Source organism: Trichomycterus rosablanca, chromosome 27 (genome assembly GCF_030014385.1).
Source record: "Trichomycterus rosablanca isolate fTriRos1 chromosome 27, fTriRos1.hap1, whole genome shotgun sequence".
Lineage (NCBI taxonomy): Eukaryota > Metazoa > Chordata > Actinopteri > Siluriformes > Trichomycteridae > Trichomycterus > Trichomycterus rosablanca.
The window spans coordinates 205,001-265,155 of record NC_086014.1 but is presented as its reverse complement, the minus strand read 5'-3'; the positions used below and the strand labels follow the sequence as shown (position 1 = coordinate 265,155).

Below are 60,155 nucleotides of genomic sequence, written 5' to 3'. Positions count from 1 at the left end.
AGCATGTCTCCAGACCTAAACCCAATAGAACATCTTTGGGGCATCCTCAAGCGGAAGGTGGAGGAGCGCAAAGTCTCGAATATCCGCCAGCTCCGTGATGTCGTCATGGAGGAGTGGAAAAGCATTCCAGTGGCAACCTGTGAAGCTCTGGTAAACTCCATGCCAAGGAGAGTTAAGGCAGTTCTGGGAAATAATGGTGGCCACACAAAATATTGACACTTCAGGAACTTTCACTAAGGGGTGTACTCACTTTTGTTGCCGGTGGTTTAGACATTAATGGCTGTATATTGAGTTATTTTGAGGGAAGAATAAATTTACACTGTTATATAAGCTGCACACAGACTACTTTTCATTGTGTCAAAGTGTCATTTTGTCAGTGTTGTCCCATGAAAAGATATACTTAAATATCTGCAGAAATGTGAGGGGTGTACTCACTTTTGTGATACACTGTATATATATATATACACGAGGGGTTTAACTCTATATATTAAGAATTTTAAAACAAACTCCATCTTTTTTCTACATTGTCACCTTCTGATGCATTTTTCCAGCATCGTACCAAATGTGTTTGGTTGAGCTCGTAGCCACTGATGCGCCGCTGCTTTCACATCATCATCACATGAAAATCTTCTTCCCCTTACAGCTTCTTTCAGCCTCCAAACAGGTGGAGATCAGATGGAGCTAAATCAGGACTATAAGCGTCTCTCAGTCACGAGCGATTCCTCCTCCTCCACCCTCACCGCTTATAACAACAATATACACGTGCAGAAACTTTTTCAAGATCCCTCGTATAAATATATATAAAAATAAGAGTACTAAGAACTAAGAAGCATCTAGAACTAGAAGTTTATCTTAAACAGTATCTAGAACTATACGTTCATCTAAAACGGTTTCTAGAACTAGAAGAGTAATTAAAACCATAAGAATGTCTAAAATAGTATCTAGAACTAGAACTGATACTGGACAACTGAGCTCGTTCAGATGACGTGAGTGGTTCTAATGTTCTGGCTATTCGTAGTGGAACTGTTTATACTGGATTAACTGGGCACAACGCAGAACAGGCACCCTGAACAGGATGCCAATCCACCCCACCCCACCCCACAGAAACAGCAATCACGTCTGTATGGAGACGTCCGACCGGCCGCCAGCACCGCCGGGGATTTATCAGCGCTCATGAGCATCTGTAGGAACATGAGCATGTTCCCTCACAGAGGGATGGGGGGGGGGGGGGGGGGGGGGGCGCAGGACAATCATCACCGGGGCAACAACCCCTCACCCAAAAGAGCAAAGATATCACACCGGGGTCAGAGGTCACAGTGCTGCCCATATGGTCGTGTGCTGCATAAGTCACTGATCTGTCAGGACGAACTAAAGGAATTCAGCCGCCGCTCAAAGACTTTTAGAAAAAGAATTACAACCGCTCCTGAATGCCCTGAATGCCTCCACATTATCCGCCTCGACACCGAACCCTCGGCGCTCAGCCGTCCGGAAAAACGAGCGGGAAAACCCACACAGAGCCGCACCGGGGGCTGAGCGATGGCTGATCCCAAAAATGCATCCTCACCTCAGCTGTCCATGATGTCCAAATCCCAGTTTTAGCTGATTTAGACCAGTTCCTGTTCTACATAAGAAATCTCTGCTACTGGTGGAATCTTCCGCTGTCCTACAGGCTCACTGATGGGAGTATACAGGGTGATTATTTTCTTTCCTTCTTATCACACTCTCAGAGGTTCTAGGTGAGACTCTGTCGGTGTGATCCTTCTCTACAGACGAGAATAAAACTCCGTCCCAATACTTTTGCCAATTTAGTGCATATATAGTACACATGATTGAATTTATTTGATGGTAAATGATGCGGATCGTTCTCACTCAGAGACTAACGCGCTATTAATAGTCAGATAAACACATAAAAGTGCAGCAAAGTCAGTAAAATCACTTCGATCTGTTTGGTTTCTGGGTCATTTAGCGACATGACTGAGTTCATCACGTTCCTAAAAGCAGATGTGGGTCTTGTTTTTTGGCTGCTCCGGTATTTAGGTGTCGCCACAGAGGATCTGGTCCTCAGATCTGTGACTTCCATATTTCTGTACACCGATACGTGCACGTATGAATGGCTGGACGGATATTAGCCATTAGAACGGTCAATAGCACGGCTGAGATTCAGGCCTTCGATCCTCAGATCTCAGCAGCAGTAGACTAGAGGACTTTACCGCTATTTAGGAACACGTTGGTTTTGTCTACAAATCCAAGAAAACTCCAGAGGTTCCAAAATGCGCCGTTCAAGTAAAAAAAAGTCCTATAAATAAAGATTTATTTACTTCAGCTTTTATTAAAACACGTTATTAATCTCATATGGCATTTAGAAAAAGTTTCCTGAACCATCAAACTCCAACAAACCGACGATCCAAAAAGTTCCAGTCAGCTCAGAGAAAGCAGTGAGTGTCTTTAAACAGATGAAATTAAAACATGTAGGTAATATTTTTCCATTCTGAACCTTTCCCGGCACTAAAAGTGTTAAAAATCAAAACAAAACAAGTGTGACTAAGTACGCTCCCCCGCGTCATCTACCTTAATTATTCTTAAATACGAGCGCTCCTCTCTCTTCTGGAACACAAACATCACCTCCGACAGGGCGCGCCGGGTCTCAGAGACTCTCCTCCAGGGCCGGCGGGCACGTCAGGGTGGAGACCTGGTGGTAGTTTGGTGGAGGGTGATCAGACGAGCGAGCGTGGTCGGTGTCTTCACACGATGCTGCCGCCGCCTCGCTCGGCCGGCGCTCCCTCATCAGCAGGAGGTTCAGAGATTCGGCGATGCGGTTCAGGGTTCTGTCCAAGTGTGTGATCTGAGGTGGGACAAGTGAAATTTAATATTTATCTACCATCCATTCATACATTTTTACTGAGTAGATGGAGAGTGCTTCCTCCAGCTTTTACACTTACCATCCATCCAAAGTGCCTACCTGACCTTCAACACTTTCAAGAAAAAACAGTAATAATGTATAAAAAGTTTAAGTATTTTTACTATATTCAGTCACTTTGAGAAGCATTTCCTTTAAACCAGCCATATAAGGGACCTTGGTGTTAGTTGGAAGACTATTATGGCACGTTAGGGGTCGCGTCCCTCTGCGCACCCTAGTTTGGCTAGTATCCCCACAGATAATTTACACGCTCCACCTTTCGTTGGGTATCAGCCACCATTGATGACGCATCCTCAGGCTTCCAAAAACTGGTGGAAATGCGGTCGGTTCTCTGAAAAGCACCAAGGTTCTAAAAAGCCTGAACGAAACTGGGTCAAGAACCAGGAACCGGTTTAAGGACCAGGAACCGGTTCAAGAACCAGAGTTCCTTTGGTGGAAAAGCGCTAATGGAGTGATGTTTGGAGCCGATTATAAATCACCAGACGAGCGTCTCTGACCAGCTACAGTTTATACCAGCCTAACACACACACACACACACACACACACACACGTTCACAAACACACGGTGTGGAAACATGGCATGTAAACACCGGCCAGCTCTCCCACGTAGACGCAGATACACAAATATACACACTCCCAACCACAGAGGGACGGCGGGGTGAAGCCAGAGCGGCGGACGCCAGCAGCTGAGAGCACTTAGCACGACTGACGAGCTTCAAACGCGCCGCTTCAAAGAGTCTCAACGGGTCGTTATAAAAAGCCCCGAACCACCCGGGCTAAAGCTAACGATAACATATATGTATAATGTACACGCTACATAAAGCACAGCAGCGGTTCCAGTACACCTAACACACACCATGAGGACAAAAGTATCGGGACGCCCGTCTAATTACTGAATTTATTCTTGTGGTGCAGCCACAACAGCTGCTCACAGGTGTAATAAATCCAACTAAGCAGCAACAGTTTAGGGAGGGTCCTTTCCTGTTCCAGCATAAAGAACAGCTCAGGTGACCCACTCAACACCGACTGACTGATCAGCACCCAGCCATACAAATGTCAGCACAAACCCCCACAGACATACTCCAAAGTCTGGTGAGAAGCTTCTCAGAGGAGCGGCTGTTGTTCTAGCTGGAGAGATCACACAGAGGACGTCCGACAAGCTCACGGTCAAGCGTCCAAATACTTTTGACCATAATAAATGAATGCAGGGTATTATAAGGTTTATTATGATGCACGTTAGTTCGTCTTATTCTAACTACAAGTGTTACACAGTGCATACTTTAGACAGACTGGGAGGTAGGTGTGTCGGCAGGTTTGCGTGTGGGTTGGTTAGTCAGTGGATGGGTGAGTTAGTTGGTTGATAAAGGTGAGGGGAGGCTGAGGAGAATCCAGAGACCCCCGGGGCGACGGTTCGGCAACAGTCTCCAGCTATTTGTTCCTGTTTATGTCACAGACTGTCTGCATCCTGTTTATCACCGCGTTACGTAAAGAGAAGCGGCGTCCTGTCAACACCCCCCACCCCCCCATCCATGTGGGTTTCCTTATAGATCCCCCGTTTCCTCTGACCAACCAAAAGCATGCAGAAGGTAGACTGAGTGATTAAGTGAATGGATGATGCCCTGTGATGGACTGGCACCATGTTCGGAATGTGTACAATAGGGCTCCAGAGCCACTGAGATGCTAATCAGGGTACACCAGGGTGCTAAGGTGGCGAGGTTCTCACAACACCCTAACATGCATGCCCACCACCACCGAGAGTCTGAGCTCTGAAAGAATGAATCTCAGGTGCTACTGACCTGGAAAACAAGGTCAAACAAGGGCAAAAGTGGCAGACGGAGAGACGTAGGCGAGGGTAAGGGTGGCAGAGAGAAGTGTGTGTGTGTGTGTGTGTTCCTGAAGTTCATGTCTGGGATGAGGAGTGTTTGTACTGGGATTTAGGGTCTGAGTGGTGTTTGTTAAGCTCCTGAGTCTTGGTCTGTCAGTCAGGCTAAGAGCCTTCACACACACACACACACACACACACACAGAGCCAGACTCTCTCAGACTAGACTGAACAGGGACACGTGAACACGTCACCTCACCACGTACCTTCTCCTCCATCCTGTTGAGTCTGGAGCCGATAGTGTTGGAGCCGCGGTCTCTGGCTCGCTCTGAAAAACACACAAAATAACAGAAACCATCACTGAATGATGCTCATTAGAAATGAAGTTCCACTGAACCTAAAGGGAGTCTATCCGGCATGACGGGGCGGGGTCTGTCTGAGGTTCGGATACACTGGCGACACCCTAAGAACAGCAAGACCACTGAAAAATCACCCTAGAAACCACCTGAGATACTGTAGTAACCACCTAGCAGTTATACAGCTACAAAGACCATAGCAACCACATAGCAACCCCAGGAATATCATAACAAACCAGAAGACTCCGAAGATTGCATAGCATCCACCCGGCAACCATGTACCAACCACCTGAAACACCATAGCACTTGCTTAGCACCACTCCAGCAACCCCCACAGGTACTAAAGCAAGCATCATCTACGTTAAAATACACTCGTGACTGAATACAATTCAAGCAATTGAGGCTTAAGGGCCTTGCTCAGGGGCCCAACAGTGGCAACCTTCTGTATGGCCTCGTTCTTCACCACACCACGTCTTAATACAGGACAAACAGCTGGATATCTCATGCAAACTCATTAATTAATAAACTGAAATTAAGTTTTAATCCCAGTCTTGTCCTAATTGGGTTAAAAACTGAGTCTGTATTGAGCTGAACCATGACTTTAATACATAATACACATAAACATCACACAAGATTCATCCTCATGAGAGTCTGACATGCCGACAGTACCTGAACTTGTCTGGAACAGTGACATCTTCCCCAGGGTCTGATCCAGTCTAAAGAAGCCAGATAAAGACGGTAAATGACAACACGTACATAATTAAAGTACAGCTATGTTAGTAGGATTGGCTCGAGAGAGCGTCTCACCTCCTCTGCAGCTCCTTGATGCGCACCATGAGGTTCAGATGACCCTGAGAGTACTGCTCGATCACGTCACGGACGTCGTACGGCTTACGAGATTGCTGCAAAGCAAACCAACAGGATCAGAGCATTTATGTGGGACCATCCTTATCCCAGTTTAGTCGTATCCATGTCCTCTGCTGGAGACCCCGATGGTGTACGAGGAGGGTACATTCTCCTGACACACCCTCCCTCTGATGCGTGCCCGCTCCACCGACCCCTTCTTATCCCCCCGTACTTCGATGGAGAGTCACGCGTGTTACAGGCACCTCGGGCTACTAACCAGGGTCTTAAAACAGTGTCGAAGACCACGCCCTCTTTTCCCACCCGGCAGACTAGCGGCTGATTTCGTCTGTTGCATTTTCCGACAGCTTGTTTATTGACCAAAGCAAAGCAACTGTAAAGGTCACCATGGATTCAGAAAGAAATCCTCCTCGTGTCTGTGTGGGTTTCCTCCGGGTGCTCCGGTTTCCTCCCACAGTACAAAGACGTGCAGTCAGGTAAATTAAAGCAATTACAAATGACTTTAAGTGTGTGTGTGTGTCCTGTGATGGACTGGCGATCTGGACTGGTGTTTCCTGCCTTTTTCCCAGTGAATTGGACCCACTGTGACCCTGACCAAGATAAACAAATGCTTGACTATTAGGGGAATCCCCTCACATTCATGTCTAGACTCTTTAGATCAAAGAACATGAAGATCCTCTGAGTCGAGTCTTTGAAGATGAACCACCCACGTCTGCAGACCCCAAACCTTCATGATGACGGAGCACTCGGGCGCTGCTTCCTCGCCCGCACCCGCATCTGAATCCACGGAGGAGCGCGTGCAGGACGCATCAGGTCACATGTTTGATGTTTGGCGTCGTCGCTGGGGCGAGGCGCTCTGAGGAAAAGTGCAAACGTTCACGACTCTCTGTTAAAACGAGAGCAAACGCGGCCGGGAGTTTAGACCCTGTGATCCGACACACCGCCACGGCTGTGCGTTTGGTGTCACATGAGGACGGAGGTGGTGCCGCGGAGGGGGGGGGGGGGGGTTGGGGGGGGGCAGGATTTCAGTGCCGGGGGCAAATGAGAGGGCAGGAAGAGGGACAACGGACAAAGAGAGAAAGCGCAACAGAAAACAAGGATCGAGTGTCGAGTGTCTAATGTGTGTGTGTGTGGGTTGGTTTGGGGGGTGGATGACACCCCGGACTTCGACACACACACACACACACACACACACACATGTGTTTTTACTTTATTCTTGTGAACCTCGGGTTGACAGAAAGAAAGACAGTAAGACAGACAGACAGAGACAGACAGACAGACACACTCCCTCCACCATGCTTCACAGTTGAGATAAAATGTAAAAAATAAAGCTTAGCCTGTAATTCTATACAAATAATCATTTATTCTCTAATTGTTTTCATCCTTTATTAGCCATGTATCCTGGTCAGGGTTGCGGTGGGTCCGGTTTTCCTGGAACACACACCAGACAGGATGTCACACACACAGCATATCGAATCTTGGATCCCAGTGGCAGTGTGCTGTTACCCAACGCTTTATTTATTCCTGTATTATTTACATTAATGTTAGAAATGCAGCACAACAGCCTGAATATCTGATCATGCCACCCTGCGCTGTGGTACAGTGATAAGGTGGCATGGTGATATGGTGGCGCTGCTGCAGCAGGTAACCTCCTCAGTGTTCTCATCGTGCTCCTGGGACTTTGGGACGGTGAGCAGGAGGGTCGGGTTGCTGATGAGTGTAATGTGAGTGCTGATGTACCGTAATGAGCCTCTCTAAAACGACCTCTGATCTAATTTGGGTGTAATTCCTCCCCCCGGTGCCCCCTGTGCCCACACTGAGCACATCTCACAGCTCTTAAAGGTTAATGTTGGTAAGTGATAGTTCACACAACGAGAACATGAAACCCTCAGGAATATTAAAGTCTCACCTGGAACCTTTTTTTAGCCACGAAGTAGCGCATCCTCTGGATCACACGGATGGCGGCACGGTGGGAGTCCCGCAGCCTGCCAAATCAGAAACCAATCACATAGAGGAGAATTAGAAGGAAGGAACAGACAGACAAACAGATAGATGGTCACGGTTTGTGGATTTGTGACATTTTTGGAGTGCTTGTGATGATGTGCTGGGTTTGTGGGGTTTGCAGGATTGAAGGTGTTTGTGGTGTTGGTAGGGTTCATGGTGTGTGTTTGTAGGGTTCGTTGTGTTAGTTAGGTTTGCGTAGTGTTTGTGAGGTTCATGGTGTTTGTTGTATATGTAGAGTTTGTGGTAATTGTGATGTTTGTGGTGTTGGTAAGGGTCATAATGTTTGCGTGGTGTTTGCGGTGTGTCTGAAATCCCTCTGGACTAACTCACACTACGGTGCATCACAGCTTCCAGAATAAGCTCAGTAAGACAATAAGGCTGTAAAGCGCCGGTGGCATCGCTGAGATAACACACACACACACACACACACACACACACAGCTCAGTCTCCTCACACAAACCCAGCCGCTGCATTAGCAACACAATCCTATCAGGCTCGGGAAGGTCCTCAGGTACACCTCAGAGCTGTAATGCTGATGAGAGCCGGGCGTGACCGGCACTTGATCTAAACACACGGCTTTCAACCAGAGGAGCTTTAAACACAGTGTGTGTGTGTGTGAGTGTGTGTGTGTGTGTGTGAGAGAGAGACTCTGATGGGTGATTTCCTCCATGTAGATAACACACAGAGGTTATCTCATGTTAAAGGCTCGTTAGTAAAATTGGAAATGAGAATTTTATCTTGATTTGGGGGAAACGATCCGTCTGTGTGGCTCTAACGACGCACCCAGACCCACATAATTACTTTAGTTAAATAGTTTTGTTAATTTTTAACTAATTACAATAATAAAGAATCTATTTATCTAGTTAATTGACTAATTAATTATTTTATTGTTTAGCTCTCGGGTGGTGCAGCGGTAAAGCACACTAACCCACTACTGCTGAGATCTGGAAATCTGGGTTCGAATCCCAGTGGTGCTATCGGCCGAGCAGGCGTCCGTACAGTGTACATGAGCCTCACCGCGGCGCTTCCAAACACCAGCCCATGTTTTCCTGCCACTCAGAGCGTCGCCGTGTTATTGAGTCTTCACTCAGATTCACACGCCGAACACCGGAACAATACCTGCCATGTCGTCACGGCGGGGTTCAGATTCAGCGCCGGCGACCCGCTGCTTCCAGGAGGCCTCGGCTAATCACAGCCACAATAACACAGCGCTCTGGAATCCCACGCCCGGCGACGCCCGGCATTCCTGTAGACGGGTACGGGGCGGAGCCAGCGGTGGTATGTCAGGGGGGCAGAGAGACACAGACGGGGGGAGATGGAACATGGGAACCGACCCATCTGTCCAGGAGAACACGGCGATTGCTCTACCCATCACGCCCCGCCTACCAGCACAGCGCCGATGCTCTGGTGACCTCAGCCGGGTCACCATCTGTCCCCGGTACTGGCACAGAGCCAGGCTAACGGATATACCGGCATGAACGGAGCCACCGAGGAGCACAGAGGGCATGAGATACCCTCATACAGTCGTCTGTATGATACACCATGTGCTCAAAAGTATTCAGACACCTGAGCATGAGCTATTCAGCTGGAACAACAGCTCTGTGTGTGGGAATTTGTGCCCGGTCAATCAAAAGATGACAGCATTTGTATTTATTTGGCTGGGCGCTGATCGATCAGTCGGTGTTCCGGTTCATCCCAGAGCTGTTGAGTGGGGCTGAGCTCAGGGCTCTGTGCAGGACTCTGGAGCTTCTTCATGTCTTTACAGGAAAGGACCTTCCCTAAACTGTTGCTGCAGTCGGAACCATGAAATTTCCTTTCTTTCACACACACACACACACACAGAGACACACACATTCATTCACAAACACACACACACAAACACGTAAACACACACACACACACAAACACACACACAGAGACACACTCACACACACACACATATATAAACACACACACACACACAAACACACACACAGAGACACACTCACACACACACACACACATATAAACACACACACACACACACATACATTCACAAACACACACACAGAGACACACTCACACAAACACACACACAGAGACACACTCACACACACACACACACACACATACATTCACAAACACTCACACACAAACACGTAAACACACACACACACACACACACACAGAGACACACTCACACACACACACATATATAAACACACACACACACACATACATTCACAAACACACACACAGAGACACACTCACACACACACAAACACATACACAAACACACACACACATTCACAAACACACACAGAGACACACTCACACACACACATATATAAACACACACACACACACACATACATTCACAAACACACACACACACTCACACACACACACACATACACACACATACACACACACACACATACATTCACAAACACACACACAGAGACACACTCACACACACACACATACACAAACACACACACACAGATCTTTAGAAACTCAGGAGCAGATCCCAGTTGATCCCGCCATACGTTTTGTTAGCGCTGAGAGCCGCGGCGGCGTGTCACGGCATGCGTGCTACACTGGCGGATGTTGTCGTGGCCACAGTGACAGTCGGAGTCACAGCAAAATAAAGATCAAAGGCACGCAGCATGGGACAGGAAACGGCCACGCCCCTGCTGCCATCAGTGCCGGGCTCTGGATGTCCCGCCCCCGGCACTGCACACACACATGAGCGCACACACACTGACTGCAGGTCTTTGTACTGTGGGAGGAAACCGGAGCACCTGGAGGAAACCCACACAGACAGAGAGAGAGAGAACATGCAAAACTCCACACAGACCTGGGAATTGAACCCAGGACCTTCTTGATTTATTGAAATTCAGGTCTTTATGTTGGTGCCGCAGAGCTGTGGGATCAGGACAGAGCTGTGGAGTGTTATCAGAGCAGATCAACAGGAAGCTGCTCCGTTTCCTCCAATCTAATCATCACTGAGGCTGTAACAGACACACAACAGATACACACACACACCAGCGCTAACACACACACACACACACACACCAGTGCTTACAAACACACACACACACACACACCAGTGCTTACAAACACACAGCCGCAAACACACAGTCATAAAACCATAACGAGGTGCGTACACACCATCAAACAACACAGAACAACAGAGACACACGGGCGTGGCTCTGCTTTCATCTCCTCTCTGTAGCGTTCACTCCACAAACAAACCCACACACACATATACACACACATACACCTACACACACACACACACACACACATATACACACACATACACCTACACACACACAAACACACACTGTGAGCTTCTTCACTGGAGTTTCTTGGTTTTTAAACCGAGCTATTCTTTATGTCTTTATAGGAAAAGACCTTCCCTAAACTGTTGCTGCGAAGTCAGAACCATGTCATGTCATATAAATGATTTATTACAGCTGTTAGTAACTGTAGTGTCTGAAACACGTGAATTAAGTCATTAGAAGGGGCGTCCTGATACTTTTGACCATATAGTGAGTGTTCAGTTCAGCTCTTTTTTCTCCCCCCTCACTGTCTGAATATTTAGCCCTTGGTAAAGCTTGGTGGGGTGCGAGTGTTCCTCTTAACACCACACCGCTTACATCATCGACCCGAAAACCCAAAATGAACCTCTGCGCTCAGTCCAAAAGAAATGCAGTGAGAATGCGACAGTGTCCCGAGAATGCTTTGTGTCCCAGAATAGACCCCACGTGATCGGGCTCTGTTACGACAATACCCCCCCCCCCCCAATACACCGCCCCTCCCCCCCTCGGGCAGGTCAGAGTGCACCCTTGTCCTCGGCGCTCGAGTCAAAAGTTGAAGTGCTTTTGTGTGTCTGTGTAGCGCCGCGGGCTCCGGGGGAGGGAGCGCAGGGCCGTGGTCCTAAAAGGCTGGAGGGGCTAAGAATAGCCCTCCTGCGGGGGGAGGGGAACAGAACAGGGGGGGGGGGGGGGGGGTAAGAGGCTTTCGCTCAATAAAGCACGCCAGCCCAAACATTGCCCCCCCACCCCTCCACTCGGTGACGTTTATTATGAGTGGGAGCTGCACGACACGCACATGCCAGACTGATCATGACTGAATACAGACTGGATCCTGTACGATCCTCTGGAGTAGATCTGGAAAATCTGGGGACGTCACACACACACGCACACACACACAGAGATCAGGCTTCTGAGCTATTAGATGTGGATCTGATGGTGCGTGTGAGGGTGAGGGATCTATTAGATGTGGATCTGATGGTGTGTGTGAGGGTGAGGGATCTATTAGATGCGGATCTGATGGTGTGTGTGAGGGTGAGGGATCTATTAGATGTGGATCTGATGGTGTGTGTGTGAGGGTGAGGGATCTATTAGATGCGGATCTGATGGTGTGTGTGTGAGGGTGAGGGATCTATTAGATGTGGATCTGATGGTGTGTGTGAGGGTGAGGGATCTATTAGATGCGGATCTGATGGTGTGTGTGTGAGGGTGAGGGATCTATTAGATGTGGATCTGATGGTGTGTGTGAGGGTGAGGGATCTATTAGATGTGGATCTGATGGTGTGTGTGAGAGTGAGGGATCTATTAGATCTGGATCTGATGGTGTGTGTTGACTCCGCCCCTCTCTCAGTCCCTCGTTAGTCCTGACTCACTGTAACCAAACGCAATTACTGTTAACGAGGAGAGAAAGGGCGCCGTGACGGACCACATAAAGAGAAGCACTGAGGCATTAGAGTGCCAACGGTCCTGTCCACACACACACACACCTCAATGTGTTAATAACAGGACACCCCATACCACACACTCCGGCTTTTGGACATGTTACTGATATCAGTCTGGATGGTCCTTTCATCTTTGGGTTGGTGGAGTACATGACGTCCATTTCTTCCCAAAAAAGATCCAAAGTTCTGATGAAAAACATGAAATATTTTGGGTTCTTACTGTAAAAATGTAAGTAAACTTCAGAAAGAAGTTTACACCCTCTGTCCCAACATTTTTGGGTTATAAGCACTATGTAAATAAAGATGAAAGGTGTTGAGCGGTCGCTCCTCCTCACTGTAGGAACTCAAACGTTATCGTAACTTTTATAAATAAAATCCTGAACTCTTTTACAAAACGACGACGTTTCTGAGCAGCACAAGTCCGCCCGGGCCCCGGGGCCATTTTCCCGATAACATAAGAGCGTCTGTAACAAAGCCGGCATTGCGGTTTAGGCTCAGGAGCCGAGCTGCTTGTCAATCAGGCCATTGTTGGAGCGTGCAGGGGCCCGGACAATGGCCCTTTGTCTCGGGGCTCGGAGAGGATGAGCGGGCGCGGCCTCGGCCACAAGAAGCCCGTCTCTGTTCGCCGGGGATAAATCAATCTATTGAGCTTTTGGTAAACCACACACCCCACTGTCACCAGGAGAGAGGGGCAGACGTCCACTCCCTCACCCACTCCCTCACCCACTCGCGATCGGATTCCACCGCCGCTCACCTGGGCCGAGCCGGACAGCAGGTGTCGGTGGCGTCATCTGATCCGCACGGCCGAGCAGCTCGCATTCTAGTACAAGTATCAGGAAAGGGGAGGCGGAGTCATCTCAAAACCACAGAGTGAACACAACTGTTGGCTGTTAGGTGCCACCCAAAAAACTCTAGGTGCCAGGCAGGATCACACCCTGAAAAAGGTGCCAATCTAGCCCACCAGTGCTGAGATCTGTCAGCTCTGCTATCAGCCAGCCAGGCGCCTACACAGACACACAATTGGCTGAAACAGGGTTCCTCGTCGCTGCGCAATAGCGACCTCCGCTGACCAGTCGAGGCGCTTGCACTGGGGCATCAGTACCCACAGCAAAAATTCACTCAGTCATAAGGATGAATAGGAAAGTGCCTTCCCCAAACTGTTGGCACAACTTAAAATGCATATTTATACACCTGTTAGTGGTGGGTGTGGCTGAAACGAGTGCCAACGGATCTCCCTGATGCCCACGTCGCTGCAGCACCCACACTAGCAGCTGCACCGTCACGAGCATCATCGATCATCTCAGGACAAAATCAGAAACCATCAGTCTGAATGAACCTCCCACATGCCTTCAGTGGCACATGACTCGAACCCGAGGCATTGTTCCGCCCCCACCCCCCGGACAGGCAATCTGCTTCAGCTGTGGACACGGGGACGAGACCCCAGGACCCCCCTCGCTCGCCCCTCTCCTAAATTAACGGGCCAGAGTCAAAGGTCGGTGCAGGAGAAGGACCAGAGCGGAGGAACCCTGCACAAAATAATAATCGTAAGGATTTAATCCGCTCGAGTCATGTGACGTCCTGATCACAACCCAAAATGTGCCCTCATGCGCCCTCATCCGTGAGAGGTGGGGGGGGGGGGTAAAGAGAGAGGGAGGGAGAGGGACGGAGGACGAGACTGAAGGAAGGCCTGCTGTTACCGTCACATCTCAGCGTGAGGCGAGTGAAAGCTCATTAAACTCCAAAGATCAAACAGATGCAGGCGGCGACAAGAGAGCCTTTGTGCAGGACATGTACCGTGTCCACCCGAAAGAGAGGCGCACCCGAATCTGTCCCTGTTTCAGATCAATATTTACATCAGGATCAATATGATCCACACATCAAGGGGATTTGTTCCTGATGTTTGGATCAACGTCAGGGCTTCTGTGCAGGAAATGGTCCTGAAACTGGACGGTCCTTCCCCAAACTGTTAGGTTGCTGTCCTACTAACACAGAGTCCCACCAGACACAACTGTGGTGTGACCGGATACCTCAGAAACAGCGCCTCCTGCTGTCAGGTTGGGGCAGCAACACGAGCTGAGTACACTACACGTAAGAAAAGTTGGTCCTCAGACTGCATGGACGTCCTGCCACCAGCAGAGGGCGCCAAGGTGCACAGCACACCAGGGCTGACATCTCAAGCTTGTGAGTTCAAATCTCAGCTCTGTTAACGGCAGGCCAGGTGTCTGTACGGACAACGGTTCGGTGGGTGCGCCGTATGAATTCCTGCTGCAGTTACGCCCTCTGCTGGCTGATCTATGGCGCTGCACAGAGATGGGGGATAACAGAGGTCAGTGACTGGTATGAACCTGGTGCAGGTGAAAAGAAGCGGTCTGTGCTGCATGCGTGTCGGAGGGGGGGTGTGTTAGTCACGACTCTCCTCAGTCAAGAGTGAAGCTCTGCAGCAGTAGAGGGGAACTGGATATGACTGGATTGGGAGGAAAATTTGGGGTAAATATTGGATCGAAGTTGCTGGTGAGAAAATATTGGCAGTGGTGACCACTGGGGGGGGTTCTCAACCCGAAAGAGCCGAGGGTGCTTTGATTCACCCCACCACATGTACTATAATACAAAAGGAAAGGGTTCCAACACACAGCTACGCCACCCTCTAGTGGCTGATAGTGGAATAACACCACTCATCAGTCACGCCTTCCTTCCTCTGCTCCATTTACACCGACTCCAGCATCACAGTAAAAGACAGAGCTCCTGACCTCACACGCCGGTCAGTGTTTACGCCCCGCTGAGAGGAATGTAAACATCAACAGGAGCGCGTACGCGTCCCGACTAATAGCGCACTCGCAGGCAACCCACCGCCACGGGAGTCCCACCTGTTCACACGCACGTAATGATCCGGTCATGATCAAGAGATCTGGATTCATCTCGACTGTCCGCTGCCTAGAGATCAAATAATGGATTTCATAGTATGTCTGTGGGAATTTGTGCCTATTAAGTTAGCCTCGCTGGTCAAACTGTGTCCTTTTCCACCTGGAACAGGTCTAAAATTGATTAAATCAGTAGGTTGTTGGATCGGAGACCTCAGTCAGCCCTGTCCATGCCAGCGGATCCGTGGTGATTTTTGGACGTGTGTTGTTACTCACTGTGAGACGTGAGTGACGGGCTGGAGGTCGGTGTCCTTCTCGTCCAGCTCCAGATCATCGGCGAAGCTGCTGCTCCTCTGCAGCGGGGGGTCGGGGTGCACCTCCAAAAGCACCGGGCTTTTCTTCACTACCAACACACATGGAATGATCACACGCCCGATTATCAAACACACGAAACACAACCTGCACATCATTACAGACCTGATCACCAGGGGACGCAGCAGAGATCTGAGATCTGGTTACCTGGAGGAGGAGAGAACTGGAAGGACGTTATCGAGGTCCAGGAGTGCTGGGTTTCTACGAGGGGAGAGAGACACATCAGCTTAATAAACCTAAACCTTTCAAACCACAACCAACCACTGAGTTCAGTCCACATGCACCAATCAGAGCGCTCCATCATGCTGCTAACAGAATAAAACATTCAGATCAATAGAGCAGTGATAACGTGCTACACTTCCACCCAACACACACACAGTGACGCGATTTTGTACATCATGCAGCGTCAGACACCGAAAGCCGCTCACCGAATCTCCTCTGAGCGTTTAGCTCTGCTACCGGCGACGATCAGAGAAAGAGAAACGAACCCCATCAGTTCAGATTCACCAGCGTTAATCACAGACTGATCAGGTCTGGACAAAAAACTAGAAACGGGTGCTAGAGGGGAGGGCTGCAGGTCTGTAGGGTTCTAGATGTTACCTGAGGTTACGGTGCTGTACATCGTGTCCTGACTCTGATCAAACACAGAGTCGTAGGTGATGCTCGGGACCGGGGGAGTGCTCGGACCCTCGTCCTTCTCGCTGTTCTTCTTCCTCCTCGGCTTCACCTTCAATTACAAACATCAAAGAGCGGATTTATTAAAAACACTAAAGATTATGTTACACTATATTAATCTATACGGTGCACGATGTATGTTTAGTGTGTATTTTGTGTATCCTGTGTGTATGTATATGGAACAGGAATGACGGACACTCCTCACAGTTTTCTTCATCTTGAAGTTAGACGGTGAGGGGGCGGGCGGGGCCGGTTTCTTCCGTACGAACATCTTGTAGGTGGGTGAGTCTGGGTTCTCTACGGCGAAACACCGCCAGGACGTCTAGATCAGAGCAAAATAAATCAATCATTCAAATCTGAGTCGAACCCGAAATCAGCTCGTATCAGATCGGATCTAATAACGTCTCCGAGTCTGATCTGACCTGGATGAGACAGGCGGCGGCCGGGATCTGGCGGTTGAAGTGTTTCTGTCTCTGCTTCTGCTGCACCTTCAGAGCGAAGCCGCTTCCCAGAATGCCCTGCAGGTAACGATCAGGTGAGAGGAGGGCGGCGGCTCAGAATTATGGCGTTAGATCGGACGCTGAGAGCGGGACTTACGGCGGGGAGGGCGAAAAACGACATGGCGAAGACGGCGAAGCAGGAGCCGATGGTCTTCCCGATCCAGGTCTGCGGCACCTTATCACCGTAGCCTATCGTAGTCACGGTAACCTGAAGCATGCCCATCGTATGAGGAAGGGTACAAACAACAAACACTACACAACACTGCACAATACTACACAATACTGCACAATACTACACAACACTACACAACACTGCACAATACTACACAACACTGCACAACACTACACAATACTACACAACACTGCACAACACTGCACAATACTACACAATACTGCACAATACTACACAACACTGCACAATACTACACAACACTGCACAACACTGCACAATACTACACAACACTGCACAATACTACACAATACTACACAATACTACACAAACACTGCACAATACTACACAATACTACACAACACTGCACAACACTGCACAAACACTGCACAATACTACATAAACCTTAGTCGATGGTAGTATAAAGTGTTCCTACCACGCCCCACCACAGAGCATCAGCGTAGCTGGAGAACTCGGTGATGCCGTCGCTATCCACCGCGTCTTTCTCCGCCAGGTACACGAAGTAGGAGCAGAAGATGAGCCCCAAAAACCCAATATACAGCGTCGTGATCAGCTCCTGAAATCCACAGACACACCCGGTTAGGGGTGGGGGGTATTTGATCTGATCTCCTGTAGATCAGGACGACTAAACGCTTGGTCTGAAATGTTCTCTTGCCTGTCTGTGGATGAAGACCACCGATCCCAGCAGCCTCCAGGTTCCTCCCTGACGGTCCACGTGCAGCATGCGCAGGATCTGCAGGAAGCGGATCCCTCTGATCCCCGGGACCAATAACAACAGGACAGGATCAGTACCAGGCATGAGAATGATCCGGAAACATCAAAACTAAACAAACATGGGTGCGGTTACCTGACGGCGGAGGTAGCGAAGACCTGACCGTTAGAACCCACCGAGAGAACGATGACCGACGCCACCACCACGATGAAGTCTGCGGCACAAACACACACAAGAGGGCGCTGACGAGTAAATAAATAAATAACGCACAAAGCACAAACACCCGGGCGAGTGAATCTGGTCTCACCGATGATGGAGATGGGCTTCCTGGCGAAGCGGAGTCTCCCGCACACGCCCACGTACTTACTGCGGCATCCTGCAGACCACAGCCTCACCACGTACTCCACCCCGAAGAACACCACCAGCACGATCTCCTGGTGAAGCACAGACGCGGTTAGATCTACGACACGACACCAAACTAACCAGGGTCTCGATTCAGTACCGCACTGAATAACCAGTAACCGGAGTCGCCCGCAGAAAACAAAGCTGCACCGTGAGGTTCCTTCTGTAGGGAGCGCCGATAAGATTCTGGTATCATCAGCAAACGATTTTCAGGGTGTGGACCAGCGAGAATCCATACTGCACTATATGGTCAAAAGTATTTAGACACCTGATTGTGAGCTCTGCTTTCTCAGTCGATGTTCCGGTTCATCCCAGAGCTGTTGAGTGGGGCTGAGGTCAGGGCTCTGTGCAGGACACTGGAGTTTCTTGCTGGAACAGGAAAGGACCTTCCCTAAACTGTTTCTGCACAGTCAGGAGCACATAGTTTTCTTTATATGAATGATTTATTACACTTGTTAGTGACTGTTGTGGCTGAAATACACAAATACTTCTGTCCATACAGTGCATCCTAGTGACATTGTAGGCCTGCAGGACCAGGTTTTGTACCACTCCTGCTAGCCTTTGTGACCCCTCTGAGAAAAAGGCTATAAACCATCATGCTAATTAGTAATTCTGTATAACCGCTGTATCCCATGACGTCGTGTTTCCTCCAGAACCCTGCAGCTTATTGGACTCTGTTCTTCTGATTATTTCCGTCTCGTCTTTGATGCCGGACACAAGCAGAACGAATCAGAGTCCAGCTCATTTCTTTTTTACGGTGCCCGCTCTGAACTCTCCTTTGATCTTCGCCTCCCCAAATAAGGAGCAGTGAAATATCCGAGCAAATATGAAAGGAGCCACCGAGCAGCGCCCGTACCCCGAGGTGAGACGCCTGAACTCGCCCGATCTGTCCCGGTGACTCGGCCTACTGAGCATCTAATTAAATCTGGGCGAGTGACCACACTGACCAGCTGTCACCCAAAAGAACCAGCGGGCACCGCGGGGGGCATGAGAGCAGCTCACAGTCTAAAGGAGAACATAAAGGACCAGATGTACGACCTCCCTGCGTCACCACGGCGAGTGGATTTCCCATCCGGAATGCAGCTGGAATGCGCTTCACCAACCGGTACGGCAGGAGGCTGGTGAGGGTCATGTGACCTAGCGAGGTAACGTCACGTTTTCATTACCGCCCAGCTTCCAGCGGCGACCGATTCAATCACATCGACCGAAAAGAATCCCAAAAAGTCATATCGTACCGGAATGAGTGAGTCCAGGGGTCACGGCTGCATGTTTACCCATAATGCACCCACAGAGCCAATAACGAACCAAAGTAAAGGTCATCAGCTGCAGTCTGGACGATGCCATGCCAACCACACTGGCATACAACCATGACCAGACACACCCAAGACCTCGGGTATTCAGGATTTTAAATACAAGAGCATCAGAAACCTGCTGAGAATCTCACAGAGGAAGATGATCATCACTGAGAGAGAGGACGAGACGGCCAGGAGAGAAAACAACTACAGTCCCGCAAGTTACGTTACTCTGGCTGTCTTTAAATTTAGTACTCTTAGAATACAATAATGAAAATGTTTTAATAAATAAAAAATAAAATAATAAAAATGTTTAAATAAATTAATAAAGAAAAGAATACTTAATTTTTTAAAAATAAATAATAATAAAAATGCTTTAATAAAATAATAAATATTAAAATAATGAAAATATTTTAATAAATTAATGAAGAATAAAATACGAATTTTTTAAAAATGAATAATAATAATAATAATAAAAATGCTTTAATAAAATATAAAAAAGCTTTAATAAAATAATAAAAATGCTTTAACAAAATAATAAAATAATAAAAAATGTAATTGTTTTAATAAAATTATAAATAATAGAAAAATTACATGTTTTAATAAAATAATAAAAAATGACATTGTTTAAAAAAAAAAACGAAAATAATAAAATAAATAATTAAAAATAATAATTAAGTGTTAATAAAATTGTAATAAAATAAAATAAATAATAATAAATTAAATAATAAATAAAAAGAATAATAAAAATGTCTTAATAAAATAATGAATAATAAAACTATTAAAATGTTGTAATAAACTGATGAATAGTACTGTGATTCAGGAGGCCGTAGCTACAGTAGAATCACAAGAGCACAAAAGAACGCTGTTTCCTAAAAGAGGGCGGTGTGGGGGTGTGGGTGAAGTGTACGGTACTGTCCCTCCTCACGCCCTTTACAGGCCCGAATATTAGCGCTCAATATGTAAACCAGCGGGTGAGAGGAAGTACTTTCACCTACTAATAGATTCTGACTGGGTAATAAAACTCTTTATTAAAGCTCACTGGATGATGTTTCGTTTCTCTCGGTCACATGAATGACAAACAAGGTCACGTGAAGGTCGGCGTGTCCCAGTGAAACATTAGCGGAGCTGGATGTAGAGATGGAGATGAGTGAAGCGCGGTGGCGGCGGCACTCGTTACAGATTCATCTTTGTGGGGTTTACAGGTTTATAGCTGCTCTTTAGGACGCTGAGATTTTAATCACAAAGAGGGCGCTGGGCGAGCTCCTGATCTCTGCGGTGTGGGGATCGGCGGGTACCGGCCTCCGCGTCGACTTCAGCGCCTCGTTAGCGTGAAGGCGAAGCTTGGCGTCACCTATCTGACCTCTCTGTGAGATACAGGGGGGATTAGCGCTCGAATTCACGGCTCGAAGTGTCGACGCTTCAGCCCGGTGAAACGTCCAGCGTGAGTTCAGGCACCTCACGACTTCCTGACAGATGTTACACATCAGCCTGGCATCAGGTGGCACATTACGAAGTACAAATGGGGTACCCAAGTGGCACCAGCCACACCTCCGGATGTGACTTCCTGCACCTCATCAGCAGGCGTGTCCAGTGTGGGGTCAGTCACCTGGAGAGGATCACACCTCAACGCCCGAATCACAAAGGGTACAGCGGCTCGACCGTCAGCGGAACAACGGCGGGTCACACGGCCCTGACGGCTCCACCTGATCACCTGATCATTAATACTGAACAAGATCTTAGTTCCTCTAACAGGTTCAATCACTGACTGATGATGTTTAAAACCACTACACAATTCTACACAATCTGAGCAATTAAGGGTTAAGGGCCTTGCTCAAGGGCCCAACAGTGGCAACCTGGCAGTGATGGGGCTTAAACCAGCGACCTTCTGGTTGTTAGTACAGTACCTTAACCACTAGGCTACAGCTGTACTAGATCTTGCTTTGTGCACAGGGGTACAGTCATGCCTGAACAGTAAAGGTCCTTCCCTAAACTGTTGCTGCAATGTTGGAAGCATATCAATCCCTTTATATGATTGATTTATTACACCTGGTGGGGCGTCCCAATACTTTTGACCATATAGTGTACATGTAGCTCCACTTCAGGCATGTTTTGCTGGACAGCAGGTAATAACGCAGCGCAGCACGACCCCGGCTGCTCGGGTTCGATCCCGGCTCGGCGACACCTAGCAAACACCCGAGGCGTCGGACGTCAGCGCCGCCGTGAAGCGTCCCGTGTGACCTCCAGCACCTCACGCATCAAACGTCGCCGCCGTCACCTGACAGAACAGAACCCGCCCAAATCCCAGGTGGGATGTTACGAATTACAAACGAGCGGTAGCGCTCCCATCAGCAGGACAATGCCATGCTAATCTGGGTTCACGGGTCAGAGCGTTAGCACCCCGGCACTGACGCCGCCGTTATCTGCTGATCAGTATTAGATCTTAGTTCTTTTATTTAGATTAGATTCACACACACACACACATGATCAAGCATAAATCACTCACGATCGGGTGTCCCAATACTTTTGGCCATATAGTGTATTTATAATGCATCCAGGGATCAGAAGAAACTGGAGCTTTTACACATAATGAATTTAAAGGGTTTAAACTGAGTCGTGCTAAACCAGATCTGGACTTCATGATCAAATTATCATCTTTTATTGTTTATATGACCAAAAGTTCTGAGTAAAACCAGTAAAACCAGTAAAACTGTGTTTAGTTTTTATCTGGATGAATTAAAACAAAAATAAAATAAATAAAATATAAATAAACGGCTGATGTGTGAGCGCATGATGGCAGGAGAATCTCGAGTTTCTGTCTTTGTTAGGACCAGCAGCTGTGAGGCGAATACACACGGCCGTCCTCATTAAAACTGGGAGCACTGGGGGACGGGGGGTGGGGTGGTAATGGGGTTCGGCTCTACACACCGACTTCCTGTGAGATGAACGTGCTGCCGTCAGCACCGAGCGCTCGCTCAGTAATTCTGGTTTTGCGGCCCGACGTTCGAGGCTTGATTTAAGTGATACAGAAAAACGAGGACGCCCGGGGCCTCTTCATCCGGGACGCTGGTACCCAGCAGCATCACCCAGCCATGCCGGGCGTCGTCTGTGAGGCTCACGGCGTAGCTTTAATCCCTTCTAGCCAGTCGACTGACTGACCTCTGACCTCCAGCCAGGAATCGCCACGCCGTACTCTCTCCTCCTGTTTCTCCTTTCGTCTTGTGATTAGGTACGATTGTCAAAAAAAAAAATCGTCGTTAATGCAAAGACAAGAGCCGCTAACGTCCCACATGACCTCAGAGTATTGATCTTCTCATGTGAGACGCGAACCTAAACCATCCAGGAGCTTCATTAGCAAAAGATCAGAAACTGAATGGATATAATTATGAGCTTTTTATTTATTAGGATTTTAACGTCATGTTTTACACACTTTGGTTAGCTAACATCTGAGTAGGTTCTCTACACATACTCTAGTTTCCTCTCACCCTGGAAAACATGCCATTAAGTGGACTGACTCCTCATTTAAGCTTGTTTTCTTGCCTTGGGACGGAGACCAGATTTATAGTGACACTACTGCTCAGTAAATGTAATGCACTGGCGCCACCTGCTGGACTATAATCGCAATAACACCAAGTCTGGCAGATTCACTCAGCATATTTTGCGACGTGGATCTGTAAAGAAGCTGAATAACTAAATGAAACCCACATAGATGTGAGGAGAACATACCAAACTCTCCAGACAGTGACCAGAGGGAAGTTCATAGAACTCTGGTGCTGAGCGACAAACACACTATTATGTATAATAAGCACAAACAATTTTAATAGGGTGGTATGGTGCCTGTGGATGTGGACACACTAACCTGGTCCCCATGAGTGTGGTTTATAAGCTGGACCTCTGAGCTGTGTGGTGATTTAGCAAGACAAATGAATTAAGATGAAATGTTTAAACTGTTTATACAAGCTTCATGTGTTCAGATGTTATCATTTTTAAACAGTAAATGTTGAACTCACCACCCAGAAGAGGGTTTCCTGGGCGAGGGTTTGATACTGTTCAATAGTGGAGAGCACGCTGAGGATCAGACAGGACAGGACGATCAGAAACCTGCAAACACAACCATTCATTTAATAAAGGAAACAACCAGTAATGCACTTATACTATTCACACACAAACCAAACTAATCAACTTATAAATCAGCTCATTTACATTTAAATAAAAGTGAAAATAGCCGCAATTCTGCTACCCAAACTATCCTAATCTTTCATGTATTAACATTAAATAACATTGTTATTATATTAATCAGGTTTAATTATTAAGTGCATATTGCACCGCATGAGTAACCGTGTAGTTCATAACATGTCCAGCAGGTGGCAGCGTTGTAACACAACAGGCCCGTTAGTATTAAAACCACAAACACAAATAATCTTTTGCAGTAGATGCTAAACCTCCCTGCACTTTCATTCATTCAATTCATTCAATTTTTACTCAATTCTTCCATCATTATTAATAACTGCACTGTAGCTATACAATATATGTTAAAATCAGGTTACTTTCTATCTAGGTTATGTTTGTGCTGTTGTTTTTATTTATACTGTTGAATGTTTATAGTGTGTGCCTTTATTGCTGTATAAAGCTACAGGGACAGTAAAGAATCTGTCTCTATCTGGATGTTAGAACTTAATGTGGCTGGAACATGTGAATTCAAAAATTAAAAGTGGTTTAATGTGGACAAACACAAGACTTTAAACCTCTTCTGTTAGGGCAGTGCTAGCGGTGAGGCCTGTGTGTTATTAATCACAAGGTTGAGGGTTTGAATCCTGACTAATAATCAGACTCGCTGATTTAAAATGAATGTGATCCTGACTTCCACATGATCACGAGCCTGCACATTAAATACTGTCGACAGACGAGAGACGTCAAGGTCAGCCGGAGTATTTACCATCAGACCGACCGTTCATGACCTCTGATACCAAACACCACTACTGGAATTCCCTACTGGTATATTATTTCATCTTATATCATTTTATATCATCTTATATCATGGTCAAACAAACGACACATTTTCATGAGGATTTTATAACATTCTGATGTTCTAAATCATTCTGAACTGCTGGTGTCACCTCTTATCTTTTCTCTTCTGACAGAGAGGAACAGAAACGGTCCTGAATCAGTAATAATAATGATGTTATAATAATGATGTTATAATAATGATGTTATAATAATGATGTTAAATCTGGATCAGAGCTGATCAGAGTTTAACTCTTTATATAAACTAGAATGAAGATTTATTACGTGTTTATTATTCAGAGCTGATTTTATTTGAATTCTGTTCTTTACTCGGAGCTTTTTTATCTCTCACACGAGTGGAAGCGTCTTATAAACCCGTCACATCCTGATGATAAATTCTCTCTTTTCTTTTATACTTCAGTTCCGCAGCGATTTAAATCAAACACACACCAGGATCAGATCAGAACCCAATAAAAGGGGTTTAGTTTAGTTTGGAGTGATGAGGTCACACCATGGGCTATGATATCACACCACAGTACATGACATCACACCACAGGACGGCGTTTTCATCACGGTTCTTCATGTACTGGGATTATTACTGCAGGATCTCCAGCATTTTAAACCTTATAGAGCAAAATAAACTAAATCTGTATAAATAATAAAGCCAGAAGCATTTAAACACGTCCAGCTCTCACAGCTCTCATTTTTATTACCGTGACACCGCAGGAGATTTAGCATGTTCACACTAATAAAACACGTTTATCTAAAAGTAAAACCGCCACATTAAACATTTTATTTCTGGAGAAGAAACACGTCTTAATGAATAAACATTTTTATGTGATTACAGTAAAATCACGAGTGTGTGTGTGTGTGTGTGTGTGTGTGTGTGCTGAGTACCATGACGCAGTACAGGAGTGAAGTTTCTGAGCTTATCTATGGAGAGTAAAGTACAGGTTTGTTAGAATAACACCAGGTTGAAGGTCATCACATCCACACGCTTGAATACCACAAGGTCACCTGTGTGACGTCACGCTGGACCAACAAAAGCTCCCCAGACTTCCTAAAGTACCTGAGATAAACCTGTTTTCTTTATACAGATAAGCTGATTTTACCTTCGGACATGACGCTCGACAGGGACACGAGCCGCGCCCTCCACGGTCACGCTTATTAACCAGGATTTTACATCATTATCATTATAATACTTTATTATTATTATGTTCTTGAATATATAAACATTTATTTAATATTTATTATTTATTTATTATTTATTTATTATTTATTTATTGTCTTTATTAAATTATTTATTTATTTATGATTTATTTACTATTTATTTATTATTTATTATTCATTTATTATTGAATTATTTATTTAATAATAATTTATTTATTATTTATTTTTAATAAACATTCAGACTGGATTTCACGCACCCTCATCATCAGCTAACATGTACCTGCACTATTCACACATCTGAAGGGAACGTACAGAGGAAAACAAGTGAGCAGCGGGCGGCGTGCTGCACAGCTGCTACCATCACAAAGGACGTCCAGCTGTTAGCTGTCAGCGCGCGGGGAGGGGGGGGCGTAACGAAACGCTACGGGGATCCAACTGTCAAAAACTCATCTTCATCCGAATGATAAAAACACGTCTGTGCTTCAGGAGTCACACAGATACAAACGTGTCACTGTGATACCAAAATCCTTCAAATCATTGTGCTCGTGGTGTAACCGTGTCGCACCAACGGTCTTCCAGCGTCCTTCACTTTCAGATCTGCACAGAATTCCCAACAGTCTGTGGAAACCTGATCAGCTTGTTCGCCGACGCTGAACGTTCATGCAGATTCATTCCTCAGGCAGGATTTCGGAGCATCTATGGGAATTTGTGCCCGTTTACTCCAAAACGCTGCTGTGAGGACGGGCCAAGAACAGGCGGGACCACAGCCTGGCTCACCATCGACGTCGAATTCATCCTAAATGTTTCCTGCAGAGTTAAAGTCGGGGTCTGGTCAGTGGTCAGGGACAATCTGGGTTCTTAAAAATGGTCTAACCATAAATGTATGGACGCCTTTAGCAAAACGTGCCTTCAAAAGTCCACCTTAAAAATTCATGTAAATCCTTTGAATAATTAGCTGATTATATGATCTGTAATACAAAAACTGTATTAAATTAAAGAAAAATGTGAAACAGCAGCATTAACACTGGCGCTCTGGTACTTTTAGCCCCCGCTGTGGGGACTGTGGTCTCCTCTGGCTCCGGGTACGAGGCTGGAATATCAGCAGGATCCACCACACACCCTGTACACTCATGTAAACATGCTCACACATGTGAGTGTGGTCGAGCTGTAATGGTTAAATGTCTCTCGTCCCTCTACACTCGCGGCTTTGCCGTCTTTGGAGCTCCGATAAGCAGATCCACATTCCTGCTGCCACAGCACACACACTCAGACGAGAGGAACCTCACAAACCTCCAACCTCAACCAGCTCTCCTCCTCTACCAGCTCTCCTCCTCAACCAGCTCTCCTCCTTCCTGCCTTTACTTTCTCTTCCATTTTATCCATTTTATTTCTGCATGTTCTACCATTTCCCCCCAGACCCCGCCCCCTTTTAGTCCTGTCTTTTCCCATCCAGCAGACTAGTGGCCGATTTTGTCTGCTGCGCTGTCTGCCCTGCCGATCGTGCCAGCTAGGGAGCGCTGGTAGCAGAGCTGAGATTCAAACTTGGGGAGTCCAGAAACCCCAGCGCTGGCTGTTCTAGAGCTGCTATACTGAGTTTAGAACGGATACAGCTGCATTCTAGAGTACTAACAGTTGATCTGAACTCTAGAACTGCTACAGTCTCTAAGTATTAAAGTACTAAAGCTGCAATACTGAGTATTCTAGAAATGCCACAATGGCCATTCACACTGGAACTGAAACAGCTGAATATTCAAGAACTGCAAAAGGTGCTCAGTATTCTAGAACCACCACAAGTACTGAGTAATAATCTAGAACCACAGTTACTGTGTGATCTAGAAGAGCGTTCAGTGCTCCAGAGGAACGAATTGTATTTTTAAGGACCAGAGAAGATGAACGCCTCGCTAAACCCTGACTGCTGATTGGAGGTGTTATCTCTGGAGCCGAGCGTACAGAAGCTACACCGACAGCAGTAGGCCAGGGGGTCAGCGGGCCCCCCCGGGCTCCGGAGAGTGACCGCACTGCTGCCAAGTTTAGCAGCCCATTATCACCCCCGCTGCTGCCAGAGACAGAGAACATGACAGGCTGGCGGGCGGCGCCACCGTTCTGAGCGTTCCTCAACACACGCCGTCCACGGCCGAGCCAGCTGCAAACGACACTCATCACACTCGGAGACGCCACAGTCGTCACATACCAGGATTTTACCCAGGAGACCCTGCTCACGCCGGAGAGCCACGCCCGTACATGTCAGACACCAGGTGTAAAGTGAACGTGTTAAAATTACTAACGCGCTGGTGCTACAACACTCATTTCTTCTTTGTGGCGTTTAAATTCACACCAAAGCAACTGTTACAATTACAAAATACAGTGACAGCAGCTGAGGATTAAGGGCCCAACAGGGGCCCCACAGTGGCAGTGGTGGGGCTTGAACCAGAAACCTTCTGATTACCAGTCAAACAGATTGGTGTATTTTAGTTGACTACATACATGCATTCATTTATTCATTCACTGTCCTTATTACTACCACTTTATCCTGGTCAGGGTCTCAGTGGGTCTGGTTCGTCAGAGTTTGGAACACTAATCACTACAGTAGAGAACGTTCATGCACAAGAGTTTAAAATCATGTCTGTACCCTGTGCCAAAAACTGGGCATCAGAGGGGCACACACACCCCTAACAGAGTACCCGTCCAGTGCAGGGCATCACACACTCACTCACTCACTCACATTGATTCAAATATGGTACAGTTCAGATGAGCCAATGTACCTAACAGCATCCAACCACATTAATAGAACAAGAGAGTAACCAGCTGTGTGATTCGAACCCAGATGTACTAGAGCCGCGCTGCACCTACACCACACGCTGCTGTACTCACACAGTGAAGTGATAGACGAAGCACTTCCAGCCCGACGGTCTCTCCAGGAAGTTGTACACCCGTCCCTGCAGGTAAGCTCGGGTCAGCGCGGGTCGGGTCGCGCTGTACACGGAGACGCGGTGCCCGTACGCGTGCATGTGAGAGGCTCTGCGCTGCTGGGTGGCCTGGGCACCGTGCCCACCCTGCACCTCCGACATCTCCAGGACTCCCGACGGCGAGCCTCCGATCTGCCACGAACCTGTCGCGTTACTCCGGACTGCCGCGGTTCCAGGATGGACCATGCCAGGGTAATGCCAGAAGATCGGCGTCCTTTCAAACACGTGCAGCCAAAAGTGAATCACATTTTACTGGAATTAAGATCAAAGCTTTGATCAATTGGTTCTTAGCGGGACTCGAACCGAACGAAAAACGACAGAGTAACGGAGCCCTCGTGCCTGTTAATCCGGGTCCTAAACGCGCTCCCATTGGACTTAAAGGGAACCCAGGTAGCACGAACGAGCCATTGAGTCTCACCTGGTGTCGGTGTGGTGCGGGTGCAGCGCATTAGTAGTTCAGACTCGTTCCCGATGAGTGACGCGCAATCAGACCGAGTCCAGAAGCGCGTTCCCGTCACAACTGCTGTCAGCGCGTTCCCGTCAGTGCGCGTGACTGAGTTACAAAGTGACCCCCGCCCTCTGCTGTTTTCTGACTAACGCAGGCTGCCTGTACCGAGTTTAGCATGTTCTCCGCGCGTCCTTGTAGCTTTTCCTCTGGTTCCTCTCACCTCGCGTGTATCGTTCTGCCCACTGCCTCTACTTATATTCGGGAGAACTGTGACCTTGATCACTATGGGATGCCCAGTAGACCTTACTATAATCCACCAGTGCCAGTTCTGGAAGAACCTGAATAGATAAATGAAATAAATAAATTAATTAATAAAATGTATAATGAACATTTACTTTTATTCATTAGTTACATTATCCCTGTGTGTGCAGTGCCGTCGATCAGCCAGCAGAGGGCGTAACTGCAGCAGTTATGAGCCGATCACTCAGACAGCGCTGGTTAACCAGCTCACATGCAGAAGCTGGACTGGTTGCTCTAAACTGCCCATGATTAAGGTGTAAGTGAGAGAGTAAGTGAGTGTCTGGTGCCCTGCCCTGGTGCCCGGCTGCCCCACACCCGGTGTTGTTATTAGATTCAGGACTCCTCGACCTGCTCAGAATGACGCGGTTAGTGAAGATGAATCATGATGATTTGTACAGCAGTCGTTTTATAAACCTCCATTTAATCGTATCCGGTTCCCAACAGTGAATCCGCTGCTGTTTGCACATTTTCATTTACATTTGCAGCATTAACAGACACTTTTGTCCCAAGCGACTTACGATCATGACTGAATATGGTGCAAACAACTGAGGGTTAAGGGCCTTGCTCAGAAGCCCAACAGTGGCAGTTTGGCAGTAATAGGGCTTGAACCAGCACCCTTCTGATTACCAGTCCAGTACCCTAACCACTGAGCAACCACTGCTTGCACAACCCCTTACCCACGCCCCTGTGACACGTGTCCAGTGATTCTGTGATCTGTGGCCACTTCTCATCACCTGCCAGCACCGGGTTCCCACGCGAAGCTCCATGTGACTCGCTCAGGCACCCGGACCAGTCCAGGGGTTCGGCAGCAAGAAGAGGCCCCGTCTGACCCTCCCTCCCTCAAACACGCCCGTTTGTGTTTGTGTGGACGCCCGACCAGGTTACTAAGATTCAGACTTGCGAGTCCCAACGCTCCACAGTGGTGCACTAGCGCATTAGGCCACTGTGCCACTCGAGCGCCCCGCTTTCAAGGTCATCTGAAATGAGTTATGATTGGAATAAGATTAAAGGATTGAAAGGAGAACGTATAGATGTGTTGTTTTTATATAGCAGGGCACCTCTTTCAGGCTTCAATATTCACTCTCATCTCATACAGCAGAACGATTTTAACTTATGGGGTCAAAATCAAATCAAATCAAATCGATGTGTATTTGTAAGTGTGTATACATGGTACAGCTATCAGTGAAATGCTTTTTTTAACGGCCCGGTCACAGTAATAAAGTAAAAAGAAACCCTAATGTACACACAATATAATTAATTACAGATAAAGTAGAGATAAAAATAGAAAACAATAGAAATGTGCTATATAATTCTATAAAGTGAATAGAATGTGCATTAAGTATCAGCCCAGAGGGTCACATACTTTTTCCACCTTCGTTTGTGAGGTGTTAATAGTTTGAATAGAATAGAAATAACAAGAATAAATAAATTTCCTCTTATTTCTTTATGTTTTGGGATAATTTGCTCCTCCTGGAGCCGGACGTGACCTTGGACGTGTCCCGGTTTGTCCTTGAGGATCAGGACAGGAACTGATTGAGTCTGCAGAAGCGAGGTGGTGACGGATCCTGTTAACAGACCCGTATTGCACCAGGTAATCCAGACAGGTCACGTAGAGATCATCTAAACTACGTCTAAATCACAACCGTCAAGGTCAAACAGTGTTCAAGGGCATATTCATGATCAGATCTTAATATTTTACATTTTACATCAGAGGGATTCGGATATGCAGCAGCAGCTTTATTCTTCATGCCGCTACAGACACACAGATGAACAGAAGCACAGACACCTACAGCTCTGACCCACTGAGACCTGGACTTCACCAGCTTCTCTAAAGACTCTCTGTGTGTGTGTGTGTGTGTGTGTGTGTGTGTGTGTGATTAAATGCTTCAGTCCTGATGTCTGTTAGTTGCCAGGCTGTTATGTAGCATGTTGAACAGCAGGGGGCAGCCTGACCTCTCTGCTCCACCTCTCCACGTTCAGAAGAAGCTCTGAGAGCGAGCGTGGCTCCACCGGCCCTGGATTCCAACCGTTTCCTCATCTCCTCTCCCTCTGAAACAGAACGACTGGAATGCACACGAGCTTTCCTGACTATGAGCGTTTTTATTAGCAGATATTAGCGCTTTTATTATTAGCAGATTGTTTAATCCAGGCGCAGAGTGAAATGACTGTAATGTCATTAAACGTCGAGGCTCCTCGGTGCCAGAGGGGCTAATCTGATTGCACATATTAAACTGAGCCACAATAATAACGACGGGAAAGTCTAGAGAGCTGTTTACAATAAACAGGGTGAGACGCTCCACACAGCTCAGATAAACCTGCAACAGAATGTTTACCAACAAAAGCTCAGGGTCTGGAGATAACGGTCCACCTTAAAGAGAACCAAGAAATGGTCCACCTTAAGGACAACCTAGAAACAGTCTACCTTAAGGACAACCTAGAAACGGTCCACCTTAAGGACGACCTAGAAACAGTCCACCTTAAGAACAACCTAGAAACGGTCCACCTTAAGGAGAACCTAGAAACGGTCCACCTTAAGGACGACCTAGAAACGGTCCACCTTAAGAACAACCTAGAAACGGTCCACCTTACGAACAACTGAGAGTTCTAAATGACAATGATGATCTGTAGTAACATAACGGTCCAAAGTTCTGAAAGACGATGATCTATAGTGTCGTAGCGGTCCACCTTAAGGACAACCTAGTAACGGTCCACCTTAAAGACAACCTAATAACGGTCCACCTTAAGGACAACTGAGAGTTCTGAAAGACTCATTTCACCCACCACCAACGATCATCCTATTACACTATATGGCCAAAAGTATTTGGACACCTGACCATGAGCTTGTTTCAAACACAAACTGTATTAAAAGAGGGACGTCTGTTCTCACAGGACTTTGGAGTGTGTCTGTGTATGGGAATTTGTGCCCAAGAAAGCCTCAGTTGGTGTTCCGGTTAATTCCAGAAGGTTTTCCATGTATCCCACGTTTCCATGTTCCTGATGCGTTTACATCCTGGCACCACGTTCACGGGGGGTCAGTAATATTACATGAACTCAATTCTGCACGTGGGTTGTTGTTTTTAAGCAGAAGCACTTTTATAACCCACATTTCTGGCCGAGCAGCAGTAAAATCCTGTCCCAGTAGAGAATAAAATCCCAGTACGGAGCAGCACTGGAATCTGTAATTAATCCAGTCAGCCTGCAGTCCTCCATCAGAGAGAGAGAGAGCGAGAGAGAGAGAGGGAGAGAGAGAGAGGGAGAGAGAGAGAGAGAGGGAGAGAGAGAGAGGGAGAGAGAGAAAGAGAGAGAGAGGGAGAGAGAGATTTTTGAAACATCTTTATTTGGTTCAGTTTAACATAGATTCACCGTTTTTCAAAAAAATACAGTATTTAAAAGACTGTTCTTTTAAAGCTTAAAATATTTCATTAATATACATTAGATGCCTAGTATATTAAAAGCTAACAACAAAAAACTAAATAAATAAATACATTGATTAACTTAAAATTAAAAGTTAAAATTTAAGACCCCATATGCTACGTCACATAAAACTCCACCCTGTGCCCATTTTTCATTGAAAACATGCAGTTTATGAGTCATGGTGTAGTATGAGAATTCGATTGTGACCCTGGCTTTAACTAGCCCAATTAGCATTCCTTTAGGGTCCTCAGGACCCACCCCTTGAATTCTATTCCTTCTAGTGAGCCATATTGCCATTTTTGCTTGTCCTATCAAAAAATTAATCAGACATATTTGATTTTTCTTCTCTGATGAGTATTTAGGCCCAAAAACAAACAAGCTATCTGACCACAAAGTCTCAAGATCCTTTATCCAGTTTTTTAGCAGAATAAATAACCATTTTAATCTTTGGCATTTTAAAAAGAGATGCTCAATTGTCTCATCCAGTCCACAAAAGGGGCAATCTTCCTTCACTGCTGGGTCAATGTGTGCCATGTGTTTTTTGGTTGTAATGGCTCCATGTATGATCCTCCACTGTAAATCCCCAGTTCGTTTTTCTATAGGGATTTTGTAGAGGGACCTCCAGCATCCACGTGGGGAGAAAGACTGCTCTTGTAGCGCTGTCCATTTAGTCTCTTTCAGTCCAACAAGAGATTTTTTGTGCGATACTTTAACACTGACTGCATAGAGTGCCCTCTTTGATGTTTCCTGGAAAAGCGTGAGTTGTGGAGTCTTAAGGGTTAGCAGCATTCCCGCTTCCTCTCTGTAGTCTTCCATTGCTGCAGAAATCTGGAGCTCAGGAAAAAGAGGACGATCTCCTCCAGGTTCACATCTTAATGCTTCTTTAAATTCAGTGGGTAGTAGTGATGTTACCTCTTCCAGAATTTTTTGCATTAGACGAGCAGATTGGACTCCAATCTCAGCTTTGAGGATTTCTGCAGATTTCCAATCCCCGTCAGCTCTTAGTCCTCCAATATTTAAAATTCCTGCTTGGTGGAAACGTTGCTGAATGTATTTTGATTCCAAAAATCTGGACTTTAAAAGAGGATTAAAAAACAATGGTTCCTCCTTTAAAAAATCAGATCTGTTTCCACTTCTGTTAAAACAGAAAGTACAACACCAAGCTCTTAAAACAGACTGATAAAAAGGGGTTGTCCCAGACAGGTCCATTAGTTTTAAATTTATAACAAAAAGCTGCTTGCCATAACCAAACTTTTCCACTCTGTTTAATAGAGCACATGCTGTGTCTCTCCACACCAGTCCTTCTCGATATAAAAATCTTTTGGCTGACTGAAGACGAAAAGTCCTTATCCTACAGTTCAACTCAATGAGTCCCTGACCCCCCTCAGAGACTGGCAGATAGAGTACAGAAGCTCGGGTCCAATGTTGTCCTGACCAAAAAAAGTCGACAATTCTCTTTTGTATTTCTAAAACCAGTCTACTCGGAGGATCCAGAACCGTAACTTTGTGCCATAACCTGGAGGCTATTAGGTTATTAGCAATAAGGACTCTTCCCCTGTAAGAAATTTTGGGGAGGACCCATTTCCACCTTGCCAAATCAAAACTTACCTTTTCCAAAAGTCCATCCCAGTTTTTATTTTGGTATTCAGGGGTTCCAAGGAAAACACCAAGATATTTTATTCCATTTGTGCCCCACTGTAGATCTGCTGGTAAGGAGGGGGGCTTCTTTTTCTTCCACTTGCCCAACAGGAGGCTCTCACTCTTCTTCCAGTTCACCCGAGCTGATGAGGCTTTCTCGTAGGTGGCAAGGTTACGTTGAAGTATTTGGACATCTTCATCGTTTTTTATAAAAATAGTTACATCGTCAGCATATGCTGACAGGGTCACCTTTGTTAGCCCACCATCTAGCGATAATCCATTTAACTCAACTCTCAGTTTGCACAGGAGTGGCTCTATCGCTACACTGTACATCTGTCCAGATAGTGGACATCCCTGTCTTATGCCTCTCTTCATTTTCAGAGGACTGCTTAGCCCTCCTCCAACCTTTAACATCAGTGAAGCATCTGTATATAAAAGTTTAACCCACGATATAAAACCATTGCCTATTCCAAAACTTTTAAGAGTATTAAAAAGATAGGAATGATCTACTCTATCAAAGGCCTTCTCCTGGTCTATAGAAAAAAGCCCCAATTCATAGGAGTTCAAGTTACAAAGGTCAATAAAATCTCGTGCAAGAAATAAGTTGTCCATGATGCTACGATCTGGTATACAATATGTTTGACTTTCATGTATTATTGTATTCAGGTATTCCTTCAGTCTGTTAGAAAAGCATTTTGATAAAATCTTATAGTCTGTACATAAAATTGAGACAGGTCTCCAGTTCTTCAAAAGCCCCAGGTCCCCTTTCTTTGGAAGCAAGGATAAAACTGCTCTTGTACAACTCATTGGTAAAACTCCGTTTACCAGGGAACATTTAAAAACCTCGAACAAGTCCTCCGCTAAAATATTCCAGAAATGTTTATAAAAATCAGCTGGAAGCCCATCGATGCCTGGTGCCCGTCCTGATGCCAGTTGTTTTACAGCTGCAGTGAGTTCACTCAGGTCCAGCTCTTCATCCAGGGCTTCTCGCTGAGCTGCACTTATTTTTGGCAGGTCTTTGTGTAGTTCTTCTGCACATGATGTATCACATGGTTCTGCACTAAAAAGTTCTGTGTAAAAATCTTTTGCAATTTTTCTCATCTTACCTGACTCAGTTACTATACTTCCGTCTGGATGCTGTAGATATAGCATGTAGTTTTTAGGTCTTATTTTTCTTTGTAAGTTAAAAAAGAATGTACTTGGAGCATCCATATCTTTAATGCTAGTAATCTTTGACTTAATCAAAGCACTTTTCGCTTGCTTTTGCAGGTAAGAACTTAACAAAGATTTTTTATTTTGAAATTTTGTCTTGATACTTGTGCAATTTTCGTTTAATATTTCGTCCTCCAGTTTTAGCAGCTCTCCTTCTAGGTTTTTGATGAAAGTGTTTTCTATTGCTTTTGAGTGGGCAGTGAACTCTTCGCAATATACTTTAATTTGTGTTTTTCCTTCTTCCCACCATGAGGTTAAACTATGAAATTCTTGCTTTTTTCTTCTCCATTTTTCCCAAAAGAATTTGAAATTAAAACAAAACATCTCATCATGCAAAAGTTTGACATCAAATCGCCAGTAAACTCTAGGGGGTCTTTTTTCCAACAGACAGACATTTATTATAACTAAATGATGATCAGAGAAACCACTAGGGTGAATTGAAACCTTAAAAACCTGGTTTCTATTTTCTTTTTTAATATAAAATCTGTCGAGTCTAGCTGCACTTATTTTATCCCCAGAAATTTTTATCCAAGTGTACTGTTTTGTGTATGGATTTTTATCTCTCCATACATCTGTCAGCTCCAGTTGCTTGGTTATTTTATTCAGTACTATGGAGGACTGAGAATGGGGCTCTTCTGCATTTCTGTCCAAAATAAAATCTGTAGTGCAGTTCCAGTCTCCTCCCACAATCACAAAACTTTCATTAATAATATCTTTTAGGAAGTCCCTCAATGTATAAAACAAACATATTCTTTCTCCCCCCACATTGTGGGCATATACATTTATAAAAGTGAACTCTGTGTTTCTTATTTTGGCTTTAACCATTAAGACTCTACCAGGTTCTATTTCAACAACAAGTGTCTGGGATACTGTTAACTTTTTTGAGAAAAGTATTGCCACTCCTGCACTCAGATTTGACCCATGGCTTAAGAAAGAACTCCCCTCCCACCACATTCTTATTTCACTTTCATTTAATTTATCACTATGGGTTTCTTGTAAAAAGATTACATCCATGTGCTTTTGTTTAATCATTTCCATTATTTGCGCTCTTTTGAGTCTATCCCTGCCTCCATTAATATTTAGTGATCCTATCTTTAACACTTCCATAGAAAAAGAAAAGGAGAAGGAAAAATGGAAAAAGAAAACATATAGAAAAAGAGAAAAAAGACAGTACTGCAGGGAGCCCATATGTGCCATATATTCTTTTTTTTATTCAAGATTTATTTACCGAAATTGTTTTTTAAAGGGGTTTTTCCCCTCCGCAATTTCGTAATCAATTTTCTAAGTCTGTACCTTTTTTGTTGACTTAACTCATCAAAAGTTGCAGTTTTTCTTATTTTTGCTACTGTTGCTAAGAATTTTTTTGTATCTGGGAAGAAACCAGCCACTTCCACAGACTTACCAAAAGTTTCATCTAGGAAATAATTAATTTCGTTAAGGGTATAGAGCTGCTGATCTCCACCAGTTTGAGATATCTCAGAGATATCAGAAAACGTATCATCATCCTTGTCATTGTTAAAAACACTGTCCTGTGCAATTAGAACAGCCAGCGATTCCCCTACCATCCCAGCATCTTCACTGACTCCACACATTTTGTGTTTTTCCACAGTTAATTCATCATTTTCTACATTCTGTTCCATGTTACTTACTTCACCAGACAGTACCACCGTTTGTTCCCTCTCATGACTTACCACAACACCATCTATTTCATCAACATTTTCATGAACATCTTTATTGTATGATTTCATATTATTGTCATTAGGTGAGGTTTGTGACTGGGATACAACATCACCTTTCAGACCATTTCTCTCCAGGTTTGTTTTTTTATTTTGCTCTGACACAGGTTGACTTGGAGCACCTCCTTCTGGCTGTAATTTTGTCGGACTGACAACAACCCGGTCGTCACTTTCATTTTCAGTAGAGCGATCCGGTTCTGCTGCGTCCGGCCGCTGTACTTTATGTGGACATACGAACTTTTTGTGTCCGATGTCCCCACATTCAAAACACCTCATGTTTGTGGTGCTTGCGTAAATCATATATGATTTACCTTCATAAAAGATCCTGAAAGAGATCTCAAGTGTAGGCTCATTGAGAAACATTAAAACCCTCCTCCTGAACGACATCACATGTTTCAGGGCAGGGTTTTTACAATTTAAAGGTATCATATTTATTCTGCTCGCTGTTTTCCCAAAACGTGATAGTTCACGCTCGATATCCTCATTAGGTATGAACGGCGGAACATTTGATATTATTACTCTATTTGTTACTGACACCAGTGGTAAAACCTGGAAAAACTGATCACTTACCGTAATTCCGCTTTCAATCAGACGTGTAATCATTTCCCTCTCCTTTACAAATACCACTACTGCCTTGTTCATTCTGGATGCAGATATGATGTTTTCACATCCTATTTGTTCTCCTACCGCCAACAGTACATCCTCCACCGACACCTCAGGGCTTGTTTCGCATTTTATGCCGTGACGGAGTGAGAGTGGCTGGGCACCACCGCTCAGGTGCGCCGCCATCCTCACCCCGCCCGGGGATCAGCAGCTCTTACTCCAACAATCAGGTTAAGTTTGAAAAAAAACGGGAGGAATAGCGTTTGTTTATTAATGAATTGTTTTATTTATTATGTGCTTGAAAGAAAGAGTTCAAAGAATCTGAAAGAAAACCTGAAACCTGATTTTTAGAGATTTTTTGACAATCGCTCTCACACCACGCTCAAACAAACACTCTACCCTGCGCCACACCGAAAACTCCCAGCATGCAACAGAGAGAGAGAGAGAGAGAGGGAGAGAGAGAGGGAGAGAGAGAGAGAGGGAGAGAGAGAAAGAGAGAGAGAGAGGGAGAGAGAGAGAGAGAGGGAGAGAGAGGGAGAGACGGGTTTAATATCATAACCAGGACTGTAACTGAGAGACGACACTCACTCACAGGTGTAATACATCAATGAGAGAAAGAGAATCACATGCTTCTGAGTACGCAGGAACAGTTTAGGGAAGGACCTGTCCTGTTCCAGCATGAGCTCTATAAAGAGCCTGTATTTGGGAGGTTTGTCCGGTTTTTAAGAGCACTGGTTTGAACACAGATACTTCAGTCCAGTGAGAAGCTTCACAGAGGTTTGTTTTCTAATCCGGACGTCTGACGTGCTCGTGTCTCAGGCGTCCAAATACTTTCCTCAAAGCGTAAAAAGAGAAGATGTGAATGTGAGGCGCTGTCAGAAATCCACTTCCTGTTCTGTCTGAGCGGCGCTGAAGGTTACGCCCTGCTGAACTTCAAACGTGGATCAGAAGACCTTAATGTTCCTCCAGCTGAGATGTCAGAGCTGATCTCTCTGAAGCACTCATCACCCGAACACTCCTAACAGTGCGGTCGAGACGCCGCGCCCGTTCAGACCGGGCTGCACCGCTCCTCCCACAATAAAGGCAGGAAGGACAGAACTTTCAGAACCTGCTGGTTCCATCGTAAGGCCCAAAACAGACACCGGAGTGAGAAGAATTCTGGCATCACACGCCAGCGGAACACCTGAGCAGCTCAGTCTTACGGTTTCAGAGAGAAGCAAGTGTGACAGGGAGAAACCGTGATGTATAGAAGAACGTCCACCTGGAGCCAATTAACATCTAAGTCTCATCTGCACCTCTGTGCCCCCTCTACTGGCCAACAACGGAAATGCAGAAGGACACCACAATGTCACAGTGCTGTACGTGATGTCACAGTGCTGTACGTGATGCCACAGTGCTGTATGTGATGTCACAGTGCTGTACATGATGTCACAGTGCTGTATGTGATGTCACAGTGCTTGTAACTTTTATAGTGTTCATTTGTATTCCTGGGTAAGGTAAGCTTCTGGTTAAAGTGTATATTTTTTGCTGTAACTTGTTCTAGACTCTATCTTTGTAACTTTGATTATTAACATTGCTAGAATTGAAGTAGCATTTAAGTAGCATTTAACTATTGTTAAATAGTCTGTTGATGCATTAATCTGTGTTTTGCTGATTGGTGAAGTGGCTTCAGGTGCCTTTTGTTAGAGGCCTAGGTGTGAATTGAGGGGCAGGGCTAAGCTTAGTATAAAATTAAATCTCCGCTACAGACGGCCGTCTGTAGCGGCTGGTCTTCTCTATCACTAGGTTTTTTCTACTAATCTAAACTAACTTGGGTAAGTACTATCAGTCTCACATTGTTTAATCTATCAAACTTTTTCTCAGCATGTGCTACTCAATTATTCCTGTGCTTATATCTCACAGACCCTGCAGACATCAGAGGGCACATTATAGGAACAGCAACGCCAGCAACCTCATCTACCCCCAACTGTTGCAACAGTCTCAAACAGTGGTGGTAGGTGCAGTCTGGAACTGTCAATCAGCCGTCCAGAAAGCTGACTTTATTTCAGCTTTTGCACTTTCTCACAGCCTTGACTTCCTGGCACTGACTGAGACGTGGATCACCACCGAGAACTCAGCAACACCAGCAGCCTTATCCTCTGCCTACACCTTCTCTCATACACCGAGAGGATCTGGTAGGGGTGGAGGCACAGGTTTGCTCCTGACCAGGAAATGGCAATTCACTACTGTGAATGTTTCTCACCTTAACATTTCATCTTTTGAATTTCATGCTATTACTGTTACTTTTCCGATTACTCTTCATATCATTGTCATTTACAGACCACCTGGCGCACTGGGAGACTTCATAGAAGAGCTGGATGTTCTTCTGAGTTTCTTCCCTTCAGATGGAACTCCCCTAACTCTTCTTGGTGACTTTAATCTCCCTACACTTCAGTCCTCCTGTCTTCTTCCTCTTCTTTCATCTTTCGACCTCCTCTTTAACCACAGCCCTCCGACACACAAAGGAGGCAATCTTCTGGACCTGGTCTTCAGCCGTCCAGCTTCTGTTCTGGACCTCACTGTCACCCCACTCCACCTCTCTGACCATCACTTTGTGTCCTTCTCTCTCTGTCTCCCAACTCTTCCTACCTCCAACCACACTTTCACCCTTACAACACGCCCCAATCTTCACTCTTTATCTTCCTCCCTGCTAATCTCCAACATCCTAACTTCACTACCTAACCCTGACATGCTTGCTACCCTTCCACTCAACTCTGCAACTAATACTCTACTCTCTTCTCTTTCAACATCCCTCGATCAGCTCTGTCCTCCTACCCTCAAACGAGGTAAACCTTCTCACCCTGCTCCTTGGCTTTCAGATGCACTGCGCAGCAACAGAAGAGAATTAAGGGCAGCTGAGAGAAAGTGGAGGAAATCTAAGCTCAGTGGTGATCTCCACTCCTACCACGATCTGCTGTCCAGGTTCTCATCTGATGTGACTGCTGCAAAAACATCTTTTTACAAAGCCAAGCTTGAACAATCTGCTGCTGACCCACGTAAGCTTCATGCTATCTTTTCCTCTCTTTTAAACCCTCCTCCTCCCCCCCTTCTGCCTCTCTCACTGCTACTGACTTTTCAACATTCTTTCAGGACAAGATCGACAAAATCAATCAATCCTTCTCTCCGACTGACCCACTTTCAACTGACCCTCAACCCACCAACACACTCACCAGCTTCACCCCACTCACCATGGATGAGGTTACACAGCTCCTCTCATCCAGCAATCCCACTACATGCACACTTGACCCTATACCATCCACCATCCTCAAAGATCTCTCGCAGGACCTAATCCCCTTCATCACACCCATCATCAACAACTCCCTGACATCAGGTGTTGTCCCTACTGCATTTAAGAAGGCTCAGGTCATCCCCCTTCTTAAGAAACCTACACTAGACACTACAGACATTAACAACTACAGACCTGTCTCACTCCTCTCTTTTCTATCCAAAATTCTTGAACGTGCTGTCTATAACCAACTATCTGCCTTTCTCACTCAGAATGACCTCCACGATCCGTACCAGTCTGGCTTCAAGGCAGCGCATTCTACGGAAACAGCTCTTGTAGCGGTTACTGAGAAGCTTCATGCAGCCAAAGCAGCCAAACTGTCATCTGTCCTTATTCTTCTTGACCTCACTGCAGCCTTCGACACAGTGAATCACAGCATTCTCCTGACCACTCTCTCCAACCTTGGAGTAACAGGTTCAGCATGGCAATGGATGGCCTCCTACCTGGAAGGGCGCTCCTACCAAGTGTCATGGAGGGGATCCATATCTCCACCATGCACTCTCTCAACCGGTGTTCCTCAGGGCTCTGTACTTGGCCCACTTCTTTTCTCTATCTACACCCGCTCTCTGGGCAAGGTCATAGCCTCCCATGGCTTCTCCTACCACTCCTATGCAGATGACACTCAGCTCATTCTATCATTTCCTCCTTCAGACACGCAAGTCTCAGCTCGCATCTCAGCATGTCTGCGAGATATCTCACAATGGATGTCAGCTCATCATCTGAAACTTAATCCCAGTAAGACAGAGATGTTGCTCATTCCTGGAGATCAGTCTCCAACCCAGGACCTAGTCATTTCTCTGGATGACTCCCAGATCAGACCATCTGATAAGGCAAGAAGTCTTGGTGTTGTCCTTGATAACCAGCTGACATTCTCTCCTCATATAGCCAACATGACAAGATCATGCCGGTTCCTCTTGTACAACATCAGGAAGATTCGTCCATTTCTCTCCAGGGAAGCTACCCAGATTCTGGTGCAATCACTTGTAATCTCACGGTTGGACTACTGCAACTCCCTTCTGGCTGGAGCTCCCATGTCCACGATTAAACCCTTACAGCTCATTCAAAATGCAGCTGCCCGTCTGGTTTTTAACCAACCTAAACACTGCCACATCACCCCACTGCTGCGTTCTCTTCACTGGCTTCCTGTAGCTGCACGCATTCAGTTTAAAACACTGACGCTCGCCTACAAAGCCAAAAATGGACCAGCCCCAAGCTACCTTCGTGGCCTTATCAAACCCCGCTCTGTACCACGCAACCTCCGAGCCTCTAGTCTATCTCGACTTGAGCCTCCATCCAGGACTAAAGGAAGACCATCATCAAGGCTGTTCTCTGTTCTAGCGCCCAAATGGTGGAACGAACTTCCTCTGTCTGTCCGAACATCTGAGTCTCTTGCTGTCTTTAAAAAACGATTAAAAACCCACCTTTTTACTAAACACTTGTACTTATTTACTAACATTTTGTTCCATTCTTTTCCATTTAAAAAAAAAAAAAAAAAAAAAAAAAAAAAAAAGCAGCACTTTGGTTCTAACAGGTTTTAGCAGATTTGTATCTTTGACTGTTGTTTTCCTAAACTTGAGAAATGAAATGTTCACTATAGAAGCACTTCTGTAAGTCGCTCTGGATAAGAGCGTCTGCTAAATGCTAAAAATGTAAATGTAAATGTAAACAGTGCTGTACATGATGTCACAGTGCTGTATGGGATGTCACAGTGCTGTACATGATGTCACAGTGCTGTATGTGATGTCACAGTGCTGTACATGATGTCACAGTGCTGTATGTAATGTCACAGTGCTGTACATGATGTCACAGTGCTGTATGTGATGTCACAGTGCTGTACGTGATGTCACAGTGCTGTACATGATGTCACAGTGCTGTACGTGATGTCACAGTGCTGTATGTGATGTGACAGTGCTGTACATGATGTCACAGTGCTGTTCGTGATGTCACAGTGCTGTATGTGATGTCAAAGTGCTGTACGTGATGTCACAGTGCTGTACATGATGTCACAGTGCTGTACATGATGTCACAGTGCTGTATGTGATGTCACAGTGCTGTACATGATGTCACAGTGCTGTACATGATGTCACAGTGCTGTATGTGATGTCACAGTGCTGTACGTGATGTCACAGTGCTGTACATGATGTCACAGTGCTGTACGTGATGTCACAGTGCTGTACATGATGTCACAGTGCTGTACGTGATGTGACAGTGCTGTACATGATGTCACAGTGCTGTTCGTGATGTCACAGTGCTGTACATGATGTCACAGTGCTGTACATGATGTCACAGTGCTGTATGTGATGTCACAGTGCTGTACATGATGTCACAGTGCTGTACATGATGTCACAGTGCTGTACATGATGTCACAGTGCTGTATGTGATGTCACAGTGCTGTACGTGATGTCACAGTGCTGTACATGATGTCACAGTGCTGTACGTGATGTCACAGTGCTGTACGTGATGTCACAGTGCTGTACGTGATGTGACAGTGCTGTACATGATGTCACAGTGCTGTTCGTGATGTCACAGTGCTGTACATGATGTCACAGTGCTGTACATGATGTCACAGTGCTGTATGTGATGTCACAGTGCTGTACATGATGTCACAGTGCTGTACATGATGTTACAGTGCTGTACATGATGTCACAGTATGATGTCACAGTGCTGTATGTGATGTCACAGTGCTGTACATGATGTCACAGTGCCAGTGATAGCTCAGTGGTTAAGGTACTGGACTAGTAAACAGAAGGTTGCCGGTTCAAGCCCCGCCACCACCAAGTTGCCATTGTTGGGTCCCTGAGCAAGGCCCTTAACCCTCAATTGCTCATTGTGTAAGTCGCTTTATGCTGAAAATGTAAATGATGTCACAGTGCTGTGCATGATGTCACAGTGCTGTACATGATGTCAGTGCTGTACAAGATGTCACAGTGCTGTACGTGATGTCACAGTGCTGTACATGATGTCAGTGCTGTACATGATGTCACAGTGCTGTACGTGATGTCACAGTGCTGTACATGATGTCAGTGCTGTACATGATGTCACAGTGCTGTACGTGATGTCACAGTGCTGTACGTGATGTCACAGTGCTGTATGTGATGTCACAGGGCTGTACATGATGTCAGTGCTGTATATGATGTCACAGTGCTGTACGTGATGTCACAGTGCTGTACGTGATGTCACAGTGCTGTACGTGATGTCAGTGCTGTACATGATGTCACAGTGCTGTACGTGATGTCACAGTGCTGTACGTGATGTCACAGTGCTGTACGTGATGTCACAGTGCTCTATGTGATGTCACAGTGCTGTACATGATGTCACAGTGCTGTTCGTGATGTCACAGTGCTGTACATGATGTCACAGTGCTGTACATGATGTCACAGTGCTGTATGTGATGTCACAGTGCTGTACATGATGTCACAGTGCTGTACATGATGTCACAGTGCTGTACATGATGTCACAGTGCTGTACATGATGTCACAGTGCTGTATGTGATGTCACAGTGCTGTACATGATGTCACAGTGCTGTACATGATGTCACAGTGCTGTACATGATGTCACAGTGCTGTACATGATGTCACAGTGCTGTATGTGATGTCAAAGTGCTGTACGTGATGTCACAGTGCTGTACATGATGTCACAGTGCTGTATGTGATGTCACAGTGCTGTACATGATGTCACAGTGCCAGTGATAGCTCAGTGGTTAAGGTACTGGACTAGTAAACAGAAGGTTGCCGGTTCAAGCCCCGCCACCACCAAGTTGCCATTGTTGGGTCCCTGAGCAAGGCCCTTAACCCTCAATTGCTCATTGTGTAAGTCGCTTTATGCTGAAAATGTAAATGATGTCACAGTGCTGTGCATGATGTCACAGTGCTGTACATGATGTCAGTGCTGTACAAGATGTCACAGTGCTGTACGTGATGTCACAGTGCTGTACATGATGTCACAGTGCTGTACGTGATGTCACAGTGCTGTACATGATGTCAGTGCTGTACATGATGTCACAGTGCTGTACGTGATGTCACAGTGCTGTATGTGATGTCACAGGGCTGTACATGATGTCAGTGCTGTATATGATGTCACAGTGCTGTACGTGATGTCACAGTGCTGTACGTGATGTCACAGTGCTGTACGTGATGTCAGTGCTGTACATGATGTCACAGTGCTGTACGTGATGTCACAGTGCTGTACGTGATGTCACAGTGCTGTATATGATGTCACAGTGCTGTACGTGATGTCACAGTGCTGTGTGTTATCAGTAATTAAACAGGATTTAGGGCGGGGCTGGTTGATAGCCCCCCTCAGATCTCATTACACCGTTCAGCGGAGCGTCGATCATTTCTTGGCCAGCGCCGCCACGCTGCATGATTAACTCACCCAGAAGAAAGAAAACTGAAGCTCTGGATCTGGATCTAAATGCAGCGGCGCATCTGAAGTCTATTTCTGTTGTTTCAGAACGCGGAGGAACAAAGACGGGTCAGCGCCGATGCCAGAGCCGGCACCCGCACCAACGGAGATGGCTCCGGGCATCGTCAGGCTGAAACATGAGAATTATACATCACAGGAGCGGGGTTATCGTCAGGACCATCGCAATCAGCTCGCCGCCGCTTCGTTACAGAAAAGAAACAACAACCCGCAGATCAAAGACGGGCACGGTGAACGAGCGCCAGGAACGTTCAGTCATTTTAATAAAGTGTTAAAGAGATCAGCGTGCGGCGGGAGATGTGACGAGGACGCCATCGCCACCCCAGATGGTTCACAATACGAGCACCGATGTAAACCCTTCGCCAGCCTCATCAAAGGCTTCTGCGAGAGAAAAAAAGGACAGGAAGTGCCTGTAGAGATCAAACGCCGAGTGTTACAGACAGATAAACCAAACCAGGATCAAAGAGAAACGACGACCGGGCAAAAAAACCCATCAGGATGCCCCTTAATTATCAAATTCACGTGTTTCAGCCAGAACAGTCACTAAGAGGTATAATAAATCAGTCATATAAAGGGAATTATGTGCTTCAGCTTTGCAGCAACAGTTTAGGGAAGGTCCTTTCCTGTTAGGACATGAGGGAAAGCTTCAGTGTCCTGCACAGAGCCCTGAGTTCAGCCCCACTCAACACCAACTGGTCAGAATACAGGATACAGGGTCAGACGTTGTACAACACCCCTGGAGCTGAGAGGGTTAGGGGCCTTGCTCAAGGGCCCAACAGTGGCTGAATAGCCCAAAGCTCCACCCACTAGGCTCCCACTGTCCCTAATGATCTGATAATCCATGATCTCCCAGAGCAATCCCACAATATTCCAAAGAGAATCACGTGACGTGTCCGGACGCTCGGCTTACTGCTTTATCTGCTAAGCGTTCCCATAAATGCTGGACTGAGCGTGCTGCATTTCTCTCCTTTCATTTGGGTTTGTGTTTTGGGTTCCGTTCAGCCCCCCTCGGACCTCCTGGGAAAAAGCTTCCACCCTCCATGCCTCCGTCGGCACGCTCACGGTGAAACGTATCAAACGCCACGGCAGTCTGGGATCTGAAAGCTTAAAGCATAATTAAGTTCCCTTTTCCAATAACGGAGACTGGTGCGTGCACGATACGGATCTCCGTATGAACCCTGGTGCAGGTGAAAAGAAGCAGTCGATCCTGCACACGTGTCGGAGGGGGGTGTGTTAGTCTGCAGCAGCAGAGGTGAAATACCGTCGGGGAATCGGATATGACTACAGTGGGAGGACAATAGGGAAGAAATGCAATAAAATGAAGCTAAATGAAAGTAGAAGCGTTTTACTGAGCGCGCTCAGACTTTAGTCTGTGTCGGCCGGTGTGAAAGCATTTACAGACTCGATGTGCTGACCGTCTCTGTGTAAATTCCATCTAGACGTGCGTCTGGGTTCCAGACAGTGTGTGTCATCAAAGCTCTCAGCCAGACCTGATGCACCGAGCAACCCCAACTCAACCCTCCCTCCCTCGTACCTCAGCTTTCATCTTTAGCGCAGTGTTTAGAGTCTGAGTATCCACAGTGTGGATCTGAGCTCGCGTGAGCCGCCGCAGTGCTCCTCTGAGGAGCGGGGAGATATTTATAACCCCGCCACTGACACCTCTTCTGAAACCTTCACTCCCCAGAGCTTCTCCTCACAGCTCGGCGGCTTTTTGAGAAAGGAAACGGGAATTTAATTGTGCATTAACTTTTCAGATCCCAGAGCGGCATGAGCGAGCCGACGGAGGCATGGAAGATGGAAGCTGTTCCCCAGGTGGCCTGAGGGGGGCTGAATGGAACCTAAAACACAAACCACACACCCAAACTTCTTTATAGCATCCACTTTTTTGTTTGCATTTCTTCCCAATAGTCCTCCCAGTCATATCCAATTCCCTGACGGTATTTCAGCTCTACTTGCCCCAGGCGGTCCGAGGGGGGCTGAACGTACCCAAACCCAAATAAAAGGAGAGCATTGCAGCCGTGACTTCAGGAATACTAATGTACTTCAGGCTTTTTTATTTTGTACCTGGAGTGAATTAATAGAACAGAGCTGTTGAGCCGCCCTCGCTTTGTTCGCTCTTCACCGAGCGTAAGTGCTTTCACCTCTCCTCACCCCTCTCGTATTGTAGAAGCAATATACATCCAGACTAATGGCTCATGAATTGTGTTCCGCCGCCCGGCCGCTGCCGTACAGAGACGTGTGGAAAAAAGCCGAACATCTAAAAGCGGTCCGGATTTCATTCATCTCTATTCTGCTCGGGTCGCCGTCTGCGTTCCGAGGCGCCAGCGGCGCCTAAAAAGTCTCTTCGCTGCCCCTCTTTGTCTTTAGATGAATGACAGCGTTACGCCGGTTCGCTCTGGCTTATCCAGGTTGGTTAGACGGGCGGCGGGGACGGCGGAGACTCTCGTACTTCCCGACATGCGAGCATATTCATTTCCATTTATCTGTTTGGCGGAGCGTTTATCTAAATCAGCTCACAAACCAGAATGAACCTGAGCCCAGCGCACGGCTTAGCGCTTCAACAATTACGGTTCTCACTCGTGGGTTCTAACGGATCCCTGGATCTGATCATGAAGCACCATGAAGAATCATTTTATATCTTTCATAATGAACTACACGACCAAAAGTATCTGAACGCCACGTAAAGTCGAGTTTAGACAAGTTTGGTATGAAGGAACTCTGGAACATCCATCGAGAAGGCTTTTTATTTATTTATTCTCCCCCAATTTTCCTCCCAATTTAGTCATATCCAGTTACCTGATTGCATCACGCTTCCTCTCTACTGCTGCAGACCTCCACTCTGACTGAGAGCCGTGACTAACATACGACCCTCTGACACGTGTGCAGTACATGGCAAGTTCATATGTGGATCAGCTTTGTGTACGGAGAGACACGCCCTGATCACATGATCCCCCGTCTCTGTGCAGCACCATCAATCAGCCAGCAGAGGGCATAATTGCAGCAGTTACGAGGAATCTCCTCCAGCACCCTCCCTGCAAAGGAGCCAATCGTTGTTTGTGTAGGCACCCAGGCTGCCGGTAGCAGAGCTGAGACTTGAACTGACGAGTTCCAGATGTCAGCCGTGGTGTGCTAGCGTGTTTGTTTTTTAGGAGCGTACCTTATAAATACAGTACATGGTCCTGAAGACATGTTAGTAATAAATAAAAATATTGCATCGTGTATATATATATATATATATATATTGCACCTTATATTAAATTTTATTTATTATATTATTATTATTGCATTGTTTGTCCCTCCTGAGCTCTTAATTAAATAGACTTCACTAATGCGCCGCTGCTTTTCAGGCACTCTAAGTGTCGCTGGGTTCCTAAACAAGTGCAGTTTATTGTGCAGTTGTTTAGAAACCGTCAGTCTGCACACAGACACGCCTCTCAATAACTCAAACACACACTAAATAAACGTACTCTCCCAGTCTGAAGCTCAGGTCAATCAGGTGAACGCGCAAAAACCACCAGTCCAACACGGTAGAAGTGCCCAGCACCACCACACTCCATAAACAACGGCACGGTTTTGCCATTTCTCATGTGAATGCGCCTTTATGCTGGCCCAAGTACCGAGGCAGGAACACGGCAACGGCACACGTGCAGGGATCCTAATTCCTCCCATGTACCATGAAGGGAAATTGTGTTTCGCCCCACGCTGTGACATAATGGACGCCGGCTCCTCTGTCACACTCTCGCTACCAGACGTTTTTATTCCACACCGTCAGGCAAACGAGATGAGCGCATGACTCTCCAGACTCCAGCACCAACCGGGCATGAGTGCCACACGGGTCACGTAGGGTCATCACGTCAGGACAGGACGTAACGCTAGCGTGAGAGATTAACACATGATGAACAGCAGGAGAGATCCAGTCCAGTCCAGTCCAGTCCAGGCTGAGGTGAACAGGTCCAGACTAAACCATGACATTTATATAAGGGAAGAAAGTCTCTCAGGCTGCTTTATTATATAAATGAATAAAGTGAACGTACGCAGACTTAACAAGGCCGCCGTGCTCACAGAGCCAATGTGATTATGCTCGTTATTATCAACTCAAGTGGAGCTGAATGGAGTTGAATAGAGTTGAATAGAGTGGGTGGAGTGATACACACACGATGAATTACTCACAAAAAGCATTTACATAATAATAAAGCAAATAATGATGATTAGATTTAAAAATGCGTTACAGCCTCCATCAACACATGAAAACACTAAACAAAACTGTGTGTGTGTGTGTGTCAGGATCACAACGTTACACTTCATCATAAACTTCATCATAAAACCTCTATAACGTGTGTGTGTATGTGTGAGCGTGTGTGAGCTTGCGACTGAGAGTGGAAAGCTTGGTGTGTGTGTGTGTGTGTGTGTGTGTGTGTGTGTGTATTATTAGTTTTCTACATTACATTATTACACTGATCTCATCTGTGGCGGTGATGCCGGCGCTCCGGTGCAGGATGGATCTGATTGGTTATCTCAGGGTTACAATCACATGTATTTTTTAGGGGGTTTGAAGCAATTTTGGAAGCCCGGGTGCTGCCAGGGTGATACACCAACCCTGAGAGATGAGATGAGATTCTGGTGCTCAATCTGAGCAGGAACACTCGGCTGAGATGATGCACACTGATCCATCACTGATCCAAAACTGTGTTAGCTTAGGTAGGGAGAGGGGAGCAGGGCGGGTCGATAGGTTTTCACACAGACCCTGTGTTTGTCGAGTAACAGCTAGAATAATAAAACAGCTGTGAGAGACGTTGCGGTGCTTTAAAAGATCTAACTTACACACAGATGCAGTTTGGGTTTAACCTGCTCCAGCTAAACAAGGTTCAGCCTGATGCGCTGACGTTTATTCTCCACAAACGCGCCGCTTTTCTTCACCCCGCCGTATTTCTGCCGATGATTTCCGCACGTTCTCGGCTTTTAAAGCCAATATTACATTATTACATAATTCATTCCCTGACCTGTGTGAAACAGTGAGAGAGGAAAAGAACTAAATCTCATCTGGACGGGTGGAGAACGTTCTGAGCTCCTCACGCTGTGGAAATCACATTTTCAGCTTTTCCACCTGCCGAAGTCAGGAACACACACACACACACACACACACACACAACTCAACACACTCGCGTGTTCTATAGATACACTGCAGGATTATTATATTATTATATAAAGCATCATGAGTTCAGCACGTCTCTGCAGCTCCTTACACAGATTAAACATGATAAACCATCGATACTGTAATCAAACCCTGCTGATGCTACACCATCCCACGTGTGATAAATATTCATACAAGACAAACATGGAGCAGCACGGTGACTCACAGCAACAAGGTCCTGGGTTCGATTCCCAGGTGGGGCGGTCCAGGTCCTTTCTGTGTGGAGTTTTGCATGTTCTCTCCATGTCTGTGTGACTTTCCTCCCACAGAATAAAGATGTGCAGTCAGAATAATTAGACTAAAGTCTCCCTAGGTATGAGTGTGTATATATACTACATACTACACTACTATATACTCTATAGTACACCACATATATTCTATACTTCACCATATATACACTATACTACACTAGTATATAATCTATACTGCATACTACACCCGTATATACTAAAGTCCCCCTAGCTGTGTGTGAGTGTGTGTCCAGGTGTTTCCTGCCTTTCACCCAGTGAACCAGACCCACCGTGACCCTGACCAGGATAAAGCAGTGGTAAAACACACATGAATGAATGAACAAACACACAACACGCCCACCCTGGCTAAGAGCTCTGCCGTGTTTCAGACTCTACAGTTATTATCATATTAAAACAGTAATGACGTGAGATCAGTTCCTTTGATGTGTGTTTGGGGGATTGGTGAGGAGATGGCGGGCGTGTCACTGTAAACCATCCTGAACACACTCGCTCCTCACACCGTCTCTGGAACCTATAGCAGCCTGGCACCAGTGTGATAAACAGCCTGGGGGTTTTATTTACATACACACACTGTATATAGATCCTGATGTATAACACCAGCCTGCACACTTACAGTCAGTGCATGAACGGTTTTAACAGCGTATTCAGATCCAGACCTCATCAGGTACATCATGAATGAGTAAAATTAACTCTACACTTTAATTAAAAGATCTCAGACACGGTGTGAGCAGAGCTAAGCTACGCTGTAGGAGAGCTGGAGGTGAGGTGATGCTGCAGCTACTCTCACTTCACTTACAGATCCACGGGCGAGAGGACCTGAAATATCTTCACCTGATTTATCTTCACCTGTACGGCCAGCATCAGCGTTAGGGTGTAAAAAGCCCTCAGCCGTCACTGAGCTTCAGCTTCAAATGTTCACAACTGCAAAAGCTCTTAGGATTGTTCTGAGCTTCTCTGATGATCAGTCGCTCTCTGTGTACAATGCTTTAAAGTGCTCAAAGCAGAAGCCTGATCACAGAACACCGCTGTGTAAACCAAAGGACCTTCGTTTCCTCTCTCAGAAACATTAACCTCATTAAAATGGGTCTAGACCACTAATAGTCCCCTAATCCAGATTCACACAGTGTACAAAAACAGAACGACACTGAAAGTGCAGAGTACAGTCAGTCAATGACTCTCCTGTTAGACCTGATCTTCTGTGTGAGAGGCAGAGCAGACCGTCTCTCGTGCGCTGAGGGAATCATGATGAGCGACCCGGTGCTGAGGGATCAAGTGGATCAATTTAAAACGTTTGTGTTGAAAAGCTGGCAGCACTTCATCTGAGAGGAGAAACCACGGGCTGGAACGAAGCCAAAACCAGTATATACTGCATACTACACCAGTATATACTGCATACTACACATACATACTACACCAGTATATACTGCATACTACACATACATACTACACCAGTATATACTGCATACTACACCAGTATATACTGCATACTACACCAGTATATACTGCATACTACACATACATACTACACCAGTATATACTGCATACTACACCAGTATATACTGCATGCTACACCAGTATATACTGCATACTACACCAGTATATACTGCATACTACACCAGTATATACTGCATACTACACCAGTATATACTGTATACTACACATACATACTACACCAGTATATACTGCATACTACACATACATACTACACCAGTATATACTGCATACTACACCAGTATATACTGCATACTACACATACATACTACACCAGTATATACTGCATACTACACATACATACTACACCAGTATATACTGCATACTACACATACAGTACATACTACACCAGTATATACTGCATACTACACCAGTATATACTGCATACTACACCAGTATATACTGCATACTACACATACATACTACACCAGTATATACTGCATACTACACCAGTATATACTGCATGCTACACCAGTATATACTGCATACTACACCAGTATATACTGCATACTACACATACATACTACACCAGTATATACTGCATACTACACCAGTATATACTGCATACTACACCAGTATATACTGCATACTACACATACATACTACACCAGTATATACTGCATACTACACATACATACTACACCAGTATATACTGCATACTACACCAGTATATACTGCATACTACACATACATACTACACCAGTATATACTGCATACTACACATACATACTACACCAGTATATACTGCATACTACACATACATACTACACCAGTATATACTGCATACAACACCAGTATATACTGCATGCTACACCAGTATATACTGCATACTACACATACATACTACACCAGTATATACTGCATACTACACATACATACTACACCAGTATATACTGCATACTACACCAGTATATACTGCATACTACACATACATACTACACCAGTATATACTGCATGCTACACATACATACTACACCAGTATATACTGCATACTACACATACATATTACACCAGTATATACTGCATACTACACATACATACTACACCAGTATATACTGCATACTACACATACATACTACACCAGTATATACTGCATACTACACATACATACTACACCAGTAGGACGCTGAAGGATCTCGGTTTGGAAGCACGTGTAGATCCGGGCGATGGAGACGAGGACACCAGGGTCCTGAGTAATGACATTTTTAATAACGCTGCTTTATAGTCGGGAGTTTTGTAACACCAAATTGAAATGATGTATAATTTATCAGTAAGGATCTGCTGCTGGAGTACATTTTAATATTTTTAACGTGGTCCTGACAGGACGGTCCTCACCCCAAATTCATTCTGTGTGACGCTGATGTCACGCTAAATGTCACGCATTAAAGCTTTTAAAGAAGGTCAAAACCCACACGGTGGGTAAAACGTCACACACGCCGACACGTGGAGGGTAAAGAGAATTATATATTTTATTATTTAATAAGATTTAATTATTTTGTGTTGGGCTGTTGACTGTTGAACGTGTAACCTGGGGGTTCCTCCTAAAAGCATAAGATTATTATGTGCATGAACATGTGCTACGTGCATCTAGATCTACGTTCACAAAACAGATAAATGGCTAAAACAAATAAGTTCTGCAAATTCTGGACTAAAGACGCACGACCGCACAAGAACTTTGTTTCCTGTCCATCCTCCTCCACCCCTGCAGCCTTGGCGAAGTGTGAGAACACTAGATTCCATTCCACAGAGAACATGCTCAACACTGTTGACTGTGTCATTAATCTATAATAATTAACTCATCCGTGTGTACCGTGTGTGTTTTACTAAAGTGAATATTTCACGTGATGTAATAACAGTAGCAGAAACAATCAGACGTGTGACTGCGCTGGTGCGTTTGAAGCTAAAGGGGCTCAGCGGGAGGTTTCACGTCTCTGGAGAAGTTTGGCAGCCATGCATCACAAATAAAATAAATAAATATTTATAGAATAAAGACCCGCTGAGCAGCTCCTGTGTAGCGCTGTTATTTATCCTATCAGGACGTGAATTCACCCCCAAACTCCTGGAGCCTCTGCAGGTCCGAACACGCCTGAACCATTCACACACAACTGAAGCGATCAGACGGAGTGTTCACATCAACACGCCACAATACGCTGAAAACGGGTCCGTCCCAAATATCACGTTCGTACTGCACGCACTTGTTGAACACTGTTAGAGTAAACGTGAACTTGGCTGCACCTTTGCTACTATAACAGTCTTTGGATTATGGAGTATGACTGTGGGGGTTCAGTTCAGACCCAATAAAACATAACAGTTATTAATAAAATACCCAATGACGTTAAAATGAATCAACATTTCGGGCCACATGAGGGTCACTGTGGGTTCACGTCCACATTTCAGTGCAGGTATTCTTCACTGCACCATCCCTCAGATAAAGGTCAGGCCGAGCCGGAGCACGTCGACGGCTAAAGGTCATCCGGCTAATATGATTATCCTTAACCTTTCCGTTCTTCACAAATTCATACTCACTCTGACAAACCCCTGTTATTAGTGATTATTGGGTAACAAAGCAGCTCAGTTACACACGGGAATATTCGGCCATCAGCTTATCATCTCCTGATAGACCTCTCATGTGACCGCGCCCTTATTCTTACTCTAAATCCCGGTCCCGTTCCGTTTGGTTTACATTAGTGTAGATCTAGAGCGTGGGCGACGCCGTGCCTCTCTCCGCTCCGGGCGTTTTATTAACACCGGCATTATAACGTCTGGTCTCTGTATTACAGCGTGTTTGCTCTCTAAACGCTGCAGGATTCCTGCATCAGCTGAAACGGCTGCAGTTAGTCGGTGGATTTAGTGCTGAAGTGTTCGGATTTCTGCTGACAAAAAAAACCCAGGAGCGCTCGCTCGAACCGCCTGCGTTACCGTCAGGCCTGAAAAGGAGGGCAAATCAAACACTAACATCAAATCTTCCTCTGAGAGCTGCACCAAACAGTAAAGAACAGCCTGCAATAGCACCGGCACTCACCGATTTTATCATTAGAAAATTAACCGGTTATGCTAAATAATTTATTCTAGTCTGCAGGAGTCCAAGACCCCAAAAAGGAGGAACATCAGACCCCAAAAAGAAGAACATCAGACCCCAAAAAGCAGTCCCCGGACTGTCCGTGTGAGAATATTTAGGGCTACAGACGGTTCAGGATGAAGAGTGATGAGAAGCCGCAGCGTTAATGCATCGACGTTCAGCATTTATAACATTTGGTTGGAAATGAAGTCATCTGCACGTGGAGAGAAATGCGAGCGCTTCGACCTTTCCAGCTTTTGTTTTCATTCCTTCGATTAATCGTGATGATCAGCTCGGAGCTAAACCCTGGCCTCGCCCAAACCATCGTCAGCCTCCGAGCAATTACTACAACAAAGAGAGGAGACGAGGAGTGCGGGCCCTTCACCGGCGCTAAAGACTTCTAAATGGCTGTGGTGCGTTCATAAAAGGTCAGCGGCGCTACCGGGGCGGGCGGTACAGCCCTGAGCTTTATCAGGGTATTTCAGACTGTCTCCGTACATCACAAAACACTCAGAAATAGAACACGGTCCGTCCTCCCTCCTGCTCCACCGGCACCCATATTTACTCTCGTACCATTGATACAGGGTACAGGTCCTGGACCACCTGCGTAATACTGTCTCTACGGTGAAACGTGGTGGTGGTAGCATCAAGCTATACTGCTATACTGGTGCTGAACCGGAGCTTCCGGGATTCTAATTAGAGGCCGGTGCAGAATCCTAATAACGTCCGTGCACCTAATAAGTTTATCTAGACGCAGTGACGGTCGCTAATAGCACAAATATCGAGTCGTAGCTGGAATACGCGTCGCCGCCGAGCACAAACGGGTATCAACACTTGTTTTCTACACTGGATTAAACGTCCCTCAAAAATCTGAGATATTTCCACACTAACAGGTTTAAGGAGGTTTAGCGGGACCTTGAGAGAGCTGCGTGACAGTGCTAACTGAAGATAGAGCGCTATTCTCCGTAAAAGAGCACGAGAGCTGAATCGAAAACGTTCGGAGGCTGCGAGCAAATATTGATTTTCCACTCTTTCCCTTTTGTGGGCCGCCGTCACGGTGACGGGATTAAGCCACCCTCAGCAGCGGTGTGTGGAATTAAACCCGCCGCCGTCCTTCTGCTTTTATTTACGACGATGTGCGACCGCTGACCCTTTTTAACGGGCGTAGCATTTATATTCGCTAATGTTTGTGGCTTCTAGAACTCTATTTAAATACGTTTTATCGGGAGCTGATGGAGGGCGACTCAGCCGAAAATTTTATGACGTGAGTGTCAGACTGAGAGTCATAAAATATTATTTTATTATTACCAACGATTCTCTGGTCTGACGAGAACTAGCAAGCGCTACCACTATTTATCACCTGGTTATAACCGTTCCTACAGTGAAACACGCTGGTGGTAGCATCGTGCTATGGGTTACTTTTTAGCAGTAGGGACAGTGAGACTTCAGTGTAAAATGCCCACCTGAAGTGCCATCATGGGCTGGCATAACAGTGCTGGTTCTATTAAACGGCACTTCAAGGGCAGTCTCCGCGCCTCATTGAGTGCTATCCGCTGGTATTTATTTACCCGCCTAGTAATCCTTCCTCTTCCTGCCTGTGAGTTGTTGTTTTGGCTGGTATGTCACGACCAGGATCTACCCGGCTTCTGAGTTCTTTCCTCATGTTGGGTTGTCACCGGCTGGTGGACTGAGTAGCTGGCTCAAGTGATGCCAGCTCTTCTCTTCTCTTTACTATGCAACCGATAGGGGCTGATCTTGCCCCAAACGGGGCGACTGCATGGCTACCTGTGTTCCCTGGTTAACGCTGGGGTATTAGTGATGATTCCTCTGGGGTAAACCGCATCAAGGAAAAATGGACCCAGGACGCATTCCACCGGCTGTGCCAGCGAGCCGCCTGGAGGAACCCCACAGAGATATTAATTACAGAGGGACTTGAACCCAGCTATCTTTGCTAGATTAACGGGTTTAGTGAATCAACTCTGTGCCACCCTGCGCCACCTTTTCATGAAAACAAGAATGTGAGGGTGGCATTATCCTCCCCCTCTCTGTCCCTCTCACACTAATACTCACATCTCTATCTGTGTGTTATTTCAGGACATCCATCCATCCCTATTTAAGATTCAATTCCACCTTCTTCAACCCCTTAACACCCCCCACACCCCGCCCGGTTTGATTTCACATCAGTGCAGCGTGTGCTGGTGCGCTGGTGCGCTCCTGCTCATGCCGCCCCAGTTTCCCGTCATTTTGTTTTGCGATTATGCAGGCGGGTCCTGGTGAAAGTTCCCAGATGCCGAGATTGCAGGAGCTGTGAGGTAATGACATCCAATCAACACGCCGGCGCGTCGCCATCTCCCACCCGCCACTCATCAGCGCCGCTTTCTGTTACCGAGAAGATTTATCTAAAGGTCACCCACAATACCCTGCAATAACGCGGAGCCGCGCTCACAATGCATATATCACCGGATCTGTATGGCTCGGATACATCGAGTCCGACGATTTAATTCTACCTTCAGTCTGATTCAGTCTGATTCCTCTGATTTTTACACCCCAGACGTGCTTCACACAATCACTCGTTTATTCAGACTCGTTCACACCGAGCAGCAATTACACCCAGAGACGTGTGATGAGGAACCGGAAATACACACACACACACACACACACACACACAACTGCAGAGAACATGATATTGTACAGCAGCTAACAAATCAGAACCATCCCTCAAATAAACATGAATAGGTGAGGGATCTATTAGATGTTGATCTGATGGTGGATTATAATCTACTGGATCCTAATATGAACCCATTTCATTATTTAATTCATTTACATAAGCAGCACTGTGGCATGGCTGGATGAGTGGGCGCAACACTGCACCAAGGGCACATAAGCCTCTAATCAACACCTGTTTTTACTCACTATCTGCTCATGTGTTCATATCAACTTTCAACTGTGTTCTCTGGTTCTCTCCAGCCTCCCAAAAACATGCAGAAGGTGGATTGGCTACTACAGTGTACGAGTAAAAGTCTCCACAATGCAGCTGGTGTCTATCCTTAACACCGGCTGCACAATTATGACAGCAAATCCACCTACTGGCATGTGTTTGGGATGTGAGAAGTCTGGGAGAAGATTAGCGACGGTGCATTGACAGAGAACATGTCAAACTCCACACAGAGACTAACCCAGGATTGGAACCAGAGTGACTGGAGTCCTGAATGAAACAGACACAGACGCAAAGAGCGACCGAAGCCGAGGATCAAACCTGGGCTGGTGAAGCTGTACGACACCTGCTGCACCACCGTGCCAGTTTATGCCAGTGTATAAAGTGAATGCACCCGGTTGGCACTGGTTATCACGTGGATGCTCCGTCTGGCTGCTTCTCTCTCCTCACATGGACTCAGAAATAAACAGGATGAAGCGGCGCGTCCCAGTTTCCTGCTCACTCGGGTTCATTTCCATTAATGCTGCATAACAAACCACATCAAACATCATCACATTCACTGCAATTAGGGCATGCATCGGAACTCCCTGGTGAGGGCGACTGTTAGTGTTCAATTCTGGAAAGGAATTTTTCACCCAGAGACTGAATAATAATCCTGACTATCACAGAACTGAATCATTAATACGCTCACGCAGCTACAGCAGAAATATATGATAATCATCATCAGACGGGATCCTGTAATCCAGCAGCTGGAGAGTCAAACGAGCAACAAATCGCACCGTAATAATACAGCCGCCGAAATATGAGGTCATGTGATCCAAGATCCAACTCACTTACACACTCAACCACTCAGAATGTGTTTGGGTCGAGTCTCAGGCACCTCTTTTTTATTTCTACAAGGTTTCTAAGTGGAAGATGAGTGTACATGAGTAACAGGACTGAAAGTAACAGGACTGAGGGTTGTAATTTTAACCTAGAATGAGTAAATACATGGGATATAGCAGCACGGAGAACATGCTAAAGCACCGGAACACCTGGTACAGTCTAGTAGTTATCACAAAATGTTCTTTTTTAAAATAAACTAATAAGAACTAAGAAACAATGTGGGTAACAGGAATGATTTTTTAGGACACTTTGCTCAATTAAAAACGCATTTTAAAGTTAATTTTCTTATACATTTACACATCGGCACCGATGGCTCATAAACACAGAGAGGACGGGAGGTTCGAGGCAGGACGAACCCTGAATGCTTTTATGATGTGACGGAGGAATTTGACCAGCGAACG

General features: G+C 46.0%; 1 protein-coding gene across 1 annotated transcript; it reads right to left on the bottom strand.

Annotated features, from left to right (window-relative positions):
- Nucleotides 1–2,324: 2,324 nt before the first annotated feature.
- Nucleotides 2,325–29,062, bottom strand: kcnq1.1 (potassium voltage-gated channel, KQT-like subfamily, member 1.1). The gene is made up of 18 exons (XM_062989652.1): nt 28,751–29,062; nt 23,716–23,806; nt 18,319–18,445; nt 18,147–18,225; nt 17,955–18,051; nt 17,715–17,855; nt 17,207–17,317; nt 17,032–17,127; nt 16,815–16,931; nt 16,535–16,661; nt 16,363–16,389; nt 16,082–16,135; nt 15,839–15,965; nt 7,869–7,944; nt 5,903–5,997; nt 5,765–5,811; nt 5,006–5,067; nt 2,325–2,842 (listed from the first exon to the last, which is right to left on the bottom strand). Exons 1-18 carry the CDS (start codon nt 29,029–29,031, stop codon nt 2,645–2,647), a joined length of 1,953 nt encoding a protein of 650 aa, XP_062845722.1. The 5' UTR covers nt 29,032–29,062; the 3' UTR covers nt 2,325–2,644.
- Nucleotides 29,063–60,155: the final 31,093 nt, after the last annotated feature.

Excerpts from the sequence above, each read along its gene's own strand:
- kcnq1.1 (XM_062989652.1), bottom strand. The coding sequence starts at position 29,031 with ATGGTCCATCCTGGAACCGCGGCAGTCCGGAGTAACGCGACAGGTTCG. Across the intron at positions 23,807-28,750 it reads TTCGTCTATCACTTCACTGT|GTTTCTGATCGTCCTGTCCT; the intron begins GTGAGTACAGCA and ends TTGTGTTTGCAG. Across the intron at positions 16,662-16,814 it reads ACTTCAAGATGAAGAAAACT|GTGAAGCCGAGGAGGAAGAA; the intron begins GTGAGGAGTGTC and ends TTGTAATTGAAG.